Genomic DNA, 72089 nt, shown 5'->3' on the forward strand with positions numbered 1-72089 from the left:
ATCCGCTTCTCGTGTAATAGCGAAAGTAGTTTAAAGTTGCTTTAGGTCACAGGTTTAAAACTCAAGTGTGATATTCTAATATTCTCCTTGTATAAATTTCTAACTTCACCACTTATATCGCCCAGCAATTTTTTTTAAAGTGCACGAGTTTGCAAACTAAATTAAATTAAGATTGTTACAACACAAAATGAATCAATTAAAAAGAAGAAGAAAAAAAATGCAGGTAACTTGTAAGAGTGGAAGAAAACTGGTCAGCTTCTACTCTTTAATTAGTACGTACATACAGCGTTAGTTTCTGAATGAAAAAAATGATAGATTTAATTGGCATAGTTAACAACAATAGAGCTGAATTTATGCATGTGACAGAGTTCAATTTTGTTTTTACTATAACCACGTGATCCTAGGGTTTGAAACTTATAAGCTTCTTTTCTCCCAAGCCAGAACTATAAATAGAAGCTTTTGTTTCCAATTTCACCATCAAACTTTGCAACAAGAAAACATGACTAGTTTCAACAAGTTAACAATCTTTCTCTTTTTTTCAATTTGCCTTTTATCATCATGTGTTCCCTCAGCAAGTACTCATGATCACTTTGTTGAATGCCTTTCTCACAAAACTATGAACTCAAGTTCAATGTCACAAGTCATCTACGCACCTACAAACCCATCATATTCTACCATTTTGAACTCTTTTGAGAATAATCTTAGGATAAGCTCCGACGTCAAACCATCAATTATTGTCACTCCTTTGGACGAATCTCAAATCCAGGCAGTTATACATTGTTCCAAGAAACATGGCATACAAATCAGAATTAGAAGTGGTGGACATGACTATGAGGGCCTTTCTTACATTTCTGAAACCCCTTTTGTCATCATTGATCTTAGAAACCTAAGATCAATCTCCATTGATACCGAAAACAAGACTGCTTGGATTCAAGCTGGCGCGACCTTAGGGGAAGTTTACTATAGAATCGCCGAGAAAAGTAAAACATTGGCCTTTGTTGCCGGGGTTTGCCCTACTGTTGGTGTTGGAGGACACTTTAGTGGCGGAGGCTATGGAATGATGTCTCGAAAATTTGGTACTGCTGCAGACAACATTATTGATGCTAAGCTAATCGATGCCAATGGAAGAATATTGGATAAAAAAACAATGGGGGAAGATCTCTTTTGGGCTATTAGAGGAGGTGGAGGGACTAGCTTTGGCCTCATTATTTCATGGAAGGTGAAATTACTTGATATTCCAGAAAAGGTGACGGTCTTCAACGTGAGACGAACATTAGAACAAAATGCAACTCAACTTGTCTACAAATGGCAACATATCGCGGACAAAGTTGATGACAATCTCCTCCTCAGACTCTTCCTAAGCAGGAGTGAATCTCCATTTCGGCGTGGGCAAAGGACTGTCCACGCCTCTTTCACTACCATGTTCGTTGGAGGAGTCGATGAACTCCTCCACGAAATGCAAAAGAGCTTCCACGAACTAGGGTTGGCAAAAGAAGATTGCATTGAGATGAGTTGGATAGAATCTATACTCTATTTTTTTGGTTTCCCAAGGGGCACATCACTTGACGTGTTACTAAACAGAAATATCACAGATAAAAAGGGATACTTCAAACGAAAATCAGATTATGTCCAACAACCAATTTCTATAAATGGTCTCAAAGGTATATGGAAACTGTTCAACCTAGTAGATGAAAACTTAGCCGAATTACAATTCAGTCCTTACGGAGGAAAGTTGAATGACTTGTCAGAATCTGAAACCCCTTTCCCACATAGAGCTGGAAATATATTCTCAATCCATTATGAGGTGATTTGGGAAAAAATGGAAAGTTCTAAAAAACATATAGCTTGGATTCAGAAGCTTTATAGATACATGGCTAAGTATGTTTCAAAATCTCCAAGAGCTGCCTATTTCAACTACAGAGATCTTGACTTGGGAGTGAACAACAAAGGAAACACAAGCTATGCACAAGCAAAAATCTGGGGAGAGAAATATTTCAAGAACAATTTTGATAGATTGGTACAAGTGAAGACTAAAGTTGATCCAACAAACTTCTTTAGGAATGAACAAAGTATTCCTCCTCTATCATCTTAATTAAGCTTAGTGGTAATTTATGCAGTCTGCAAAGCCATCATACCGTTCTCTTATGTACTAAAACTAATAGTGAAAAATAAATGGAGCCATGATGTTCCAAAAAAAAAAAACAATTATGTAACTATTTTTCGAATCATGATTAATACATTTTATATTAAATGTTTTCATTTTAGGATTTGTGAACTTGGACATACATATGTATTAATTTGTCACGACCCAAACTAACCCTGTCGTGATGGCGCCTATCGTGGAACTAGGCAAGCCGACTCATTTTCAAAACAAACCGATATTTTTATTTCAAGGATAAATTCCAAGGCCATTAACATAAAAATCTTCGTAACGGAGTTCAAATCAAAACAAAAGTGCGGAAAGAAAAGCCCGACATCGGGGTGTCACTAGTCATTAGTATCTACTACAATTTGTCTAATAATATCAAGGCTAACTCAGCCTGGAAAATAGCTAAATACAACTAGAGGAAGATAAGAGGGAGAAGAGCAGGGGTTGCGATCGCCAAGCAGCTACCTTGCTATCTCCGAGAAAAAAAATCTGCAACCAGAATGATCAACAACTGTTATCGTGCCCAGTTACACCTGGATCTGCGCACAAGGTGCAGGGAGTAACGTGAGTACGCCAACTCAGTAAGTAACAACAATAAATAAAGACTGAGCAGTAGTGACGAACAATAAAGCATATAATGTTCATATCAGAAAAATCTCAGTAGGATATCTCATGCTTTTAAAATCAGGATTTGAATCAAAACATCTCGTTTAAACCCAGTTTCAGAAACAAAATCATTTAAAGATATTTTTCAACAGTTTTCAAATAGAGAAAAAATACAAATGTGAGCAAAAATGATGAAATCATAAACAGCCCCTCGGGCAAACCTCACAGTCACTCGTGCCACTCGGGCATACCTCACAATCACTATTGCCACTCGGGCATACCTCACAATCACTCATGCCTCCCAGTCACTCAGCACTCGGCACTCGGCACTCAGCACTCGCACTCAGTAGGTACCTGCGCTCACTAGGGGTGTGTACAGACTCTGGAGGGGCTCTTTCAGCCAAGCGCTATATCAAGCCAAATCATGGCATAAATCACTCAGGCCCTCGGCCTATATCAAACATGCTGTGGCGTACAACCCGATCCCATAAATATCCTCACAAATTAGGCCCTCGACCTCACTCAGTCATAAACCTCTCAAGCCACTCGGGCATTCGGCCCAAAACAACATTTATATGCATCAAAATAGAGTCATAAAACTGAGTTATGCAGTAAACAAGTATAACCATGACTGAGTATAGATTTTCAATCTAAAATAGTGAGAGGATAGTAAGAAAAGGAGCCTAAGGGTCCAAACAGCACTGGCAAAAGGCCCAAACATGGCATTCAGCCCAATTTACAGAAACTCTTTCTAAAACATATAAGTATCATATAATTTCCAAAAATATGCAAATTTACAGTTGCTACGGGACGGACCAAGTCACAATCTCCAATAGTGCACGCCCACACGTCCGTCACCTAGCATGTGCGTCACCTCAAAATACTAGAATGATACAAAAATCTGGGGTTTCATACCCTCAGGACTAGATTTAGAATCGTTACTTACCTCAAACCGGTCAAATCTCCACCCCGCAATGCTCTTGCCTCTGGACTCGGCCTCCAAATGCTCCAAATCTATTCACAATCAGTACAATACCATCAATATACGCAAATGGAATGAATTCCACAAGAAAAACTATCAAATTAGACAAAAACCCGAAATTCGCTCAAACCCAGCCCCCGAGCCCACGTCTCGAAATCCGACAAAATTTACAAAACTAGAAAGCTCATTCACTCACGAGTCTAACCATACCTAATTCATCAAAATTCGACATCGTTTGGTTCCTCAAATCCTTAAATTAAACTCTTAAAAATTCCAAGCCCTAACCCCTCATTTTCACTAATTACATGATTAAACAATGGGGAAATCACCATATGTACGAGTATTAGGGCTCAAGTAACTTACCTCAATAAAAAACCCCTTGATTCCCTCTTCAAATCTCTCCCAAAAGCTCCAAAACCGAATAGAAATGGTAAAGAATGCCCCAAAATTCGCGAAGTGTGCAATATGTACCTTTTGCCCAGGCTTCTCGCACCTGCGGCCTTTTACTCGCACTCGTGCGACCGCACCTGCGTAATTCACTTAAACATCCAGGTTCTGCATCTGTGGCAAACCTATCGTACCTGCGCTTGTGCACCTGCGCGTGATGCGCCGCATCTGCGAAGCCAGCCTTCTTCCTTCTTTCCGCATTTGCGCCCCAGGTCTCGCACCTGCGGGCTCGCAGATGTGATAGCCTTCTCGCACCTGTGCATCCTACCTAGCCCAGCATTGCCCACACCTGCGAACCCACATGCGCACCAACGGCCCCGCACCTGCGATCCTTCCTTCCGCAGGTGCAGAAATAGCAGAAGCAGCAGCTTCAGTTGTATTTTCTAACTTTTAGAAATCTGTTAACCATCCGAAATCACCCCGAGGCCCTCAAGACCTCAACCAAAAATATCAACAAGTAATATATCAACATACAAACTTAGTGAAACCTTCGAATCACTCAAAACAACATCCAAACACCAACATCCAACATTCAAGCCTAAGAACTTCTAAATTTCCAAATTCGGCAACCGATGCCGAAACCAACCAAACCACGTCCGAATGACCTCAAATTTTTCACACACGGCACAAATAACACTACAAACCTACTCCAACTTCCAAAATTCCATTCTGACCCCGATATCAAATTTTCCACTGCCGACCAAAAATCGCCAAATTTCTAATTTCGCCAATTCAAGTCTAATTCTACTACGGACCTCCAAATTATATTCTGGACGCACTCCTAAGTCCAAAATTACCTAACAGAGCTAACGGAACTATTAGAATTCAAATCCGAGATCGTTTACACATAAGTCAACATCCAGTTGACTTTTCTAACTTAAGGTTCTAAATAAAAGACTAAGTGTCTCATTCCACTCCGAAACCACTCCGGACCCAAACCAACTAACCCGGTATATCATAATATAGCTTAAGAGCATAAAGGATACAAAAATGGGGAAAACGGGACTATAACTCCCAAAATGGCCGGTCGGGTCGTTACATAATTAATAACAAATGTATGGTATTTGCTATCATATTACAAGGGTCAATTAGTTTTTTATCTCTTTACAAACTTGTTTTTAGTTTTATGACGTTATCTCTTCTTTTATACATGGAAGATTTACTTTTACACGTAAGAGATCTGCCTTTTACACATAAGAGATTTTAAAAAGTTATTTTCTTAAATTCAAAATTATAAAGGAGAATGATGTACAAATAGCACCATATTACAATCTCCAAGCTCTTGCAGAAAAGCAGGGTAAGGCAACGTTACAACAGACCCTTGTGGTCCAACCCTTCTCTGAACCTCGCGCATAGTTGGAGCTTATGATGCGAGTTGAAAGGAGCTCAGTTTTGGAAGATGATACTACAAACTACTAAGGTTGTACGTAGCCGTTATGTTAGTTAAAAGAGGGTAGGAGACACTTTTAGTAATAGTACAGTTGAATCCTAGGGGGGTTTTATAATAAGTCTTAGTTAATACACATTAGTCTCTTACATTTCAATTAGTGAGCACTATTAATCGTGTCAGTTAGTTATTGAGTTTTGTTTTGTAGTGAATAGTGGAGAGGCATACATATACGTTGTAATCAGCTGTTTGCAGCTTATGCTTATTCAATCTATTCCAATTTTTCCCTAGTTCTTCATTTTCCTTTTTCTGCATTTTCTTCCTTGTTTTGCCTTTGCAACAGTGGTATTAGAGCAGTCTCTGGGACTGTGAAATCCATGGTGATAGAGATGACTGAAGTGATGAATATGCTTTAGAAAATTTCTACAGATGTGTCTAACTTTGGGGTTAGGCAAGATCTATTGGAAGCTACTCAAGAACAAAGTTGTAGAACTCAAGATGAAGCTTTGAGTGAGCTACGAGAAGTCATTAACGAGGTTGTCCATGGAGGAACCAGATCGGAAAGGGACAAGAGCACAACTTTCAGCGAAGGTGAGATCTATTCTCCTCATGATAGGCCTTTTGAGTTTTCTGAGCTTGTGTCGCCTGTATCAAATGGGTTTACTGTTGGGTTCTCTTTCAGTAGAGCTCAGAATCCTCATGTGAGCTTACCTTCCAACCCCAGATCTCATGTTGGCCTTAGTGGAACATTTACACCATTTTCACCTCTATCTCAAGTACCTTTATTGAACCCTAGTCGACAAACACCCACACAAGTTAGCTACCACCAAACAACAATGCCTTTCCAGCAGCCTGTACTTTCAGACCCAAAGTTTCCTAAACACCTCATCACATCCTCCTCCCACATCTGCTAATTTCCAGTCTCAAACACCCTATGCACCTCCCGCACAACCCAAAATTCAACCTTCATTATCATACCCCTATCAAGGATCACCAATGGGAGGAAGTTTTTCCTTTAACCACTACTATCAACACACTCAGTTCCCTACTGCTTATGGCAGTCAACCAATGCACATCTCCCCACTAATATACCACCATATCCCATATATTCTAACTTCATTCTCATACCAAACCACCCATGTTGTTAATCAGCAGTAGAACACTCCTCACAATCACAACAATACACCCTTACCTAATCTTCCTTTTACCAAATATACTAAGGACGAGTTCCCTAAGTTTGATGGGGAGTACCTAAGAACTTGGTTGTACAAGGTAGAACAATTCTTTACAGATGAAGAAGTCACTATTAAGCAGAAAATGAAGCTAGTATCCTTACATTTTGAAGGGGATGCCTTACAATAGCATTTGGGGTATATGAGGAGCAGGGGTCAAATTTCATTGCCAATATGGGATGAGTATTTATGGGCCTTGTGTGACATCTTTGGAGCTGATTATTGTGATCCTATGACTGAATTGATGAACATCAAACACACTAGAGCAGTGAAGGATTACCAGAAGGCTTTCAATTGTGTGATGACTAGACTGGACTTATCAATAAAACATGCTGTGACTATTTTCCTTAATAAACTCAAGCCAGAAATCATTAATGCAGAGAGAGTGGGTAACCCTCGAACTCTCCCTCAATCTTATTATTTAGCTAGATTACATGAAGCCAGTTTTGTTGCCCAAAGCAAAGCCATCAAGGGCAGTACTGTGGGAATTTCTATGCATAGAGGAACACGAGGATACAATCCTAGTCACCTGCCAAAGGGAAACACCAACTCTTTCAAGAAGCCCATCACTGCAAAGTTTGATCCTAACAGAAGGAGAATGTTGAGTCCAGCTGAGATGGATGAAAAGAGGGCCCAAGAAATCTGTTTCTTTTGTGATGACAAGTACACCATTGGACATGATGTTTTATACTTAAATACCACACAAGAGGGGGTGATTTGTGTCGTGCCGGATTTTTGCGTGCACTAGATTATCGAAGGACCTGGTTCTTCTATGCATTCCTTACACTACAGTAGCGGAATAAATAATGCAGAAAGTAAAGAACACAAGGATTTTTGCGTGGAAAACACCAGGCTCAAAAGGTGAAAAAAATCACGACCTATTTCCCAGTAGGATTTTCCCCAAATAATTCACTACAACTCTGAGCCAACAACAAAGTCTACAAACTCTTGCAAACCTAAGAATTACCTCTTACCCTTGTAACAACCAGCTACAGGCTGTTGCGACTGCTTTAAGTTAACTCTAACTTGAACAATACAACTAGAGTTTACAACCTCTTCCAAATCTAAGGATTAAATATAATCCTTATAGAAACCTGCCACAAGCTATTGCGACTACTTCAAGTTAACTCTAATTTGAAAGATACAACTCATCTACCTAGTACAATTTACTTCTTAGAAAACTGAAAGGTACAACTCAAAATGCCTACTACACTTTGAAATAGAAATAAAGAAAGATATATAAAACTCTTTATGGAGCTGGTTCTTCAATCTGGTTCGTGTAGCTTCAGGATCGCACTCTTAAATCTCACAGGAATTACTCACAAAATGCCTTGTTATTTTACTCTCAATTCGTGCTTAACTTCAGTATGTGTGCACATGTAGAAGAGAAGACAACTGATATTTATAAAGCTAGTAGAATAAGGATTAACTAGAGTTCTAATGCTTTACTCTTCCATAGTGGAAGAATTCTAGTTATCTTCAACTTCTAACTCTTTCCTTATCTTGGATAGAGTTCTCTTCAAGTAAGGAGTCCTGCTCCTTATCAAATATGCAATATTTTCGTTCACAGATTATTAGAAATAACCACTAATACTTATCATTTTCACGTGCATGTCTTTTGCTTGATTCTGCCCGTCACCCATGTACACTGTCCATGGACCTGGTTCATGCATGTGTTCCTTTATCAATCATCAAAACCAAAATCGCTCAAGTCAACAAATTCCCCCTTTTTGATGATGACAAACTCAGTACTTTTCATAAGCATGGAACCTGTTTCAACTCAGCTCAACATCAACACAATGTTAGAACACGTTTCATTTAAATTCACAAATCATCAAGGACCAGGTTCATTAGGTTATAAACATCACAGTCCAAAGCAAAAGTACACCTTATCTTCCCCATTTTGACATCATCGAAAAGTTTCACAATAAAGGTAAGTAACCAAATTTTAACAGATATCACTCATGGCCACTGAGGCTACTTCAAATACAATCATGGATTCAATTTTCTCTTTTTCAATCTAAGGATAATAGCCATCTAAGAAATATCAACAAACAATTAGAGCAAAAGTAGTGAATTTCAGTGATTGATAAGATCCTACCACAAGGCATAAGAATAAATAAAAACATAGAACCATGAGCAAAAAACAAAAAAAATCCCATTTGGGTTATTAGTTACAAACTAGGCTTAGGAAGGGTTAAAACTAGGAAGGACCAAGTTCTTGGCTTGAAGCAGTTTCAACATATCTTGAAGAATACTATCATTATTCTCCTTTTACTTTGCAAGCTCACACTTGAGAGATTCCCTCACAACCTCTACTTTAGCCAATCGTTTCTTCAGCCTTTCAATCTCAGCATCCTTAGCCATTTTCTTCCATTATTTGAGCCGCCTTGCTCCTTTTGGCAGGCCTAGTTCTTTCGAAACAATTGAGACCTCAGCCTCTGTTTCTCGAGAATTCTTTTGAGAAGTCTTTCTCTTTTTGGCACTAGGTGTGGGTACTTCCACATCCTCATATTCATCTTCAAGAACCAGGTTCATCTCTTCAATCTGGACTACTCCACTTGGCTTACCAGCCTTTTTTTCAAGCAACTTTATTGGCATTCTCAGCTAAGGCCCTTCTTTCGTTGGCATCACTCTGCTTCTTTTGGCTCCTTGTAGTTTTTTCTCTTGTGGGAGGAGTTTCTACAGGGATAGAAGGAGCACTCTTTCTCTTAGTGCCACCCATGCCCTTTCCTGCAGTCTATCAAACTTTGTTCTTCTTCTTTTGATAGTAACTATCTGACACCTTTTGCAGTAGATCGGGACTCTTGTCTATTTTAACAAGAGAATGAACTGGTTCATGAAACTATTTCCTTAACCTAACCAGCCTATCTGCTGCACTTCTATCACCAGAACCGTCACCTATCTCCTGTGATTCTATCCCCATACTTTCATTCATAGTCTTGTCATTATCACTAATCTCTTTACTTAATACAATCATTGCTCCTGCTTCTTCAGTAAAACCAACAAGAGTGGGTGAAGGAGATCCAGCCACTCTTTCTTCTCCCTTTCCCCTCACATCTACTTCAACACCCTCACTTTTTTTTTTCATTTTTACCATTTATCTTTCCATACCTACCAGTTTCTACACCAGCAATCGTACCAACCAACACAATCTTATTTTCAAGATTTTCAACAATTTTAAAAGCAACAACAGAAATTTTTAACCCAGAAGTTACCTGCTCAGTTTCGGATGAACCTGGTTCTTCCCCCTCAGTCACAGACTTGAAGGACTCATCAGAATTTTAGGCTTTTTTTGCTTGACCGACTTGTAGCATCTCACTCAATTTTTAGCTTGTTCTCTACTAGCACTATGTTGCATGTAATCATTTTTATATGCTTTTTCTTGGGGGTTTGGGTGCTTGAAAGTATGGGTGAAGGTTTTTTGGGTGGCGAGGAAGGGTTTTCAGAGTTTTTGGGATTCTCATGGGTGTTTGCCATTTGAGAGAAATAGAGAGAGTTTTGGGTAAGGTCAGATCAATTTAAAGATGAAAAAGTTTGAGTGCGTAACAATAACGTTTTGGAGGTTAGAAGTCTTTTCATCTTGGGAGTTTCAGTTTGAAAAGATGTTCAACTCTTCCCCAAATATTTCGGCAATTATGGCGCATGGGACTCTTGATGAAACTGGTTTGTTTGTAACTAATTAGTTCAAAAGTAGTTTGGGATAAAGTGGGACTCTTTTCAGTTCATGATCCATATGCAGTTATTTCAAATTATGCGGAGTGTAGAATACATACCTTATAAGCTCGATGAACTAGGTTCTTCACTGACAGTTCTCTTGTGTAAGACTGAATTTTTCCAAGAAAATAAGGATAATATCATTAGACATCAGTGAGACATTTTAGCACATGGCACAAGAGTATACTAATAAAAGCATGAGATTGAGCAATATCTAATCTAATTATTCACAAAATTCATGAATTATCTAACCAATCATTGAGTTAGAACCGGTTTCTTTTAGGTGATATTACTCATTCATAATTCTAACCTATTCCTTCCAAAGTGATCTCTACTTAAAGATTTTTTGAAGATAGCAGCTATTTGCTTTTCAGTAGCACAAAATTCCACAGTGATCAAACCTTTTTCATAGTTGTCCCTGAAAAAGTGATACCTAACATCTATGTGATTGGTTCTTTTGTGATGAACCTGGTTCTTGGTCATACTAATTGCACTAGTGTTACACAAAAGATGGGGATACAACCTACATCAATTCCAAAATCCATTAATTATTGTTTGGTCCATAACAATTGAGCACAACATGAGGCAGCAGCAACATACTCAGCTTCAGCAGTAGATAAGGCCACAGAATTTTGCTTTTTGGTGGCCTAAGACTCAAGACATGAGCCAAGAAAGTATGCCTTACCTGAGGTGCTCTTTCTATCCACAAAAAACCTTGCATAATCAATATCAGCATATCCCACTAAGTTAAAATTACTACCTTTAGGATACCATAGAAAGAGGTTAGTGGTGCATTTTAGGTATCTCAAGATCCTCTTGACAACAGTCAAGTGAGACTCCTTTGGATTCGCCTGAAATCTAGCACAAAGGCGTACATTGAAGACAATGGTAGATCTACTAGCAGTGAGATATATAAAAAAGCCAATCATTCCCCTATACAACTTCTGATCAACAGATGAACCAGGTTCATCTATATCCAATTTTGTGGTTGTTGCTATAGGTGTGTCAATTTCTTTGGAGTCTTCCATTTTAAACCTTTTAAGAAACTCTTTCACATACTTCTGCTGATGGATCATAGTTCCAATTGAATTTTGTTTAAATTGTAAGCCTAAAAAGAAATTAAGCTCACCCATCATACTCATTTCAAATTCACTCCCCATTAGTTTAGCAAATTCTTTACTTAACTTATCAGTAGTTACTTCAAAGATTATATCATCAACATATATCTGAACTACCAAGAGATCTTTACCTTTTTCATTCAAGAGTAAAGTATTGTCAAATTTACCTCTCTTGTAGCCATGCTCAAGCAAGAGTTTTTGACAATCTTTCATACCATGCTCTTGGAGCCTGCTTGAGCCCATAAAATACCTTGTCAAGCTTGTACACATGATCAGGACATTCCTTGCTTTCAAAGCCCAGAGGTTCTTGACAAACACTTCTTCCTTTAGATAGCCATTGAGGAAGGCACTCTTGACATCCATCTGATGGAGAGTGAATTCCATATAAGCAACAAAGGCTATAAGGAGTCTAATTGCTTCCAATCTTGCCACTGAAGCAAAAGTCTCATCATAGTCTATGCTCTCCTCTTGACTATATCCGTGAACCACCAATCTTGCCTTGTTCCTTGTAACTGTTCCATCTTCGTCAAGCTTATTTCTGAAGACCCATTTTGTGCTAATTATTGATCTGTCCTTAGGTCTTGGTACCAGATGCCAAACTTGACTTCTCTCAAATTGGTTGAGTTCATCTTACATTGCATTCACCCAGTCTACAACCTGCAAAGCCCCAGTAACAATTTTAGGTTCAATAAGAAATAAAAAAGTATCAAAAAGCACAAAGATTCTTCAAAGAAGATCTGGTTTTGATTCAAGAGGTTGGATCAGTAATTATGTTCTCAATGGGATGAGAACTTTGATACTTTTAAGGTTTCACAACTAGCTGGTTTCCCTTAGATGTTCCTTCAATGTTTTGTTACTGAGGATCAGGTTCATGGACAGGTTCCCTCGAGGTTTGAGGATCAATTCCTCTTTGTTCAGTTCCCCATGTCAGGTTTCCCTGGGTGGAAGGACCTCTTCCATCACCTATTCCTTCCTCTGGTGCAACTTTAGTCTGGGTTGTGGTTTCATTTGAGTTTCTTACCAGCCCAATTGCTTCATCATCATGTTCCTACCTCTCAGTAAGAATATTAGTTTCATCAAAAACCACATGTACACTTTCTTCTACACACATAGTTCTTTTGTTATAAATCTTATAGGCTTTACTATGTGAAGAATATCCCAAGAATACTCCCTCATCACTTCTGGGATCAAACTTACTTAGGGAGTCCTTACCATTATTGTGCACAAAGCACTTGCATCCAAATGCCCTAAGATGAGATATATTTGGTTTTCTCCCTTTAAGTAACTCATAGGGAATCTTCTCAACAAGAGGTCTAGTCATGCACATATTTATGATGTAACATGCAGTGTTCACAGCTTCTGCCCAAAAACTATGGGGCAGTTTACAAGAAAGAAGCATAGTCCTAGCCATTTTTTCTAATGTCCTATTCTTTCTTTCAACTACTCCATTTTGTTGTGGAGTCCTATGAACAGAAAAATTATGATTTATGCCATGTTCATCACAAAATTCAGCAAATTTAGATTCTCAAATTCAGTACCTTGATCAGACCTAATTGATGCAAGTTGATTACCTAGTTATTTTTGAGTTCTTCTAACAAAAGAAGTGAACATGTCAAATGCTTCATCTTTAGATGTTAAAAATAATGTCCAAGTAAACCTAGAGTATTCCTCAACAAGCACCACAACATATCGCTTACCACCTCTGCTCAATGTTCTCATTGGTCTACAAAGATCCATATGGACCAGTTCCATCGTCCTGGTAGTGCTTACCATTTTCTTGCTTTTGAAATAGGATCATACCTGCTTTACCCTTGCACAAGCCTCACAAACTTTATCTTCCTTGAATTTAATGTTAGGCAGCCCTTTCACGAAGTCCTTGGAGACTAGTTTGTTGAGTTGGCTTAGACTGGCATGTCCAAGTCTTTTGTGCCAAAAGAGGGGATCATTATCCAACACACTTAAGCAAGTGAGTTCATAATCTGAAAGTGTGGACAGATCCACAACATATATTTTGTTAACTCTTTTTTCCTGCAAAACTATCTTGTTAGTGGTAAGATTGATCACAAAGCATTTTGTAGAGGTGAATGCTATCATGTTACCTCTATCACACAATTGTGATACACTTATTAGACTGTACTTCAGTCCATCTATCAAGTAGACATTCTCAATAGAGTGAGAATCAGTCTTCCCATTTCCAAAGGAGACATTACCTCCTTTAAGGTCATCAAGTGAAAGAAACTGGTTCTTGCTTCATGTCATATGCTTTGAGCATCCACTATCCATGTACCATATTTGGCTACTCCCCTTCACGTGGACCTGCGAAAAGAAATCAGGAGTTAGTCTTAGGAACTCAAACTAGTTTGGGTCCCTTTCTATAGGCAAAAGGACGAATCAAATTCTTTTTATCCCAACTTGGCAGCCTATTTTTCCATTGAACAAAATCTTTATTCTTTTAACTTGCCTTTTCTTTTGCAGTGTATTCACTTTTATAGTGACCATTGTTACCACAGTATGTACAAATCTTGTTCTCAGAAAATGTGAGATACTTGCTTTTGGGATCCCACTTAGGTGCAGGGTTCCTAAAGCCAAGTCCTCTTCTATTGGTACTATGGTGTTCTTGTAGCCATAAAAGTGCATCACAGGACCTGTTCCATTTACAAGTTATGTCTAGCTCATGCTTGACCTTGCTTAGATCCTCCTTTAGGATTCTTACCTGTTCATCTCTCTTGTACAACTCATCTTTCATTTTTTCTATATTTTCTTCTAAAGTGAGTTGTGTGAGATCAGCTATCTATTTGCCTGTTCCTAATTTTAATTTTATATTTTCAGATCTAAGCTCTAGTACAGTTGAATCAAGTGCATGAACCTGGTTCGTTAACATAGTATTTTCACTTTTAGTTTCACTAGCCCTAAGTTTCAGGTTTTTGTACTTAGATTTCAAAATCACACATTCTTTTGAAAGCTGTTACTTTTCATTATTTACATCCTCAGATTCATCAATTAGCTCTAGTAGCAGCTCAGATAACCCTTATTTAGATAAAAATTTAATATTGTCTTTGAGATGAAAGACACTTACCTTAGTTTCTTCATTAGATTCTCCAATGGCCATAAGTGCTCGTTCATCATCATCATCATCATCATCATCTGAGCTTTCTCCCCAAGCAACGACCATAGCCTTGGTTGATCCTTTGTTGTTGCTTTTCTTGGGTTGAACCTGTTCCTTCGTTCAGCTCTTTCCTTCTTCCATTCAATTTCAAATATAGGACAATTCTTGATATGGTGATCAGTCTTTCCACACTTATAGCAGCCATCATTGGTTTGCTTCTTATGAGCTTTTGACTTGTTGTAGCTTCCACTTCTTTAAGAACCCCTTCCTCTCCTCATGTACTTCTTGAAGTATTTGGTGATCATAGCCATTCATCTTCCATATCAGAACCTTTAATGATTCTGAGTGTCAAGCTCCTTTCCTTCTAAGGTACATTCATCTTCATGGTTTGTCTCCTAAGTTCATAGGCAGTAAGATTTCCAATCAATTCATCTAGTGGGAGAGTGACAATATTCTTTGATTCCTGGATGGCAGTGATCTTGCTCTCCCAAGTGATAGGCAAAACCCTAGTAAGTATCTTCTTGACTCTTTCTTCTTCAGGAATAATCCTTCCAAGAGATTTTAGCTCATTTATCAGTGTAGTGAATCTTGTATACATCTCTTGAATGGTTTCTCCCTCCTTCATCGCAAAGTTGTCATACTGACAGTACAGTAGAGTTCCTCTATATCTCTTCACCTGAGTTGTTCCTTCGTGAGCCACCTGCAGTGTGTTCCATATTTGCTTAGCAGTGGCACAGCCTTGGATTCTGCTGTACTCATATGGACCAAGTCCACAAACAAGCCATTTTTTGGCTTTGGCATTCTTCTCCCACTTTTTCAAGTCCTCAGAATTGTAATCTGCTCTTGTCTTTGGCACATCTACTCCTTCAGTATTTTTCTTCAAGGTAGCGAGTGGACCATCAGTGATAATGTCCCATATCTCATATTCCTCTCATTGAATGTGATCTCTTATTCTATTCTTCCACCAAGAGTAGAACTGGCCAATAAAGAGTGGTGGCCTAGCAGTGGATTGCCCTTCCTAGTTTCTAGGTGGTGCACTCATCTTGATCTTCTCCTAAGGTGTTAGCCTCTTCAAGGATAATCCACTATATTACCATTTGATATTTTATACTTCAATACCACACAAGAGGGGGGTGATTTGTGTGGTGCCTGATTATCGCATGCACTGAATTATCGAAGGACCTGGTTCTTCTATGCATTCCGTACACTACAGTTGCAAAATAAATAATACAGAAAGTAAAGAACACAAAGATTTTTACTTGGAAAACACCCGACTCAAAAGGTGAAAATAATATGATCTACTACCCAGTAGGATTTTCTCCAAGCACTTCACTGCAACTTTGAGCCAACAAAGTTTACAAACTCTTCAAAACCTAAGGATTACCCCTAACCCTTGTAGCAACCAGCCACAGGCTGTTGCGACTGCTTCAAGTTAACTCTAACTTGAACAATACAACTAGAGTTTACAACCTCTTGCAAACGTAAGGATTAACTCTAACCCTTATAGCAACACGCCACAGGCTGTTGCGACTACTTCAAGTTAACACTAACTTGCAAGATACAACTCAGGTACCTAGTACAATTTGCTTCTTAGAAAGTTGAAAGGTACAACTCAAATCGCCTACTACACTTTGAACTAGAAATAAATAAAGATACATAAAACTCTTTATGGAGCTAGATCTTCAATCTTGTTCGTGTAGCTTCAGGATCGCACTCTTAAATCTCACAGGATTTGCTCACAAAATGCCTTGCTATTTTGATCTCAATTTGTGCTTAACTTCAGTATGTGTGCATCACCTGTAGAAGATAAGACAAGTGATATTTATAGAGTTAGTAGAATAAGGATTAACTAGAGTTCTAATGCTTTACCCTTCTGTGGTGGAAGAATTCTAGTTATCTACAGCTTCTAACTCTTTCCTTATCTTGGATAAAGTTCTCTTCAAGTATGGAGTCATGCTCCTTATCAAATATGCAACCTTTTCATTCAAGGATTATCAGAAATAATCACTTATACTTATCCATTTCATGTACATGCCTTTTGGTTGATTCTGTCTGTCATCTGTGTACACTGTCCATGGATCCGGTTCATGCATGTGTTCCTTTGTCAATCATCAAAATCAAAACCGCTCAGGTCAACAGTTAACAAGTACAAGGCAAAAAGGCATTTGCATTCATTGGAATTTGGGAATGCAGAAGAACATAAGGATCCATTTTCAACTGATAAGGAAGAAGCTGGGGACATTGAGGAGGTTACAGAGGTTGAGCAAATAGAAGGGGGGATGGTAGAATATTCAGAAAACTATGCTATATCTCTTCAAGCACTCAATGAGACCATGTGGTATAGAACCTAAAGACTCAGAGGGTTCACTGAACAAAAAACAATTGAGGCCTTTATCGACTATGGATCAACTCATAACTTCATAGATGAAGATACATCTAAGATGCTAGGCTTTGAAATCATCAAGATCAAGCAACAGTTAGTGCAGGTAGCTGATGGAAGAGAAGTTCTTACTGAAAAGATGTGCAAGGGGTTTAAGTGGTTGATGCAAGGAGCAGTTTTCCAAGATAATTTATTTGTGTTTCCTATAGGCAATTGTGATCTGGTATTAGGAATCCAGTGGCTATGTCCTTTGGAGGATGTTAAGTTCAGTTTCAGGAAGCTTATAATAGAGTTTGAGTATCATGGAAAGCTACTCACTCTACAGGGCGTACAACCAAAGCTCAAGGCTATCCAAGCCAAGAATTTGGAAAAGATGAACACACAGGGATCTAAGTTATTCATGGTCAGAGTAAGAGAAACTGAGGGTGCTAAGGAGCAGAATAATGAGTTGAAACCTATTGAAGAACTTGAGGAAATTAGAACAACTCTTGCAGAATATAACAAGGTCTTTGGGGAACCTACTCAATTGCCTCCTTCAAGAGGTGTTTTTGATCATTATATTCCCCTAATGGAGGGAAGTTCTCTAGTGAATGCAAGGCCCTACAGGTATTCACCTATACAAAAAGATGTCATTGAAAGGTTGGTGCGGGAATAATTAAACCAAGGAGTCATTCAATATAGCTCTAGTCCTTATGCATCTCCTGTGGTACTAGTTGGGAAGAAGGATGGGTCATGGAGATTATGTGTGGATTATAAATCACTGAATAAAATGACTGTGAAGGACAAATTCCCCATTCTCATCATTGGATAATTATTAGATGAATTAGGAGGATCACATATTTACTCAAAGATAGACTTGAGGGCAAGTTATCATCATAAAGGATGGCACCTGCTGACATTGCTAAAACTGCCTTTAAAACACACTCTGGGCACTATGAGTAATTAGTAATGCCTTTTGGTTTAACTAATGTTCCAATAAATTTTCAAGGATTGATGAATCACATATTTCAAGAACATTTAAGGAAGTTTATCTTGGTCTTTTTTTTATGATATTATGATCTATAGTAAAAGCCTAGATGAACACTTATTGCACCTTAGAATCACTTTTGAGTTATTGGTGAAACATCAGTTATTAGCTGAGAGGAGTAAGTGTGTATTTGCAGCTAAGAAAGTGGAGTATTTGGGGCATTACATTTCAGGAAATGGAGTGTCAACTGATCCAGGCAAGATTGAAGCAGTGAAGTCATGGCTAGAACTTAACTCTATTACATAGTTGAGCGGATTCTTGGGGTTAATAGGATATTATAGAATGTTCATTAAAGGTTATGGAGTCATCAACAAGCCTTTAACTGATTTACTCAAGAAAGACAATTTTGGGTGGTCTGAGGTGGCTACATCAGCCTTTAAGAAGTTAAAAGGGGCTCTTATCACAACACCTGTGTTGGCCTTACTAGACTTTTCCTCAACTTTTGTGGTTGAAACAGATGCATGTGATGTTGATATAGGTGTTATCCTAATGCAAAATGGACAACCCATTGCATTCCTGAGCAAAGGCTTATCAAAACAGCAAAAAGTTGTCTGTTTTTGATAAGGAGCTATTGGCTCTAGTAATGGCTGTGAACAAATGGTCTCAGTACCTGATAATCAGACCATTTGTGGTAAAAACAAATCAGAAGGCTCTGAAGTTCGTGCTAGAACAAAAGCTGCACACCAGTGACCAGCTTAAGTGGATAACTAAACTAATGCAATATGTCACGCCCCAAAACCAGGGAGCGCGACCGGCGCTCAACCAAGTGAACCCGACCAAGCAAGCATGTTAGATTCCTTCTACCCAAACTCATTCATGAATAAAGAGAATATATGTTTTTCTTAATTAAACAATACAATGCTCATGTCTGCATTTCCAATTTCTTACCATAAGTTTCACCATTTTTAAAGTCTCAAATGGACAAGGAATACAACTACAACATAGCATAGCTTGTCTTCTGCAGCACCAATACACAACCCACACTATGTCTACGGAGCCTCTATAGATAAAGAAGAGTGCAATGATAATGCCGGCAACAAGGCCCCGGCTATACCTAGAACAGAATACACAAAGTACAAAAGATTCATGACCCCGGAATGAAGTGGGGCTCACCAAGTCAGCTGGGAAGAAGGTGCACTGCTATCACTGATCAATATCTTCTGCTGTGGAACCACCTGCATCCATTGAAATATGCAGCTCCCCCAGCAAAAGGGACGTTAGTACTGTCGAATAGCACTAGTATATATAACTAAACATCATCTCAATAGAATGACAAATAATACAAACAATATTATCATAATATCAAAGGAAGCTTTAATCAACATCAAACCTCAATTTAGGATCAAGACACTGTTCAAATAAATTTCCATATCTCACATTGGGAGATTTTTAGTATCGATATACCATTGTCCACAATACCATTATTCACAATACCATTATTCACAATAACCAGTACCACTGTACTCTTTAACACGGAGTCCGGTCACGACCCGATCGGCTAGGCTATCTCATTAGAGACATCAACCACAATTTCTCTCAATATCAATACCACCGTCTTTAACACGGAGTCCGATCACGACCTGATCGGCTAGGCTATCCATTAGGGACATCAACCACAATTACCATTTCAATTACAATTTCCAGCACAATCACCACCATGTGTGCGGCATGGTGTCTGATCACGACCCGACCGGCTATGCTGTCTTATTTGAGACATCAACCTTTTTATATCAATCATCGCATTTCATATTACTTTCACATCTTTTCATTTCATTGGCAATAATGGCCATATTTATAAGATCAATCTTGGCACGTTGGCCATATTCAGTATTTCCTGCTCACCTTTTCAATTTCAAATATCATCATCATCATCAACAATAAATACAATTCAAATTAAGGTGTGTAGTACACATGTGAGCAATTTAGAGTCTAAGGCACATAGAGATATTCCACAAAATTTGGCATAATAGCCTTCGTTTGAACTTGACTTGAAGTCGAAACATTATTAATGCACAACCATATTTTAACACATCCTCAATTGATAACATAACATGAATAAAGCATTTGAGATACTTGTCGAATATATATATATCGTTCAACACAATCTTACTCGGAATAGCCAATTTTATAATGAACCACTCGGGACTTACATATTTTTCATGAACATCATGTGATTCAATTCTAAGAGAAGAGTTTAGCCAACATAACTCAATTGTGCTTCCTTAAACTCTAAAAAGTTCCGGAATTCTTAGCAACTTCAATCTATTTTAGAAATATAACAAATTGAATCAAAATTAGGAAGACGATCATGGTTCTAGCTCATTTGAGTATTTTATCAAATACTAGGTGTGCACAAGGTTTCAAGGTCTTTTTAAGGAGGATTCCATCATCCCACAATCCAATTTTTACCATGCTTAGTTCAACAATCTTCATACACCCCTTGATATCACATGCATGTAAAATAATCAACTCTCATGTCCAAATATTATCTTGCTAATTACCCATTTTCAGATGATTTCGAAATTAGGGTTTAGGGTGTAGAATCTTACATCTAGGATGAAGACCTAGTGAGCTTGCCTTCTTAATCTTCCAAAACTTGAGCAAGAATTGAAGAACAATTATTGAAGAACACCTTCTCACTCTAGGGCACTCTCTCTCACTCTAAAATGTCAGATTATATCTCAAAAATGGCCCAAAACGTGTATTTAACGAAGTAGGGTCGGGTTTTAAAAAATTCAAAAATGAAGCTCCTGAACAGGTTCTGCGGTTGCATATGCGACCGCATAATGGTTATGCGGACCGCATATCGATCGCATAATTGGTGTCCAAAATGACCAAAAATATGCATGAGTCTGCGGTCACTATGCGGTCCGCATAACTGTTCTGCGGTCGCATAGTGCACCGCATAACAGTTATACGGTCGCATAATCGACCGCATAATTGCTTCCAACTGACCCCATTAACTGCCTCACTCTGCGGCCATTATGCGGTCCGTAGAGTGATTCTGCGGTCGCATAATAGACCGCAGAAATACACTTTTCCGCCAAAACATTTCCTTTACTTTCCGGTACATTGTTCAACCCAAAAAGTCCGAGCCAAGTCTCGCAAGCTCGCCGCGAAGATTTTCTATAATACTCAACACGTAAAACCAATTCGGCACCACGAAACATTACTTTCTTTTGTAAATTTTATAGGGCTTTACACTTAGGTACTTTGAAATTTTTCGGGGTGTTACACAATATGACTTTAAAATTGAGTACAAGAAGGTAAAAGAGAATAAGGCAGTTAATGCCCTATCCAGACTTCCTTTGGTAGGACTGACTGTCATGACTCTTACTGCTATGAAGACTGATCTATTAGATAGGATTGTCAAAAGCTGGGAGACAGATATTGAATTAAGATCATTAATTCAGTCTTTAAAGGAAGGAAGAGGTGATAGTAAAGGCTATACTTTCATTCATGAGAAACTTAGAAGGTATGGCAAACTTGTGGTTGGACCTGATCAGCAGCTAAGAAAAGAGATACTTCACTTGTGGCATAGTTCACCTATAGGGGGGGGGAGGGATTCTAGCATTGATAATACATATAGAAAGGTGTCAGCACATTTCCATTGGAAGGGAATGAGAGAGGAAATACAAGAAATGGTAAAGACTTGTGATATTTTCTAAAGGCACAAGTATGATAATGCCCCATACCATGGCTTACAACAGCCATTAAAAGTACTAGTAGCAGCTTGGACTAGCATAAGTATGGATTTCATTGAAGGATTACTTAAGTCAAAAGGGAAATCTGTAATCTGGGTAGAGGTGGATAGGCTCACTAAGTATGCTCACTTCACAGGGTATATCTCACCCCTTTTGGACAGCGGTTATTGCTATGATGGAACTAACCTTAGGGCATAGAACTTCACAAGTTTGCTATCACCAACCTTTCTAGCAAGTCTTTGATGGAAAGGAGAGGGAGGTCAAGGAATTGGTGCTAGAGTTTTTGGTGCCTCTATTACCTTTTCCTTCACTTCTTCATGGTTCACTTCTTGAGTTCTCACCTTCTTCGGGAATCTTTCAACTTCAACAACAATTGGCACCTTAACTTGTGCCTCGACTTCTTGTTCAGAATCTTCCACTTCGACCACTTGTTCATTCTCTCCTTCAAGTAGTTTCCTACTTCAATTTGTGATTGCCATACAATGAGAAGTTGGACCATTCCCACTATCTTTTGGGTTTGCAATTGTATCATTTAGGAGCGTGCCTTTGTGCTTCGGATTTTGATCTCTTGAAATATCCCTCATTTGCATCTCCAACTTCTGAATAGATGCGGTGAGAGAACCCACAAGCTCGGTCATATTCTTCATTGAACTGTCGGATCTCTCTTGATTTTGCAATACTCTTTCAAGCATGTTTTCCAACTTGGACTCACTTGAAGAACTTTCCTTCCAATGAGGAGAGCTAGAATATTACCCCTTTGGTGGAACATAGGGGTTTGAACTCCGATTTGAAAATTTGTTGTTGCTGTTGTTACTCCAATTTCCTTGATTTGAACTACCTTGGTCGTTTCACCAATGTTGGTTGCCTTGCCCTTGCGGGTTAGACATCCATTGGTGTTGTTGTCCTGAACCTTGGTAGGGTTGTCTTTGATATCCTCCTTGAGGATTGTTGACATAATTTGCTTCTTCGTATTCCTCATTTGACATGGGTTGCACATCTTCCACAATATTCACCTTTTTTGTTTGGCTTTCATTGAACATTTTCGTCAACACGTTGACATTGTTGGCAAGCCTTGCAATTACTTGATCTCTTTCTTGGTTCACCTTATTCATGTTGGTCAAGGAAGGAGTACCATATGCAATTCCACCCGTGGTGTCTTCCGAGTGCCAAGATTGGTTATGTTCTACCATCTTGTCAAGGATTTGTGTGACCCTTGCAAATGTTTTATCCATAAAGGATCCATCCGTTGCATTTTTGGCTATGGATTGATTTGTAGGATCCAAGCCTATGTAAAACGTCTCCAAGAAAATATTATTCAGAAAGCCATGATTCGGCGACCTCATTAAATATAGCTTGAATCTATCCCATGCTTCAGCTTCGATCATGAGGATAGAAGAGCGGACCACTGAAAGTCTCAATTCCTATCCGCCCAAGGTAGAGAGTTCGATTTCAAATCCAATGATTTATTGACCTACGAATCCGCTTTTACGCAACTCAACCCTTCTCTGCAAACTCTTTCAGTTGTTGGATGCGCAAAACAACCTATTCCCCTTTACGATGACTCAGTGGCCTTTGACACGTTACACCTGGTTACATGTAATCTTTACTTTCGCCTTTCACTCGTGTAGTTGGACTGACCAAAAAGAAAAAAAGGAAATCATGCTCGACGGCTAAAGGGAAATAAATTGGAAAGGTGCTCAATATTTATTATACCACCTCTGATGTTGAGGGAAATCATAATTGCTTCTTTCTATTTATTATACTAAGCCTCTTAGATGCTCCCCCGGTAATTACTTGAAGAAGAAAATTTTATCCTGGAGCTCAGACTTCTTGCTTTGCGAAAACCATTTTGCTAGGAAAGCTCGGACAAGTTCGGGTCGAGTATGGATGGAATTAGGAGGTAGATTTTGGATCCACTGTCTTGCCTCTCCAGTTAGAGAGTACTTGAACACCCTCAACCTTAGGGCATCATCTGAGACATAATTCTGCTTGTGCATTGCATACACACATAAAGGTTTTTTGAGATGTTGTGTCGGATCACATCATCGGTGGAATTTTAGAAGAATCCCTCTGCCTTTAGCATTAGGATTAGGCTGTGTTCCACTTTGAAGGTGGCAACATCAACTCTTGGAGGGACAATGGCATTTATATCCTCAATATACTCATCTATATCCGCAAACACATTCTCTTCTTCCGGCACTCCCATGTTTACTTAATGACACCAAGAAAAGTGTGATAGAATAGAAGAAGACGTAAAGTAAAGTACACACTAGTTAGTAATTTCAAAACCGTATTCCCCGGCAATGGCGCCAAAATTTGATACGCTCAAATTACACCTATATAAATGGTGTAAGACGGTCGGTGTCAAATATTATAACCTAACTAGGTTGGGGTCGAATCCCATAGGGAATACGTGTGAAAAGGTTACTTGAATAGTGTGAAACTTGACTTAAGCCGTAGTTCTACTCCGTTAGTTTAAAAAAGAGTTTCGTAATTGTGAATTGTAAAGAAAATCTATTTTATTAAGAGAGTATGATTAATTTAATTAAGAAACCAAGGTTGTGTCCCCATCAATGGAATGCAATATTATCGGTATTAATATGATATATTTCTAATGGAAGGTCGCTTGATATGCAAATAGCTCCTAAATGACTACCCAATATTTTCCAATAACTAGGTAGTATTTCCTCTTTATGATTTTCCCAAATATAAAAGAGTTACAATTAAGAGCAACTAATTTATGCCAAGTAAAACCCACTTATCCCTATGCGATTCTATTAAACAAGGTTTAAAGCCTTGAGTTCTTGCTATTCAATTCTACCAAACCTTACCCCACTTTTCCAAGTAAAGATAGAGTAAAATGGCATTAGTCAATGTTTGCAACCATCAACCATAAATGAAGTATGAGAAATGAATAGAAACCAACCAACCATTATATATATATTCAATGGTAAACACCCATTAATATTACACCCACTTAGAGTCCACAGCCTTAGTATTTAAAGTTAGCTACTCATACTAGAATACAAGAAGAAAGTAATAAATTAATTCATAAAACTTACAAAGAGAATAACGTCTTGGATTCTCTCTCAAAAGCTTCCAAAATAAAAGTGTATTCAATGCTCTTAGTGTAGCCTCCTTTTCAAACAAGATGGTCCACAAAAACCCTAATCATTTTATTTATTATGGTCTAAAAAATGTGGTCAAAAAGTGATAAAATAACCCTGCAGATCAAGTCTGCGACCGCATAATGGGTCGCAGAATGTTTTCCCAGTCCGCACATCTTCATTTTTCACCGCAGAATTGATCACAAAGTTTTTCAGTTTTCCATCGCATTTTGGTTATGCGGTCCGCATATTGATTTCGTAACCGCATAACGTACCGCAAAATCATCTTCACTAGAACTCCTTTTGCTTTTGTGCGATCATTATGCGGTCCACATAAGAGTTATGCGACTGCACAATGGATCACATACTTGACTCTCAGAAACTATGATGATCTGCTTTATTTTGCGATGGGTTTGCGGTCCGCACATCACTTTTGCGGTTGCAGACCTGCCACATTTCTGACTTTCCATGGGTTTTTGTCATCTTTTTCATGTTCTTGGCTCTTCAAGTCTGGTTTCCTGCAAAACACCAAAACTACATAAGAAATGACTTATAATGCTTTAAAAGATGAGCTAAAGTCTATGTAATTAGTATCAAAAGTGCCGCATTTCTACGGCTCATCAACACTCCCAACTTAGACTCTTGCTTGCCCTCAAGCAACTAAAAAGTCAACCTACCAAATACTAATCTAGTTCTGACTGATCACAAAGAAGCAATGACTATGGATGGTGCTGACTGTTAGCTAACAAGCATGTAACTTCTTTTATTCACCCATCTTTGAAGACAAAGATCATTTAACAGTTCGAATAATCAGTTTATAAATTTCGAGCCTCAAGAGCAATGACAAAGTGCTACCCACAACTATATATGCACTTATATCCTACTTCAAGAAGCATAACTTTTGCTAAATCTTGCAATTCGTACGTGCTCACATCAAAGAAAATCCCCAACCCAACACATATGTATAGGGGATACAATCAAACACTCTTGCACTTAGAAAGAAGGCTAAGTGCTACAAGTATCAGTCCATATGCTTGCCCTTATTTTAATCCATGGCTACCTCAGGAATAATTGGTTGTAGATCAAAAAGGACTTTTTAAGGGTTGTAGTGTAGGCTTCGGAACAGGTTGGATGAATATTTGGGAATGTAGTGATTGTACCCTCCTTGAACGCTACACACATTTTTTTCCTTTTGCACTTTGCTTCTTAAACCACATAGCCCTTATTGACCTCTAAATACTAACATAGAACCACCTCAAAGTATATCTCTAATTTTCGCAAGAATCCACATATTATTTTTATTTATATATATATATATAAATACAAATATTTTCTTTTAATTTTCTTTTGGAGCTTGAGTATCTTCATATAAACAACTTTGAGGTATATGTTTCTACACACAATGTACATCTTCACCATTTTCCAATTAATACCAACACCCCCAACTTAGGCTTTTAGCCTCATTCTCAACATTCAAGGAGGGACAGGTTCAAAAGAGAAAATTATTTCACAAAAGGGTAAAGGTTTGTAATGTAGTAGCCAAATAAAAGGTTAAAGGCTCAACGGGGGATAACTAGGATGATAAATGCACCAAAGAGGTCAATTCGGTCAAAACTAGTTAGCAATCACAAAGAAAGCCTAAGATCATTTCGACACCCAATCATCAACCTGAGATTTGCATTGAGGAACCAACTGGGAATGTTCTAGACATTACAAGTTGAGAACATGCATTATTTACACAAATTCTCACCACTTACGATGCATGAACTACTCAAATCGGCATAATTTCAACCCTCGAGTGAATACAAGGAAATTCAATGCTTCATTACATGATACTTGAGATTCTAAGTAAGCACAAACACAAAGAGTGAGGCTCGATTTCACAAGAATGACTAACTATTTATTTACAAAAATTTGAAGGGTGCAATTTATTCCACAAAAACTTATCACATGCTTGAATCTAGAACAAAAGCTACAGACAAGTCAAAACGGTTTATACTATGACCATGGTTCTACTATTACACCCTTGGAAAAGAACTCGGCAAAGAAACACCAAAGGGAATTCATTACTATATACAAATCTACATTATTAAGACTAAGATTGTATATACAAGTTGCAAAAGTTGACTACCCCACTCCCAACCTAAGAGCATGCATTGTCCCCAATTCATTGAGAAAGTAAGAGCAAAGTTCAGGGGCTTCTTGGAGCGCACTAGGCACTTGGAGGGGTTGGAATATCTAAGGCGGTTGTGGGGCCAGGAGTTGATACTGTGGAGGCAGTGGGTAGAGCCTCTGACTGGACAGTGGTGTCCGAGACCAAAGAAGGAAGCCCCGCCAGTTGCGGAGTTGGGTCCTGGACCTGGGAGCTGCTGGCCTCACCAGATGATGGTTGTGTGGTCGTGGTAGTAGCCCTGGCAACCATATTTGCAAGGGAGTGTGCGATAGATGTCTGCAAATCCACCTCCTCCTCACCCGGTGCATCTGTATAAACAGCAATTTGTTTGCTTCTATTGTCCCTCTGATCATCACCCTTCGAGTATCTCCTCCTCATCAGTTTCCGCACGAGACTCTCCAGATTCCTCATCTAAATAATCATCGGTGTGTGCAACGGAATTCGAAGCCTGTGATATGTCAGTTCCATGTGCCTCCTCAGCTAACAGAAGGTTTGTGAAATACAGATCGAAGCTTGGTACGTGGGAGGTGCCAGTGCCCTGCTCCCCTTCCACTGGAAGAAGGGTGGTCAAATCAAACTCCATTGTCTGCATCTTATGCAGCTCTGACTTGAGCTCAGCTACATCCTTTTTGAGTCAAGGCATATATCCAGCTTTACCTCGCTCAATCTTCTCAAGGATAGCTTCAAAGTGCTTGAGTCGATCCTCATAAGATAGATGTTACTTCTGAAGATCACTTACTGAGGTTTGGATTGGGGCCAATGATTGTCGGATGAGCGATGGAAGTTCTTTTGTCAATTTATCTACTTTGTCATTTGCATGTTGTGCCTATAGACCAAGCTTGGAGAGTGCAGGAAGTGAGACAGGTGGTGTCGCAGTGGCAGTTCTGGGAGTGGATACGGAGGTAGCTGGAGCGGAGGAGGTGTCTGGCACTGATGAGGCAGCAGGTACTGCTGAGGCTGAAGAGGCCGGAGGGAGAGTGAGTGATTGCTCTGGTGGATCTTCGATCACTTTATCTGCAGCATCATTGCACCGAGTGATGTCAATGTCCTGAACAACTTTTTCTATGTGGTCATGTTTGGGGAATGAAGAAACCGCCGCATCTTTACACAAAGCATGGTAAAGGGAGCGAGGTTTCTTTCTGGTTTGCCCGGATCCCAATCTCAGGGAATATAAGTTCTACCACATCAATATTGATACCCGACATGATGCAAGCAATAAGGATCGCCTTCTTGATACTGATGTCGGTCTCATTTCTCGTAGGCAGTATATGAAAACAAAAAAAACTTAACCAATACCGGCCTTCTTTGGTGAAATCCCTCTTGAGAATCTTCTGGCGTTGTGCAATCCAGGGCGGATTTCCCTTGCCTATGATAGAGGCTACCCAAGCACGCTCAGATTCCTTATTTGTAATCTTTTCCTCATATTCTGCCATGCCTGGCTCCCACTCTTCGAAATATACATCATTGATTGATGGGGAATCACAGAGTATTTCAACTCCTTGGACTAAGACAGAGTTCAAGAATCTACAGTTTCTCTTTTGTTCTGAGTTCCTGGATGCAGCATATGCAGCATAAAATTCCCTAACAAGCGTCTCGTTGTACTCTCCTGGAACCTTAATGAAGAACTCACATCCCCTCTTTTTGATGTTTTCTAGTACATGGGGATAGTGTTTTTTAAGACCATTGAAACTCAGCTGCTTTTGTTCGAGGATCATTCTTTTTACCAGACCATCTCTGTACAGAGTCCAAGAGCCGATAATCCTAGACCTGAGATCATCACCACTCTTTATGCGTGCCTCGTCCTGAAGGTCAACTGGTCGCACAAGGTCAAGCTGTGCCTCCTCCTCTTTAGACTAGGAGGTAGGCTCAGATGAATTTTTGGATGTGCCAGGCCGTTTGCGTTGGGATTGCTGTGATTGTGGGCTTATAGTTGTATCCCTTCTCTTTCCTTGAGTGGTGGGTGTTCATGATGCTAAGGATTTCTTTGGTGCCATTCCTGCCAATTAACGAGGGGTTAGTACAAGGTAGAGCATGTGTAACATATGGCCTAGAAATACAAGACACAAAATGTTTTGCGAGCAGTTATGCCATCGCATAACAACTCTGTGGACCGCAAACCACAACGCAGAAGATAACCATCAAAAGTAAAAAAAAAAAAAAAAGAATTATGCGGGCCGCAGAAGTGGTCGCAGAACAAGTTTGCGACCGCAGATCGGTCGCATTTTGAACTTTGAATAAATCTTGATTCTGACTAGGTCTGCGACCATTGTGCGGTCCGAAACCATTTCTACGGCCGCAGACTCAACCACATATTGGCTCTTAGAAAACTCTCAAGCATACAGAATGCGATGACTCTGTGGGCCGCAAAACAGTTATATATACCGCAACGATCATCGTCTCTACTAAAAAATGTACTCACATGCAACTTTTACGCACACTCAGTACCAAATGCTCAAGTTGTGAGAGAGCATCACACACACTCAACATCAGGTCGATTTCATGCTTAACCTAACAATCTCTAATGCAAATTGTCACATATTTCCAACCCCTTACTCTATTCATACCCCCTAATTCTAACCCCTAAATTTTGATTGACCCACAACACATCTTCCCCCCTCCCCCAGAGTCGATTCCCATTACAAGAGATAAGAAGTTGGGTAGATATAATAGGGTAACATAGATGAGAGGGGAAAAAGAAAAAGAAGGAAAGTGAAAGCACACATCAGTCTTTACACTAACTGAGCAAGATAGATGTTGGAAATTTACATACCAGATTGCAGAAGTTCGAGCAAGCCAAGTTGGTGTGAATCGCGAGCCAGGCGATCAAGGTGAGCCTTACTCTTTTTTTCTGTGTTTTTCTCTTTTATTTTGTTGCCGTGTCTGGGTGCATGAAATTAGAGAAAACAAATAGAAAGGAGAGAGATACAGAACTAGGGTATAATACCTGAGGATTCTGTGGTCAAATGACCATCGCATAACACATTCTGCGAGCGCATATATGTTTTGCGATGGATTAGTACCTAGGTGGTCTGCTACAGATGTGCGATCAATTTTGCGGGACGCAAAATTTGATTTTTCTCCATATTTTTAAGGCCCAATTTGATTGGTGTTCTTCTTGTGTCTGTGACCATTATGCGGCCGCATATGTTGCCGCAGAACAACAATTGAATTCAAGCTTGCTTTCCTTCATTTTCCCTCTGCCTTTGCATCCTATTTCTTTTTATTTTGGGTAAACTGCATTCTGACACACACGTCAAACTGTTCAACACTTACAAATAAACCTACCTAAATTAAAATCTAACCAAAATAATGTAACCAACACATGGGTTGCCTCCCAAGAGGCGCTTTATTTAATGTCGCGTCACGACGATGTTGCCCTAATTTTGGCTAATCAGTAGTGGGAATTGGTGTAGGACCATCCTTGAGTGCGAATTGTTCTACCAGTTGGCTTTCTCCAATGGTTCCGAGGTAATGCCTTTCTGTTTGCATTAACAGTTTTTGCTAGAATATTTTTGATCTCCCGGTTGGAGACTTCTACTTGACCGTTTGACAGAGGATGATAAGGGTTAGCCACCTTGTGCTTAACTCCATATTTTTCGAGCAACCCGGCAAAAGCCATCTTGCCTCATTGTTCGGCAAGACAATTGCCTAAACCCATTTAGAGACATAATCTACTTCCACAAGATATATGTCATGTCGTAAGAGCTTACGAAGGGACCCGTGAAATCTATCCCCCACACATCAAAGATCTCGACCTCCATCACAAAGTTCATAGGCATCTCATGCCATCTAGAAATTGACCCTTGGCTTTGACATTGATCACATGCCTTGACTATTTGGTCTGCATCTTGGTAGATTGATGGCCAATAATAACCACATTCAAGCACTTTTGCCGCAGTACGATTTCCACCGTGGTGACCCCTAACTGGAGAGTCATGACATGCTTTGAGAATTTGAATTACCTCATCTTCCGGAACATAACGCCGAATGATGTTGTCAACGCAAATACGGAACAAAAAGGGTTCCTCCCAATAGTATTGCCTACACTCCCACAAGAACGTTTTCTTTTGATAAGCTTCCATTCCGTCAGGGATAAGGTCACTAACCAAGAAGTTAGCGATGTCGGCATACCAAGGAGTGGAGGTGCTAGATATTGCCAATAAGTTCTCATCTAGGAAGGCATCATTCATTTCAAGATCTCCTTTTGGTCTCCCTGCCTCTTCAAGCCTAGATAAGTGATTCGCAACTTGATTCTCTGTTCTTTTCTGATCATTGACTTCAAAGTCAAACTCTTGTAACAAAAGAACCCACCTAATCAATCTTGGTCTATCATCCTTCTTCGCCATAAGGTAGCGGAGAGCAGCATGATCGGTGTAGACTATCACTTTGGTTCCCAACAAATAGGCTCGGAATTTTTCAAAAGCATAGATAATAGAAAGCAATTCTTGCTCAGTTACAGTGTAATTCATTTGTGCACCATTGAGTGTCCTGCTTTCATAGTAGACAGGATGAAGAATCTTGTTATGCCATTAACCAAGTACATCTCCAATAGCTACACCACTGGCATCACACATGAGTTCAAATGGAAGAGACATCTCCAATAGCTACACCACTGGCATCACACATGAGTTCAAATGGAAGAGACCAATTCGGTGTGACAATAATAGGTGTTGTGGTGAGCCTTGCTTTCAATTCCTCAAAAGCTTTGAGGCACTTCTCATCGAACTCAATCTTAGCATCCTTTTCAAGGAGCTTACACATGGGACTTGCAATTTTTGAGAAGTCTTTGATAAATCACCTGTAAAAACCGGCATGCCCCAAAAAGCTCTGAACACCCTTTACCGAAGTGGGAGGAGGAAGCTTGGAAATGATATCGATCTTTTCCCGATCAACCTTTATGCCTCGCTTGGAAATTTTGTGGCCAAGAACAATACGCTCGTCCACCATGAAGTGACATTTTTCCCAATTAAGTACAAGGTTTGTTTCCTCACATCTTTTGAGCACTTGCCTAAGGTTGGCAAGGCAATGCTCAAAGGAATCACCAACTACAGAGAAGTCATCCATGAATACCTCTAAGAAGTCCTCCACCATGTCCAAGAAAATTGACATCATGTATCATTGAAAAGTAGTCGGGGCATTGCATAGCCCAAATGGCATCCGTCTTAAAGGTCCCACACGGACATGTGAATGTCGTCTTCTCTTGGTCCTCTATGGCGATGTTGATTTGGTTGTAGCCAGAATAATCGTCCAAGAAGCAATAAAATGACCTTCCCGCTAGTTGATCAAGCATTTGATCATAAAAGGCATAGGGAAATTATCTTTGCAAGTAGCACTATTGAGCTTCTGGTAGTCCATGTAAACTCTCCACCCGGTCACCGTCCTCATTGGGATGAGTTCATTTTTGTCATTTCGAATCACGGTCATGCCTCATTTCTCTGGCACACATTGCACCGGACTCACTCAAGGACTATCGGCAATGGGTTTGACAACCTCGACATCCAACCATTTTATGATTTCTTTCTTCACCACCTCTTGCATGGAAGGATTTAACCTTCTTTGATGCTCTACGCTAGGTTTGCTCTCTTGCTCCAATTGTATCTTGTGTTCACAAATTCCGGCGGGAATCCCTCGGATATCTACTATAGTCCAACTAATGGCCTGTCTGTGCTCCCTCAAGGTATTCAATAAGTGTTCAACCTGCACATCATTCAACAAAGAAGAAATGATTACAGGTAGAGTTCCATTAGAGCCAAGAAATTTATACCTTAAGTGTGGCGGAAGTGGCTTGAGCTCAAGTTGTGGCGGCTCGATAATTGAAGGATTAGCGGGAGGAGTGACTCTATTCTCTAAGTCAAGAGAAAGCTTCTTTGGTGCATAAGTGTAAGACCCAATCCCTTCCAATGCATTCATCGATTCCACGTATCCTTCCATGTTCTCACCATCAAAATTCACCAAAATAGTTGCCAATGCCTCACCAAGGAATTCCTCTTCCATCTTCACCTCGACTGTATCCTCTACCTCTTCAACAACATCAATGATTGAGATACTTTCGTATGCATGTGGCAATTTCATACCCTTACTCGCTTGAAAGGTAATTTCTTCGTCATTAACTCGGAACTTGATCTCATTTCGTTCTGAATCCATGAATGCCCTCTCGGTAGCAAGGAATGGTATCCCCAAGATGATGGGGATCTCTTTATCAACAGCACAATCGAGAAAAACAAAGTCGGCAAGGATGAGAAACTTCCCCACTTTCACAAGCACATCATCAACTATTCCCACCGGTCACTTTATTGAACGGTCGGCCATTTGCAACCTCATACTTGTAGGCCTAGGCATACCTAATACCGCTTGCTTGTAAATAGCAAGGGGAATTAAGTTGATGCAACCCCAATATCACAAAGGGATCATGAAATATCGCTCACTCCAATAGTGCATGGAATGGTGAAGGCTCCCGGGTCCTCTTTCTTTTGGACAGCGGTTGTTGCTATGATGGAACTAAACCGTTGAGTCACATTCACCACTTCATTCTTTGTAGTTTTCTTTTTAGTGATCAAGTCCTTCAAGTACTTAGCAAAACCCGGCATCTCTTGAAATGCTTCCACAAATGGAATGTTCACCGATAATTGCTTTAGGATGTCATAGAACTTCTCGAGTTTGTTATCATCAACCTTTATAGCAAGTCTTTGAGGGAAAGGAGGAGGAGGCCTAGGAATTGGTGCTAGATTTTTTGGTGCCTCTATTATCTTTTCCTTCACCTCTTCATGGTTCACTTCTTGAGTTCTCACCTTCTTCGGGAGTCTTTCAACTTCAACAACAATTGGCACCTCAACTTGTGCCTCGACTTCTTGTTCAGAATCTTCCACTTTGACCACTTGTTTATTCTCTCATTGAAGTAGTTTCCCACTTCGAGTTGTAATTGCCATACAATGAGAAGTTGGACCACTCCCACTACCTTTTGGGTTGGCAATTGTATCACTTGGGAGCGTACCTTTTTGCTTTGGATTTTGATATCTTGAAAGATGCCTCATTTGCATCTCCAACTTTTGAATAGATGCGGTGTGAGAACCCACAAGCTCGGTCATATTCTTCGTTGAAGTGTCGGATCTCTCATGATTTTGCAATACTCTTTCAAGCATGTTTTCCAACTTGGACTCACTTGAAGAACTTTCCTTCCAATGAGGAGAGTTAGAATATTGCCCCTTTTGTGAAACATAGGGGTTTGAACTCTGATTTGAAAATTTGTTATTTTTGTTACTCCAATTTCCTTGATTTGAACTACCGTGTCATTTCACAAATGTTGGTTGCCTTGCCCTTGCGAGTTAGACCTCCATTGATGTTGTTGTCCTGAACCTTGGTAGGATTGTCGTTGATATCCTCCTTGAGGATTGTTGACATAATTTGATTCTTTGTATTCTTCATTTGCCATGGGTTGCACATCTACCACAACATTCACCTTTTTTGTTTGGATTTTAGTGAACATTTTCGTCAACACGTTGACATTGGTGGCAAGCCCGGCAATTACTTGATCTCTTTCTTGCTTCTCCTTAATCATCTTGGTCAAGAAAGGAGTACCATATGCAATTTCACCTGTGGTGTCTTCCGAGTTCCAAGGTTGATTATATTCTACCATCTTGTCAAGGATTTGTATGACTCTTACAAATGTTTTATCCATAAAGGATCCATCCGCTGCAATTTTGGCTATGCATTGATTCATAGGATCCAAGCCCATGTAAAACTTCTCCAACAAAATATTATCCGGAAAGCCATAATTTGGCGACCTCACTAAATATAGCTTGAATCTATCCCATGTTTCATGTAGATGCTCCCTCGGTAATAGCTTGAAGAAGAAAATTTATTCCCGGAGCTCACACTTCTTGCTTTGCGGAAACCATTTTGCTAGGAAAGCTCGGACAAGTTCGGGCCAAGTATGGATGGAATTAGGATGTAGATTTTGGATCCACTGTCTTGCCTCTCTAGTTAGAGAGTACTTGAACACCCTCAACCTTAGGGCATCATCTGAGACATTATTTTGCTTGTACATTGCACACACACCCAAAAATATTTTGAGATGTAGTGTCGGATCATCATCGGTGGAATTTCGGAAGAATCCCTCTGCCTTTAGCATTAGGATTAGACTGTGTTCCACTTTGAAGGTGGCAGCATCAACTATTGGAGGGACAATGGCATTTGTATCCTCAATATACTCATCTATATCCGCAAACACATTCTCTTCTTCCGGCTCGCCCATGTTTACCTAATGACACCAAGCAAAGTGTGATGGAATAGAAGAAGACGTAAAGTAAAGTACACACTAGTTAGTAATTTCAAAACCGTATTCCCCGGCAATGGTGCCAAAATTTGATACGCTCAAATTATACCTATATAAATGGTGTAAGACGGTCGGTGTCAAATATAATAACCCAACTAGGTTGGGGTCGAATCCCATAGGGAATACGTGTGAAAAGGTTAATTGAATAGTGTAAAACTTGACTTAAGCCGTAGTTCTACTCCGTTAGTTTAAAAAAGAGTTTTGTAATTGTGAATTGTCAAGAAAAGCTATTTTATTAAGAGAGTATGATTAATTTAATTAAGAAACCAAGGTTGTGTCCCATCAATGGAATGTAATATTATCGGTATTAATATGATATATTTCTAATGGAAGGTCGTTTGATATGCAAATAGCTCCTAAATGACTACCCAATATTTTCCACTAACTAGGTAGTATTTCCTCTTTATGATTTTCCCAAATATAAAAGAGTTACAATTAAGAGCAACTAATTTATGCCAAGTAGAACCCACTTATCCCTATGCGATTCTATTAAACAAGGTTTAAAGCCTTGAGTTCTTGCTATTCAATTCTACCAAACCCTACCCCACTTTTCCAAGTAAAGATAGAGTAAAATGGAACTAGTTAATGTTTGCAACCATCAACCATAAATGAAGCATGAGAAATGAATAGAAATCAACCACTCACATATTATATATATATATATATATATATATATATATATATATATATATATATATATATATATATATATATATATATATTCAATACCCATTAACATTACACCCACTTAGGGTCCACAACCTTAGTATTTAAAGTTAGCTACTCATACTAGAATACAAGAACAAAGTAATAAATAAAGTCATAAAGCTTACAAAGAGAATAACGTCTTGGATTCTCTCTCAAAAGCTTCCAAAATAATGGTGTAGCCTCTTTTTCAGATAAGATGGTTCACAAAAACCCTAATCATTCTATTTATAATGGTCTAAAAATTGTGGTCAAAAAGTGACAAAAATAACCCTGCAGATCAAGTCTGCGACCGCATAATGGTTCGCAGAACGCTTTCGCGGTCCGCACAACTTCATTTTGGTTATGCGGTCCGCATATTGGTTTCGCGACTGCATAACGTACCGCAAAATCATCTTCAGTGGAACTCCTTTTGCTTTTGTGCAATCATTATGCGGTCCGCATAAGAGTTATGCGACCACAAAATGGATCGCAGATTTGACTCTTAGAAACTGTGATGATCTGCTTCATTCTGCGATGGGTTTGCGGTCCGTACATCACTTTTGAGGTCGCAGACCTGCCGTATTTCTGACTTTCCATGGGTTTTTGTCATCTTTTTTATGTTCTTAGCTTTTCAAGTCTGGTTTCCTGCAAAACACCAAAACTACATAAGAAATGACTTATAATGCTTTAAAAGATGAGCTAAAGTCTATGTAATTAGTATCAAAAGTGTCGCATTTCTACGGCACATCAATGATTCAGAAAGGGAACAAAGTAGTGGCTCAAATTTTGGTCCAATGGAAAAACTTACCTCCAGACCTCACAACTTGGGAAGACTACAAGGCTATGAAAATTCGTTTTCCCACCTTCCTTCCTTGAGGGCAAGGAAGGTCTCAACAGGGAAGAACTGGTGCGAGTTGAAAGGAGCTCAGTTTTGGAAGATGATACTACAGGCTACTAAGGTTGTACGCAGCCGTTATGTTAATTAAAAGAGGGTAGGAGACACTTTTAGTAATAGTACAGTTGATCCCCAGGGGCGTTTTATAATAAGTCTTAGTTAATACACATTAGTCCCTTACATTTCAATTAGTGAGCACTATTAATACTGTCAGAGTTAGTTATTGAGTTTTGTCTTGTAGTGAGTAGTGGAGAGGCATACATATACGTTGTAATCAGTTGTTTGCAGCTTATGCTTAATCAATCTATTTCCAATTTTTGCCCTATTTCTTCATTTTCCTTTTTCTATATTAGGTGCCGGGCACTCAGCCCATTTCTATTCCACTATATTGTATGTCACCAGCGGAGTTGAAAGAACCGCTTCAGGAACTCCTTGATAAGGGGTTTATTCGGCCTAGTGTGTCACCTTGGGGTGCACCGGTTCTATTTGTGAAGAAGAAGGATGGTTCCATGAGAATGTGTATCGATTACAGGCAGTTGAACAAGGTCACAGTCAAGAATAAGTATCTTTTGCCTCGCATTGATGATTTATTCGACCAGCTTCAGGGAGCGAGGGTGTTCTCCAAGATTGATTTGAGGTCCGGTTATCACCAGCTGAAGATTCGGGATTCAGATATTCTTAAAACAGCTTTCAGAACCCGATATGGCCATTATGAGTTCTTGGTGATATCTTTTGGGTTGACCAATGCCCCAGCAGCGTTCATGCATTTGATGAACAGTGTATTTCAACCCTATTTGGACTCATTCGTTGTTGTATTCATTGATGACATCTTGGTGTACTCTCGTAGCCCGGAGGAGCACGCTCAGCATTTGAAGATTGTATTACAAAGATTGAGGGAGGAGAAGCTTTACGCAAAGTTCTCCAAATGTGAGTTTTGGCTCAGTTCAGTAGCATTCTTGGGGCACGTGGTGTCCAGTGAGGGTATTCAGGTAGATCCGAAGAAGATAGAGGCGGTGCAGAGTTGGCCCAGACAGTCCTCAGCTACGGAGATTAGGAGCTTTCTTGGTTTGGCGGGTTACTACCGTCGCATTATGGAGGGATTTTCATCTATTGCATCGTCCTTGACCAAATTGACCCAAAAGGGTGCTCCATTCAAGTGAATGACATGTAGAGATTTTGAGTTGATTTTAGGTTATAAATTCATGGAATAAGTGAAACCCTATACGGTGTACAAGTATACGACTTGTAGAGCATCAGGTAAAAATACATAGACAGTCTATTGAACACCCCTGATGTTATCGAAATGACATGTAGAGATGTTGTTTCAATTTTTCATCTTCGACACCTTAACGAAGAGCATGGCCTATTGAACACCTGATGTTATCGAAAACGTGCTAATTGATCACATTTTTGACATTTCTAAACAATCGAAAATGCATAAATGCTAATCGATGTTGACATGGAAAATAAGAAAACGAGAAAAAGACTTGTCATCAAAGAAATTAAAATAAAAAAGTCAAAATCAAAAAGAAGAAGAAGAAAGATTAACTGGAAAAGAAGAATTCCGGAAAAGCTCCATCTCTCCCGATCCATTATCTCTTGCCTTTTGCCTTTCTTCTAGCTTCTTAAAGTAAAAAGTTAGATTTGTGGGGCAAATCATTTTTCTTTTGAGAAGTATTTGAGAAAATAACAAAATATTTCAGAGTCGGGTTGAAAAGAGATGGTCGGAATTCTACATACGATGGTAGCCGGAATCTAGAAAAGTTGGGAAAGAGAAGAAGGTCGTAATTCTAATTCGCAAATTAATATTTCCAGCAATACGCGCTCAAGCTGATCAGGTGGGAGACATGCGCTCTGCTGCGTCATCAAACGTGTTTAATACTCATTTATTGACAACTAAGATGTTCAATAGATCGGACCCTTACTTAGTTAAGGTTTCCAGATGAAAAACCCGAATAAGTCAAGGGAGCTGTCTATATATTCTGCCTATATGTGGAATTTCTTATTTAACAAAAATATCATGCACTTTTGGGGGCAATGATCCACTGAATTTTTTGTTACTCTTCATTATCTAATTGTTTGTTTATAAACCACCTTGCAAACTTGAAGTGGTATGTAAGAGTCAGTTTCATGGCGGGTCGTTTAACTTTGCTTTTATTACCCAAAAGTTATTTTTCTTTCTTTTGTCATTTAAAAATTATTCAGTTTTGTGTTCATTACTCAAAAGTCATTTTTCTTTCTTTTGTTGCACAAAAATTATTTTACTATATTCTAGTTATCACAATAATCACTTTGACCAGATTTTACAAACCTTTCACTTGAAAAGTTTATTATGCCCGTTACATTATAAATTCTCCCATTTATGCAACACCTTCTATATTACATGCTATATAATATACTTTACCCAGTATTTTACGTATAATTAAATTAACTTAATATTATTTTATTTATTATTTTATAATATATTTGTATATTTAATTTTTTCTTAATATTGTTTTAATAGCAAACCACTGACCCAGGCTTTCATCTCATGTGGTGACGGGGGGTTTGGCCTTGACTCCTACCTTGTTTATTAAGACAAAACAAAAAAAAATGTACAGAGGACGGGAACATAATACCAAAATCTCCCACAAAAAAATACATAACAGAGAAATAAAATTAGACCTAACCCAGTACATAAGACGGATCCAAAGGAGTTCCACATGCTTATGATCTGTCATATGTGCTAAGTCCCAAAAAAAATATACCATCCTGATATAATACCTAATACAATACATAAAAAGTCCTAACAATATTTCAAAGCCTCTGCTTTCTACTTCCAAGAATAATTCGAACCATCACAGAGCTATGTGGACGTGTGCCGGAGAATATGATTTTTGACAACTTTGTGCCTCAGGTTTGGAACCTGCATCATATCCATTATATAGTGACCCAAAGCATGTCTAGGAAGATTCATATAATTAAATATCTTTGTCTCTTGAATTTTATGACTCCATTTTTTCCAACACATCTGCTACATTATTGGCCGCTCTATAACAATATCTGATAACAATGTCATGTTGATGTATAGGTAGTTGTGCTTCTCTGATAGTATCATCAATATGCCAGGCAGGAGTTATGCTATTATTCAACATATCCACCACTAATTTAAAATTGCATTCCAGTATGACTCTATCATATCCATTAGAATGACACCATTGAAAGCCTATTAGTGCAGCCTTAGCCTCTGCCAAATTGATCATGCCACAGCCCAACTTTTGAGAAAAGGTCATAATCATATCACCTTTATGATCTCTTAAAATTCCACCAACACCAATGAGTTCATTCCCCTTCTTGCTTCCATCAGTATTAAGTTTAGCCCAGCCAAACGAAGGTTTTTCCCATTTTACTTGGATACAAATGATTTTAGCAGTTAAAGACATTAACATATCATATATCTCATGCCATGGAGTAGTTCCTTCAATGTGAATATTATGTTTGTAAATTACCCACCGCAAATGAGATAGAACCTGGAAATGAATTCTAGCAACAGAGATGTTTATGCCCCTATATGTAGAGGCACATCTAGCTTTCCACAGTTCCCAACAAATAATAATAGGCGTGATCTTATATATAATCTGCAATACCTTATTATTGGGCTTATACTCCACCAGCTATGAACGATATTTAGAATAGGTTTATCTTCCCATCTAAATCTCAGCTTTTGATGTCCTACAACAATTGCATCTAGATGGAAAGTGCTGGCCAAACCTAATAGTAATATCATCAAAGGGTAATTTTCTTTTGAGCACTCTCCACATTAAGAATGACATCTTATAGGGGAGAAATTTATTCCATATCCCCTCAAGTACTGGATTAAGATTCCCAGACTGCCTTACAATTTGCCATGCTGAGGAAGTAGAAAAGAAGCCAGTTGAACAGGAACTCCATACAGCTTTATCAGGGACATTAGTATTCCCGAATTTAAAGGATCGAATAAGTTCTGTGAGATACTCGGGAAGTTGTTATAACTCATGAAAATATAAATGATCTCCTATCCTGACCTGTTTTACTTCCCTCGTGTCATGATTTTCATCAAGTTGGACAATGTTGGAAAGAGCTCCAATGCCTAGCCAATTCTCCCACCAAAGACTTATATATCCTTCATTGCATCTCCAAAATATATGCTTCTCTGTTTGTTCCCTTATGTCCAATAAATTCTTTCAACTATGGGAATCTTTCTAACAGGGTGTATTCTACTACAATATTTGACTCTCAAAAATGCAGCCTATAAAGAATTAGTGGTTCGAAATCTCCATCATCTCTTCATAGAGAAAGAGTTGCATACATCTACTAGACTTCTAAATCCAATTCCACCTTCCTCCTTGGGATAACACATGTTACTCCATGAGCTCCAATGATATCTTAGCTTTCCCTCTGAAGTTCCTTAATAGAATCTAGCTATGTATCTTTCAATCTGCTTGATGATCATTTTTTTTGGGGGGGGGGGGGGAGGGGCATAAAAGAAGATGTGATGGTTGAGATTGAAGTACATGCTTAATTAGAATATCTCTCCCCCCTATGGATAATAATTTGACTTGCCATACATTAGTCTTCCTTACTATCTTGATCATTGAATCATTAAAATATGTTATTTTCTTCATTCCCACGTAGAGAGGACAACCAAGCTAAGTAATGGGAAATTCGATATGTTTGAATCCAGTAATGGTCTTAATCTCTGCAATATAGCTTGAATCTGCATTACAAGCAACCAAAGAATAACTCTTTCCATAATTAATAGATTGGCCAGAACATCTCTCATAATTTCAAAGTTGATGCATAATCAGATTTAGAGAAGTGATGGATCTAGCGGTAAAGATCATAACATCATCAGCATATGCTATATGAGTAATTTGTGGACCATTCTTATGCATTGAGAAGCCCCTAAACAAATTAGAAATCATATTATTAAGAAGCCTAGTGAGTACTTCTGCTCCAATTATAAAAAGAGATGGTGAAAGCGAATCCCCTTGCTTGAGCTCTCTAGTTGAATGAAATAAATCTTTTATGTTACCATTAATCAGAATTGAATACCAATTATTGGAAATGGAGTTCCAAATTAAGTAAATCCAGCTCTCAAAGAACCCAAATTTCATCAGTACAGCTAACAAGAAATCCTAGTTTACCCCGTCATATGCCTTAGCCATATCAAGATTAATGACCACATTACCTCCTTCATTATCCTTATTGATATCATGCACAATTTTCTGGGCAAGTAGAATATTCTCAGTAATGAGACGACCTGAAACAAATCCACTTTGATTCTCTGTGATAAGCTTGTGAAGGATTAGATTCAATCTTGGTAGAAAAATTACTAAGACTTATAGGTCTGAGATCTGAAAAAGTCTCAGGGTGCTCAACTTTTGGTAGAAGAACCAAACATGAACTGGTATAGTACTTAGTCAAGTTATTACCATTGAAAAAGATTTGAATCAACTCTACAATATCGTGTTTAATAATATTCCAGCATCTAAGAATTGAAGTTGAGGGGCTGATTGTCCTTCTTAAAGAGAGCATCAAAAAACTCAATTGCTCCCGCAGCAATCTCCTGATCTCCAGTAGGAGTCTTTATTCTATGCAAACTAAGTCTTCTCCTTGTCTCATTAATAATGGATTGGAAATATTTACTATTAGATACGCCCTCTTCTAGCCATTTTATGTTAGCTTTTTTCTTGAGTAAAACTTCTTCAGCCTTGAGCCATCTAGTCTATTGAGCATGAGCTTTGTGTAGTTCAGCTCTATGATCATCTTCTATCACTGTCTATATATTATAGTTCCAATTGAACCATTTGGTGTTCCCATTCTTTAAGATTTAGGAAGACATCGCCAATTTGTTCCTTGGACCAAGCACTCAAATCTTTTGCCACATGCTTCATTTTTTGCTGACTTGTTGGGGCACTTGGTGTCGGGTTCAGAAGAGTTTCAGAGTGAAATGGGACACATAGTCCCTAAATTGAAAGTTTAAGTCGTAGGAGTTAACTGTAGTTTGACTTGTATGAAGACGACTCCGCAATGGAGTTTTGGCATTTTCAATAGCTCTGTGGGATGATTTTTGTCTTGGGAGCATGTCCGGATGTTGATTTGGAGGTCCGAAGGTTATTTCAGCATTAATTGGTGAAAGTTGAAAAGCTCAAAAGATTTTGGAAAGTTTGACCGGGAGTGGACTTTTTGATATTGGGGTCGGATTCCGATTTTAAAGTTGGAGTAGGTCCGTAATATCATTTATGACTTATGTGCAAAATTTGAGGTCAATCGGACTTGATTTGATAGGGTTCGTCATCGAATGTATAAGTTAAAAGTTTATAAGTTCATTAGGCTTGAATTGGGGTGCGATTAGTGATATTAGCATTGTTTGATGTGATTTGACGCTTCGAGCGTGTTTGTATGATATTTTAGGACTTGTTGGTATGTTTGTGTAATTCGGACCAAGTTCGACGCATTTCGGAACATTGAAGATTGCTGAATCTGGTGCTTCTGGTTTCCTTATATGCGATCGCAAGTGGAATAACGCGATCACGAAAAGTAGTGTGGCACTGGTGGGGGTTTGCTCTATGCGATCACGAGGTGGTGTATGCAATCGCGGAAGGTTGGTTTACATTGAATCACGAACGGGTGTAGGAGGTTGCGTTCGCGAAGAAAGAATGGCGAGGCTAGGGCTGAGGCAGTTCGTGCTACGCGATCGCTTGGCCTAGGATGTGATCGCAGAGTTGAGGCAGCTTGTTAATCGCGTTCGCGATTGCTTTCACGCGATCACGGAGAGTAAATTTGAGCTGGAAAGAAATTGTGTTAAGCGATCGCGAAGGTATTTCCGCGATCGCGATGTGTAAATCACTGGGCAACAGACTTAAATTTCAAAACAAGGGTTTATTTTCTTATTTCACAATTTGGACTTTGAGAGCTCGGTTTAAGGTGAATTTTCGAGGGATTTTCAGAGGAACTGTTGGGGTAAGAGTGCTTAACTCATTTTTTATTAAATTCCACTAATTTATCTTTACTTTTACCATTTAATTAGGGATTTGGGTTGAAACTTTGGTGGGAAATGGAGGAAACTTCTTAGGCCGAATTTTGGGGATTTGAGCTAGATTTTGGTATCGGATTTGTGTAATTCTTGTATGGTATGACTCGATATCGAATGGGTGTTCGGATTTTATAACTTGGTCGGGTTCCGAGACGCGGGCCCGGGTCGACATTTTGGAGCGAATTTTCAATTCTTAGCTAAGGTCGTTATTTCATTATTTAAATTAGTTTCCTATAGTTATATTTGTAGTATGAAATTATTTTGGCTAGATTCGAGTCGTTCGGAGTTGAAAAATCGAGAGAAAGGCCTTCTAATTGATTGATTGAGTGTGGTTTGACGTAAGTGACTTGTCTAACCTTGTGTGGAGAGAATTTCCCTTAGAATTTGGTACTGTGACGATAATTTATAATATGTGAAGGCCGTGTATGCAAGGTGATGAGTGCGTACACGGGCTAAATATTGAAAATTCCGATTTTGGCTACGTAGTTTCCTTTTTCATGTCTTAATTGAGTTACGTTAGCATGTTGTAGTCATCATATTTAGTCTAATTTCACATGTCTACTTGTCTTATCTCCTATTTGAAACTTGTATCACATGTTTAGTTGAATTACTTATTTTTCTTGATTTTCGTATTCATTACTTAACTGTGAAATTCTTTACTTGAAATTGCTATCCTTGAAATATCCTTCTGTTGAGTTTGGTGTTGAATTGTAATGTCGTGGTTCTTCTGAGGCAAGGTGTAAGTTGTTAAAGATCATTTATTTAGTTGTTGTGTTTTGGCTTTTGTGTTATTTTTAAGGTGGTTGTTTGATTGTTTGCGAGAGGTTTCTGTCGTTCTGTTGTTATTGTTGAATGAGTTTTCTGTCGTGATGTTGTTATTGTTTGCACGAGGTTTCTGCCGTGTTGTTGTGATTATTGATACGCATGCGGTGGTATAAGGTCTGGGTGTTGAAATGCATGCGATCAGATATGGTGGGCTTGATAAGCGTGGCTAGTAGGGGAACTGCTAGAAGTCATGCGGTGTGATAAGGTGGGCTAAAATGTGAGATGCTATTTCGGGAAAATAATTTTCAAAACCACATATAAAGGCTCCTGCGGTTATATAAGGAAAGACTATGACTTGTTTTTAGTTTTTGGGACTATGAGGCAGTACCTCGGGAGTACCCATATTGATCTTCTTTATTTGCTGTATTGTTTGGTTCTTGTTTCCTTAACATGTAAAATTCTTGTTTTCCTTTCATGTTGTATTAGCTTTCCTTGATTCTGTGTTGTTATTTCCCGTAAATTCTTTATTGTTCAATTTTTTGTCATTTTCATTATATCATTATATCTTCTATCTTGTTTCTTATTTTCTCCAGTGGGGCCTTGACCTGACCTCATCACTTCTACCGAGGTTAGGCTTGACACTTACTGGTTATTATTGTGGTGTACTCATACTACGCTTCTGCACATGTTTTGTGCATATCCAGGTAATCCTATCAGCATTTGTGTTAGAGCGTTATGTGGCTTGCTTATTGGAGACTTCAAGGTACACCTGCCCGCATTCATAGGCCTCGGAGTCCCCTTCTATCTTGTTCTTTCTTATTTCTTTACATCTTTATAGACAGTGATGTATAAGAGTGTTCAGTACTGTATCTAGAGCTTGTGACTTGTATTTACACCAGGTTATGGGAGATTTACATGTTGAGTTACATATTTCATTTTATATAGTTGTTAAAGTTTTGAGATTTAAATTATTATTCTGTTATTCCGCATGTTTTGTTAGGCTTACCTAGTCTTAGAGACTAAGTGCCATCACGACATCCTAACGGAGAGTATTTGGGGTCGTGACATGTTGGTATCATAGCTCTAGGTTCATAGGTGTTCTAAGTCACACGCAAGTTTAGTAGAGTCTCGCGGATCAATACGGAAACATCTGTACTTATCTTCGGGAGGCTATGGAACTGTTAGGAAAAGCTCCACTTCTTTGATTCCTTATCGTGCCAAATCTTTAACTTTGGATTCTAAATTTCTTTCTTTTTATTCTCTCACAAATGGTGAGGACACGTACAATTGGATCAGTTAACCAGACACTCGCGCCCCCTACTAGAGCTGCGAGAGGCTGGGGCCATGGTAGAGGCCGAGGACGTCCACGTGGTACTGCCATAGCACCAGCACGAGCTACTACAAAGGAGCCACCAGTAGCTCGAGTTAGAGGCAAGCACCTAAGACGCATGTTACTACACCAGCCCTCCAGGAGACTCTCACCCACTTCCTGAGAATGTTCGGCACTTTAGCACAAGCAGGGTTGATCCCACTTGCTCTTGCCACATCTCAGGTCATGGGAGGAGCGCAGACTCCCCCCACCCATACCCCAGAGCAGCGGGTTTAGGTTTAACAGGTCCTAGTGGTCATACCAGTACAGCTAGTAGCCCCAGTTCAACTCGAGGTTAGGGGAGCAGCTTTTGAGGGGGAGCAGCTTAGGATCGAGAGGTACAAGAAGTAACACCCTCCTACTTTCAGTGGCTTGGCGTCAGAGGATGCCCAGGGTTTTCTTGAGGAGTGCCATTGTATCCTCCATACTATGGGTATTGCGGAGTCTAGTGGGGTTGTTTTCACTACGTTCCAACTTAAGAGAGTGGCTTATCAGTGGTGGCGAGCATATGAGTTGGGTAGTCCGGCCGAGGCAGCTTCACTCACTTGGACTCAGTTATCAGATATGTTCTTGAGGGAATATGTGCCCAGAGTCTCAGAGATGCATGGCGTGTAGAGTTTGAGCAATTACACTAGGGTTCTGTGATCGTGTCGGAGTATGCGGTCTGGTTCAGTGATTTAGCTTGGCATGCACTAGCCTTGGTTGCTACTATTAGAGAGAGGGTCTGTCGATTTATCAAGGGGCTCAACCACAGTATCAAATTTAGCATGGCCCAAGAGTTGGAGACGGACATCGCATACCAGCAAGTAGTAGGGATCTCTAGGAGATTGGAGGGTATGCTGACCCGGGAGAGAGAGGAGAGGGAGGCCAAGAGGTCTCGAAAGTCCAGCACATATAGTGGTGTTTGTGCCCCAGTTGCATCTCTTCATGGTAGGGGCTATGAGAGTCGCCCTGTTCGTTCAGCACTTCCAGCTTTCAGTGATATTCCGGCCACTCCTAGGCCTCAGGCTCCCTACTATGCACCGCCATTATCTAGTGCATCTTCTACACTAGGTGCTTTCAGCGGTCAGTCCAGCCGATCAGGCTCGAGTCATTCACAGCAACCACGTCCTCCGAGAGCTTGTTTTGAGGGTGGTGACACTTGTCATATTGTGAGGGATTTCCCCAGATTCAGAAGGGGTGTACCTCTACAGACTACTCAGGCTCCGCGTATTCCACCGGGTCCTCAGGCTTCTCAGTCCATGGTCACCGTACCAGCTGCCACCCTACCTGCACGGCCAACTAGAGGTGGAGTTCAGGCAGGCAGAGGTCGCCCTAGAGGGGGAGGCCATGCCAGATATTACGCTCTTCCTTTTAGGACAGAAGTAGTTTCTTTCGACTCAGTCATCACAAGTATTGTTCTATTCTCTCACAAAGATGCATCAGTCTTATTTGATCCAGGCTCCACTTATTCGTATGTGTCATCTTATTTTGCTCTGTATTTGGGTGTATCCCATGATTCTTTGAGTTGTCCTGTCTATGTGGCCACACCTGTAAGAGATTCTATTATTGTTGACCATGTGTATCGGTCATGTTTGGTTGTTCTTAGTGGTTTTGAGACCAGATCTGATTTATTGTTGCTCAGTATGGTAGATTTTGTATTATTTTGGGCATGGACTGGTTGTCTCCCTATCATGCTATCCTTGATTGTCACGCCAAGACGATGTCGTTGGCTATGCCAGGTCTACCTTGGTTAGAGTGGAGAGGTACTTTAGTTTATGTTCATAGCATGGTTATTTCATTTCTAAAGGCTCAGCGGATGGTTAAGAAGTGGAGTGATGTGTATCTGGCATATGTGAGAGATGTCAGTGTTGATACTCCTACCGTCGAGTCAATTCTGGTAGTTAGGGATTATCCAGATATATTCCCAGTGGATCTTCCTGGCATGCCGCCTGATAGAGATATCGACTTTGGTATTGATTTGTTATCGAGCACTCAGCCCATTTCTATTCCACCCTATCGTATGGCCCCAGCAGATTTGAAAAGGTTGAAAGACCAGTTGCAAGAGTTGCTTGATAAGGGCTTCATTCGGCCCACTGTGTCACCTTGGGGTGCTCCAGTCTTATTTGAAAAGAAGAAGGATGATTCTATACGCATGTGTATTGATTATCGCCAGTTGAACAAGGTTACAGTGAAGAACATGTATCCATTTCCACGTATTGATGACCTATTTGATCAGCTACAAGGTGCTAGAGTGTTCTCTAAGATTGACTTGCATTCAGGCTATCATCAGTTGAATATTTGGGAGCCAGATATCCTAAAGACTGCCTTCAGGACTCGGTATCGACATTACGAGTTCCTTGTGATGTATTTTTGGTTGACCAACGCCCCAGCAGCATTCATGCTCTTGATGAATAGTGTATTTTAGCCATATCTTGACTCATTCGTCATTGTGTTTATTGATGACTTTCGGGTGTACTCCTGGAGCTGGGAGGATCATGAGCAGCACTTGAGGACTGTGCTTCATATCTTGAGAGAAAAGAAATTATATGCAAACTTTTAAAGTGAGAATTCTGGATAGATTCGATGGCATTTTTGGGTCATGTAGTATCGAGTGAGGGGATCAAGGTGGATCCGAAAGAGATTGAAGTAGTGCAGAGTTGGCCCAGACTGTCTTCAACTATGGAGATTCAGAGTTTTCTAGGTTTGGCAGGGTATTATCGTCGATTTGAAGAGGGTTTCTCATCTATTGCAACACCTATGACCAGATTGACCCAGAAGGGTGCTCCGTTAAGGTGGACCGAGAAGTGTGAGGATAGCTTTCAAAAGCTCAAGATAACTTTGACCACAACCCTAGTGTTGGTGTTGCCTTCAGGTTTGAGGCCTTATACTGTGTATTGTGATGCGTCGCGCATTGGTCTGCGCGGTGTTGATGCAGGACCGTAAGGTGATTGTCTACGCGTCTAGACAGTTGAAAGTGCACGAAAAGAACTATCCTATCCATGACCTTGAGTTAACAGTTATTAGTCATGCCTTGAAGATTTGGCGGCACTATTTGTAAGGTGTCCCTTGTGAGGTCTACACCGATCACCGGAGTTTACAGCATCTGTTTAAACAGAAGGATCTTAACTTGCGGCACCGAAGGTGGTTAGAGTTTCTTAAGGACTATGATATCACCATTCTATATCATCTTGGGAAGGCAAATGTGGTGGCCGATGCCTTGAGTCGCAAGGTGGAGAGTTTGGACAGTTTAGCATATCTTTCAGTAGTAGAGAGGCCATTAGCCTTGAATGTTCAGGCCTTGGTCAACCAGCTTTTTAGATTGGATATTTCTGAGCAGAGGCGAGTTTTATCTTGTGTGATTTCTCGGTCTTCTCTTTATGATCGTATCAGAAAGATTCAGTATGACAACCCCCATCTGCTTGTCCTCAAGGACACGATTCAGCATGGCGATGCCAAGCAGGACACTATTGGATATGATGGTGTATTACAGATGCGGGGCAGCCTATGTGTGCCCAATGTTGATAGTTTGTGTGAGTTGATTCTCCAGGAGGCTCACAATTTGTGGTACTTCATTCATCCAGGTGTCGTGAAGATGTATCAAGATCTGAGGCAGCATTATTGGTGGCGGAGAATGAAGAAGGACATAGTGGAATATGTATCTCAATGCTTAAATTGTCAGCAGGTGAAGTATAAACATCAGTGGCCAGGTGGATTGCTTCAGAAGCTAGAGATCCCAGAGTGGAAATGGGAGCGGATTACTATGGAATTTGCTGTTGGGCTCCCACGGACTCAGAGGAAGTTCGATGCAGTTTGGGTGATTATGGATAGGTTGACCAAGTCAACTCACTGCATTACAGCGATGACTACTTACTCTTCAGAGCATCTGGCTCAGGTTTATATTCGCGAGATTGTCAGGCTTCATGGCATGTCGGTATCTATCATCTCTGACCAAGGTATGCAGTTTACAGCGCGGTTCTGGAGTGTCGTACATCATGAGTTAGGTACTCGGGTAGAGTTGAGTACAGTATTTCACCCTCAGACGGACGGACAGTCCGAGCGCACTATTCAGATATTGTAGGATATGCTTCATGCGTGTGTGATGGAGTTTGGGGATTTTTGGGATCAGTTCTTGCCACTTGCGGAGTTTGCCTACAATAATAGTTATCAGTCGAGCATGCAGATGGCCCCATATGAGGCTTTGTATAGTAGGCGGTGCCGGTCTTCGATGGGTTGGTTTGAGTCGGTTGAGGTTTGGCTATTGGGTACAGACTTGGTTCAGGATGCTTTGAAAAAGGTCAAATTGATTCAAGATCGACTTCGTACAGCCCAATCTAGATAGAAGAGTTATGTGGATCGGAAGGTTCGCGATGTTGAATTCTTCATTGAGCAGCGGGTCTTGCTCCGAGTTTCACCCATGACGGGCGTTATGAGGTTCGGGAAGAAGGGCAAGCTGAGCATTTATGTATATCGAACCTTTTGAGATTCTTGAGAGGGTTGGAGAGGTGGCCTACAGACTTGCATTACCACCTAGTCTAACTGCAGTTCATCCAGTGTTATATGTTGCTATGCTCCGGAAGTATCACGATGATCCGTCTCATGTGTTAGACTTCAGCTCAGTCGAGTTGGACAAGGATCTATCTTATGTTGAGGAGCCGGTGACCATTTTGGACAGGAAGGTTTGAAAGTTGAGGTCGAAGATCATTGCTTCAGTTAAGATCCAGTGGAGGGGTCAGCTAGTCGAGGAGGCGACTTGGGAGACCGAACATAATATGTGTAGCCTTTATCCTCATCTTTTCACCACTTCAGGTATGTCTCTATACTCGTTCGAGGACGAACATTTGTTTTAAGAGGGGGAGAAAGTAACGACCCGACCGTTCATTTTAAGAATACTAGCCTCGATCTCCTAATTATTTCTCCATCTATTTCATTTTGTGGTTATGTGACTTGTCGGGGCGCTTGGTCTCAGGTTGGGGAGATTTTTGGAGTGCAATGGGACACATAGTCCCTAAATTAGAAGTTTAAGTCGTAGGAGTTGACCGTAGTTTGACTTATGTTAAGACAACTCCGGATTGGAGTTTTGGTGGTTCCAATAGCTCTGTGGGGTGAATTTGGTCTTAGGAGCGTGTCCGGATATTGATTTGGAGGTCCGTAGGTCCTTTCGGCGTTAATTGGCGAAAGTTGGAAAGTTGGAAGATTTTGAAAAGTTTGACCGGGAATGGACTTTTTGATATCGGGATCGAATTCCGATTTTGGAAGTTTGAATATGTCCATAATGTCATTTATGACTTGTGTACAAAATTTACGGTCAATCAGACTTGATTGGATAGGGTTCGGCATCGAATGTAGAACTTAAAAGTTTATAAGTTCATTAGGCTTGAATTGGTGTATGATTCGTGATTTTAGTATTGTTTGATGTGATTTGACGCTTCAAGCGTGTTCGTATGATGTTTTAGGGCTTGTTGGTATGTTTGGTTGAGGTCCCGAAGGCCTCGGGTGTAATTTTAACCATGTTTGACACATTTCGGAACATTGAAGATTGCTGAATCCGGTGCTTCTGGTTTCCTTATACGTGATCGTGAGTGGAATAACGCGATTACGAAGAGTAGTGTGGCACTGGAGGGGATTTTATCTATGAGATTGCGGGGTGGTGTATGCGATCGTGGAAGGTTGGTTTACAGTGAATCGCGAACGCGTGTAGGAGGCCGCGTTCACAAAGAAGAAGTGGCAAGGCTGGGGAAGAAGCAGTTCGTGCTACGCGATCCTGTGGCCTAGGATGCGATCGCAGAGTTGAGACAGCTTGTTAATCACATTCGCGATTGCTCTCACACGATCACGGAGAGTAAATTTGAGCTAGGCAGCAATTGTGTTACACGATCGCGAAAGGATTTCCGCGATCGTGATGTGTAAATCACTAGGCAGCATACTTAAAATTTCAAAACGAGGGTTTATTTTCTTATTTCATAATTTGGACTTTGAGAGCTCGGTTTATGGTGAATTTTTGAGGTATTTTCAGTGGGATTGTTGGGGTAAGAGTTCTTAACTCGTTTTTGATTAAATTTTATTAATATATCTTTGATTTCACCATTTAATTAGGGATTTGGGGAAAATGGAGGAAACTTTTTAGGCCGAATTTTGGGGATTTGAGCGAGAATTTGGTATCGGATTTGTGTAATTCATGTATGGTTGGACTCGATATCGAATGGGTGTTCGAATTTTATAATTTTGGTCGGGTTCCGAGATGCGGGCTCGGGTCGACTTTTTGGATTGATTTTTCAATTCTTAGCTAAGATCATTATTTCATTATTTAAATTAGTTTCCTATAATTATATTTATAGTATGAAATTATTTTATCTAGATTCGAGCCGTTCAGAATTGGAAAATCAAGGGAAAGGCCTTCTAATTGATTGATTGAGCGTGGTTTGAGATAAGTGACTTGTCTAACCTTGTGTGGGGGAAATGCCCCTTAGGATTTGGTATTGTGGCGATAATTTGTGATATGTGAAGGCCATGTACGCAAGGTGACGAGTGCGTACACGGGCTAAATGTTGAAAATTCCAGTTTTAGCTACGTAGTTTCCTTTTTCATGCCTAAATTGAGTTACTTTATCATGTTGTAGTCATCATGTTTAGCCTAATTTCACATATTTACTTGTCTTTTCTCCTATTTGCAACTTGTATCACATGTTTAGTTGAATTACTTGCTTTTCTTGATTTCCGTATTCATTACTTAATTGTGGAATTCTTTACTTGAAATTGCTATCCTTGAAATATCTTGTTGTTGAGTTTGGTGTTGAATTGCAAAGCCCTGGTTCTTTTGAGGCAAGGTGTAAGTTGTGAAATATCATTTAGTTAGTTTTTGTGTTTTGGCTTTCGTGTTATTGTTGAGGTGATTGTTTGGTTGTTTGCACGAGGTTTCTGTCATGTTGTTTTTATTGTTGCACGAGGTTTCTGTTGTGCGGTTGTTATTGTTTGCACGAAGTTTCTGTCATGCCGTTGTCATTATTGATAGGCATGCGGTGGTATAAGGTCTATGTGTTGAAACGCATGCGGTGAGATAAGGTGGGCTTGATACGCGTGGCAAGTAGGGGAACTAATAAAAGCCATGTGGTGTGTTAGGTGGGCTAAAACGCGTGATGCACTACCACCTAGTCTAAATGCAGTTCATGTAGTGTTATATGTTGCTATTCTCCGGAAGTATCACGATGATCCGTCTCATGTATTAGACTTCAGCTCAGTCGAGTTGGACAAGGATCTATCTTATGTTGAGGAGCCGGTGACCATTTTGGACAGGAAGGTTCGAAAGTTGAGGTCGAAGAAGATTGCTTCAGTTAGGATCCAGTGGAGGGGTCAGCTAGTCGAGGAGGCGACTTGGGAGACCGAACATAATATGTGTAGCCTTTATCCTCATCTTTTCACCACTTCAGGTATGTCTCTATACTCGTTCGAGGACGAACGTTTGTTTTAAGAGGGGGAGGAAGTAACGACCCGACCGTTCATTTTAAGAATACTAGCCTCGATCCCCTAATTATTGCTCCATCTATTTCATTTTGTGGTTATGTGACTTGTCGGGGCGCTTGGTCTCAGGTTCGGGAGAGTTTCGGAGTGAAATGGGACACATAGTCCCTAAATTGGAAGTTTAAGTCGTAGGAGTTGACCGTAGTTTGACTTATGTTAAGACGACTCCGGATTGGAGTTTTGGCGGTTCCAATAGCTCTGTGGGGTGATTTTGGTCTTAGGAGCGTGTCCGGATATTGATTTGGAGGTCCGTAGGTCCTTTCGGCGTTAATTGGCGAAAGTTGGAAAGTTAGAAGATTTTGAAAAGTTTGACCGGGAATGGACTTTTTGATATCGGGATCGAATTTCGATTTTGAAAGTTTGAGTAGGTCCATAATGTCATTTATGACTTTTGTACAAAATTTAAGGTCAATCAGACTTGATTGGATAGGGTTCGGCATCGAATGTAGAAGTTAAAAGTTTATAAGTTCATTAGGCTTGAATTGGTGTATAATTCATGATTTTAGTATTGTTTGATGTGATTTGACGCTTTGAGCGTGTTCGTATGATGTTTTAGGACTTGTTGGTATGTTTGGTTGAGGTCCCGGAGGCCTCAGGTGTAATTCGGACCATGTTTGACACATTTCGGAACATTGAAGATTGGTGAATCTGGTGCTTCTGGTTTCCTTATACGCGATCGCGAGTGGAATAACACGATTGCGAACAGTAGTGTGGCACTGGAGGGGATTTTATCTATGAGATTGCGGGGTGGTGTATGCGATCGTGGAAGGTTGGTTTACAGTGAATCGTGAACGCGTGTAGGAGGCCGCATTCACAAAGAAGAAGTGGCAAGGCTGGGGAAGAAGCAGTTCGTGTTACGCGATCCTGTGGCCTAGGATGCGATCGCAGAGTTGAGGCAGCTTGTTAATCACGTTCGCGATTGCTCTCACATGATCACGGAGAGTAAATTTGAGCTGGGAAGCAATTGTGTTACGCGATCGCGAAGGGATTTCCGCGATCGTGATGTGTAAATCATTGGGCAGCACACTTAAATTTCAAAACTAGGGTTTATTTTCTTATTTCACAATTTGGACTTTGAGAGCTCGGTTTATGGCGAATGTTTGAGGTATTTTCAGAGGGATTGTTGGGGTAAGAGTTCTTAACTCATTTTTGATTAAATTTCATTAATATATCTTTGATTTCACCATTTAATTAGGGATTTGGGGAAAATGGAGGAAACTTTTTAGGCCGAATTTTGGGGATTTGAGCGAGAATTTGGTATCGGATTTGTGTAATTCATGTATGGTTGGACTCGATATCGAATGGGTATTCGAATTTTATAATTTTAGTCGGGTTCCGAGACGCGGGCTCGGGTTGACTTTTTGGATCGATTTTTCAATTCTTAGCTAAGATCATTATTTCATTATTTAAATTAGTTTCCTATAATTATATTTATAGTATGAAATTATTTTATCTAGATTCGAGCCGTTCAGATTTGGAAAATCGAGGGAAAGGCCTTCTAATTGATTGATTGAGCGTGGTTTGAGGTAAGTGAAGTGTCTAACCTTGTGTGGGGGAAATTTTCCTTAGGATTTGGTATTGTGGCGATAATTTGTGATATTCTGGGGGGTTGTTTATTTTGGTTCTGTAATGACCCAACCGGTCATTTTAACTTTTAGAATCCTGTTCCCTAAAATAAAACTTCCCATAGGTGCTTGTAATGATTTATGACTTGCGGGGATGGTTGGTTCGGGATTTGGAAGTGTTTGAGGTGAAACCGGAACACTTGGTTCCTTAAGTTGGCCTTAAAGTGCTAAGTTTGACTTCGGTCAACATTTTGAGAAAACGACCCCGGAATAGAATTTTGATGATTCCAACAGCTCCGTATGGTGATTTTGGACATAGGAGCGTGATCGGAATTTTATTTGGAAGTCCGTAGTGAAATTAGGCTTGAATGGCTAAAATAGGAATTTAAAGTTTGAAAGTTTGACCGGAGGGTTGACTTTTTGATATCGGAGTCGGAATCCAATTCCGAAAATTTTCATAGCTCCGTTATGTAATTTATGACTTGTGTGAAAAATTTGAGGTCAATCGGAGTTGATTTGATAGGTTCCGACATTGAACGTAGAAGTTGAAAACTCTTAGTTTCATTAAGCTTGAATTGGGGTATGATTCATGGTTTTAGCGTTGGTTGATGTGATTTAGAGGTTCGACTAAGTTCGTATGATGTTTTAGGACTTGTTGGTATATTTGGTTGAGGTCCTGAGGGCCTCAGGTGAGTTTCGGATGGTTAACGGATCAAAAGTTGGACTTAAAAAGCTGCTGCAATTTTCTCTTCTGCTGCATTTTCTGGGCTGTGATCTAGCCTCAGATCGAGCCCCAGATATCGAGCCTCAGATATCGAGCCTTAGATCGAGCCCCAGATATCGAGCCTCAGATCGAGCCCCAGATATCGAGCCCACGATCGAGGCCTGAGTCGAAGCCAGGGACGAGGCTCAGTATCGAAGCCTCGATCGAAGGCAAGGCTCGAGGGAATGATCGAAGATAAGGCTTGAGAGCTAGGATCGAAACCCATGCTCGATGCCATGATCGAAGGCTCAAGCTAGATGCAATGATTGAGGCTATGATCGAAGGCCCAACCTCGATACCCTGATCGAGGCCATGACCGAGGTCCAGGCTCGAGCCTGTGATCGAAGTCACGATCAAAGGTAAGGCTCGATAGCATGATCGAAGGTATGACTCGAGGGCTAGGATCGAGGCCCAACCCTCGATGCCCTAATCGAAGGCACATGTTCGATGCCGCGATCGAGGCCCAGTTCCGAACTGCTGGGCAGTTATAAAAACAAGGGACATTCGTCCCATTTGCCATTTTGGCGAACTTGAGCTTGAGCAGAGGCGACTTTTGGCAGATTTTCAAGGAAACAATATTGGGGTAAGTGATTCTAACTCGGATTTGATCAATATACAAGAATATATCATTGTTTTCACAATTTAATTAGTGTTTTGAGATTGAAATTTGGAAAAGTTTAGAAATCTCATATAAACGAAATTTTGAGATTTCGGTATCGATTCGGAGTCGGATTTGAGTGAAACTGGTATGATTGGACTCGTAATTGAATGAGTTATCGGATTTCATAACTTTCGCCGGATTTCGAGATGTGGGCCCCGCGGGCGAATTTTTAATTAATTTCGGGATTTTTATTTAAAATGTAGTATTTCCTTATAGAATTTATTTCCTATAATTTTTAGTGATTGTATCGAATTATTTTGGCTAGATTCGAGCCAGACAGAGTTGGATAATCGTGGAAAAGGCCTTATAGTGGATTAAATTGGAGCAAGACGAGGTAAGTCTCTTGTCTAATCTTGTGAGGGAGAAATTACCTCATAGGTGATTAAGATTAAATAATTGTTGCTAATTGTGGTAGCTACGTACGCACGAGGTGACGAGAGTCCATGCGTAGCTACTATTAATGCTAAAGTTCGGGTAGTTTAGGACTCAAAGCATGTATTACTTGTGTAAATTGTATTCTTTGATTAATTAATATTAATTGATATCTATATGAATATATATTGTGAATTGTTAGATAAAGATATTAAAGGATGGAAATCTCACAGGCTTGATTGTCTGTTTTAATCAATTAATTGTTAAAAGAAATTGTTCTCCTCCCAAATTTATCTTATAACAAATATACTCTCCTTCCGGAGGCACATAAGAAAATGTCCTCCTTTCTTGTGGAGCGGGCCGAACGCCTCGGCAGGATAGATGCATCTATGGATCGCACCGCACGTCCCTCGGCAGTGTACACGACACTCTGGATCGGGCCGTACGTCCTCGGCAGAAATCGTGCTTAATAATAATAATAATTACACGATGCTTTAATAATTTATTTGAGCTTGTAAAGCTACTTAGTAAATTGGAAAATCTTTGGAATTTAATGAATTATTATTCTTGCTTGTTAAGGAATTAATTGTTACTCCTGTAAATGAGATTTAATTGATAAATTAGAATTTATTTGAATTAAAAGAATTTAATTAATATATTGAAAATTGATACATTTGAAGGAATTTGATTATTTCCGCTGATTAAATAAATTCTATAAATCACGTTGATTTAAATATCCTAGTTTTATTTCAATTGTTATTGACCTATAGTGATTGTCAAAGTCGGTCATCTCGTCTCTACCACTTTGAGATTAGGCTTGATACTTACTGGGTACACGTTGTTTACGTACTCATACTACACTTGCTGCACTTTTTGTGCAGAATCTGAGACAGGTACTAGTGGAAGACCTATCATCGCATACCCACGTCATCCCGAGGCATAGTGGTGAGCTGCCTTTCTGAGCCATTCTGCAGCTACCAGTGTCTCTTCTTATATTTATATTCTGTCCATTTCATTTCAGACAGTATTTGGAGTTTTGTATAATCTACTAGATACTCATGCTCTTGTGACACCAGGTCTTGGCACACACATTGGTAGAGTTTGGGTTTATATTTACTTGGTTTTAAATTTTATCAATGTATGCTTAATTTATTAGATGGCTTGCCTAGTTGTAGTGTTGGGCGCCATCACGACCTACAGGTGAAATGGGGTCGTGACAACATGGTATCAGAGAACTAGGTTCACGTAGGTCTCACAAGTTATGAGCAGACCTAATAGAGTCTTGCGGATCGGTACGGAGACGTCTGTATTTATCTTCGAGAGGCTATATGGTGTTAGGAAGCTACCTTTCTTCATATTCTATCATGCAATTGATGTAGTACTAAATATCCTTCTCTTATTCTCTCAGTGATGGTGAGAACACGCTCTAATGAGATTCCAGACTAGGGAAGAGCTACTCCCTTAGTTGCTAGAGGCCGAGGCAGAGGCCGAGGGAGGGCTCCAGCCCGTGGTAGAGGGCGAGGATGTCCCAGGACTATTCCGGTTATGCCGCCAGTGGATCCAGTAGAGAATCCCATTATTGAGGAGCAGGGTGAGGTGCCTGTGGCAGAGCCAGCTCCGGTGGACTTCACATCTGCACCGGGATTTCAGGATGTTATGGGTCGTATACTGCGATTCATGGATAATATGACTCAGGCCGGTTTATTTCCGGCAGACCCAGCCACATCTCAGGCGGGCGGGGGAGCACAGACCTCTACTGCGCAGGCTCATGGACAGGCAGTTGCTGTATATCAGACCCAGGGTGCATTACCCGTGGGTGGAGTCCAGCCAGTGGCAGCAGCTACACCTGAGCCCAGGCCGGCTGTAGCCGCCGATCCTCAGAAACTATTGGACAGATGGACTAGACTACATCCTCCTATCTTCGGGGGTGAGCAACATGAGGATCCACAGGATTTCATTGATCGTTGCAAGGATAGACTGAACAACATGAGGATATTGGAATCCCATGGGGTTGATTTCGCTACTTTTCAGCTAGAGGGTAGAGCCCGTAGATGGTGGCAGTTTTATGCTCTTGGCAAACCAACGGATTCTCCTCCCATGACTTGGGACAGGTTCACCCGCATCTTCTTGGACAGGTATATTCCACCCTCCTAGAGGGAAGAGTTGCGGTTTCAGTTTGAGCAGCTCCAGCAGGGTCAGATGTCAGTGACCGATTATGAGGCGAGGTTTTCTGAATTATCTCGCCATGCACTAATGATACTCCCTACTGAGGCGGAGAGAGTGCGAAGGTTTGTAGCCGGTTTACATACTGGTATTCAGGCTACTATGGCTCGAGAGGTTGAGATGGGTACTTCTTATGAGCGAGTTGTGGAGATAGCCCGGAGGATTGAGGGTGTACGTCAGCGGAGCCAAGAGCAAATTATGAGAGATAAGCGGTTCAGGTACTCTGGAGAGTTCAGAGGTGCTCCGTCCGGGGGCAGAGGTCAGTTCGTGAGGGGACAGTCTAGCAAACCCCCATATCCAGTACCACCACCTCCTCGAGGTGCTCCAGTGCGACCTTATCTCAGTGCTATCCCAGAGAGTTCTTACCGCCCACCAGCTATTCAGGGTCCTCCCAGTGGGTATTCAGGTCCCCAGGGCCAGACACTTAGTCAACATCCCATCGCACCGAAGAATTGTTACGAGTGCGGGGATCCCAGTCACATGCGGAGGTTTTGCCCCAGGCTTCGAGGTAGACCAGTACAGCAGGGTCAGCAGCCTATGCTTACCGGACCAGTTGATCCACCAGTAGTCCGACCACCCAGAGGTGGAGGACAAATGGGTAGGGGTTGTCCTAGAAGTGGAGGTCAGCCAGGCGGAGGCCAGCCAGTTGGCGCTCCAGCTCGGTTCTATGCTTTTCCGGCTAGACCAGATGCAGAGGCCTCAGATGTCGTGATTACAGGTATTATTTCTGTTTGTGGCAAAGATGCCTCAGTATTATTTGATCCAGGATCTACGTATTCATATGTGTCATCTCTATTTGCTCCATTCCTGGGTGTTTCTCGTGAGTCCTTGAGTACTCCTGTTTATGTGTCCACTCCTGTGGGCGATTCTGTTGTGGTGAACCGGATCTACCGGTCCTGTATTATTACATTCTGTGGTTATGAAACTAGAGCAGATCTCCTATTGCTTGAGATGACCGATTTTGAAATTATTCTGGGTATGGACTGGTTATCTCCATATCATGCTATTCTAGATTGTCATGCCAAGACTGTTACCTTGGCTTTTTTTCCAGCATTGCCTAAGCTGGAGTGGAAGGGTTCGCCTGTTAGTTCATTTAATCGAGTTATTTCTTTTATAAAGGCTCAACACATGGTTGAGAAGGGTTGTTTGGCTTATCTAGCCTATGTTCAGGATACTACTGCAGAGACTCCTACTATTGATTCAGTGCCTGCAGTTCGGGAGTTTCCCGATGTATTTCCGTCAGATCTTCCAGGTATGCCACTTGATCGTGATATTGATTTCTGTATTGACTTGGCTTCAGATACCCAGCCTATATTTATCCCATCGTATCGCATGGCTCCGAAAGAATTGAAAGAATTAAAATAATAGCTTGAAGAGTTACTAGCCAAAGGGTTTGTCAGACCGAGTGTATCGCCTTGGGGTGCACCCGTATTGTTTGTGAAAAAGAAGGATGGAACAATGCGGATGTGTATTGATTATCACCAATTGAACAAAGTCACTATTAAGAACAAGTACCCGTTGCCGCGTATTGATGATCTATTTGACTAGTTGCAGGGTGCTAGGGTAATCTCTAAGATCGACTTGAGGTCGGGGTACCATCAGTTGAAGATTCGGGATTCGGATGTTCCGAAGACTGCTTTCCATACTAGATATGGTCATTATGAGTTTCTGGTAATGTCTTTTGGTTTAACTAATGCACCGGCAGCATTTATGGATCTGATGAACAGGGTATTCAGGCCATATATTGACTCATTTTTCATTGTCTTCATTGATGACATTTTGATCTACTCTCGTAGTAAGGAGGAGCATGAGCATCATATGAGAGTAGTGCTTCAGACATTGCGGGAACAAAAGCTATATGCTAAGTTCTCTAAATGTGAGTTTTGGCTAGAGTCTGTAGCATTTTTGGGACATATCGTATCGGGCGAAGGTATTAAAGTTGATCCCAAAAATATTGAGGCAGCTCAGAATTGGCATCGTCCCACTTCGGTGACGGAGATCAGGAGTTTTCTGGGTTTGGCAGGTTATTATCGTCGGTTCGTGAAAGGTTTTTCATCTATTGCAGCACCTTTGACCAAATTAACCCAGAAGGGTGCTCCATTCCGATGGTCCGATGATTGTGAGGTGAGCTTTCAGAAGCTCAAGACATCATTGACTACAGCACCAGTGTTAGTGTTGCCTTCTGGTTCGAGGATGTATACAGTGTATTATGACGCTTCGCACGTTGGCTTGGGTTGTGTATTGATGCAGGAAGGGCAAGTTATTGCATATGCTTCACGTCAGCTAAAGCCCCACGAAAAGAACTATCCGGTACATGATTTGGAGTTAGCTGCGATTGTTCACGCTCTTAAGATTTGGAGTTATTATCTTTATGGATTGTCTTGCGAAGTTTACACTGATCATCGCAGTTTGCAGCATTTGTTCAAGCAGAGGGATCTAAATTTGAGGCAGCGCAGATGGCTGGAGTTACTAAAAGATTATGATATTACTATCTTGTATCATCCGGGCAAAGCAAATGTGGTTGCAGATGCCTTGAGCAGAAAGGCGGAGAGTATGGGTAGTTTGGCTTTTATTTCAGCAGAGGAAAGACCATTAGCCTCAGATATTCAGTCTTTGGCTAACAGACTTGTGAGGCTGGATATTTCAGAGCCCAGCCGAGTTCTTGCATGTGTGTGGCCCGGTCTTCACTATTTGAACAGATCAAGGCTCGCCAGTATGATGACCCACACCTGGTGGTTCTTCATGAAACTGTACTACGAGGTGGTACCAAGGAAGTCACTATTGGTGCAGATGGTGTTCTATGACTCCAGGATCGTCTGTGTGTTCCTAATGTGGATGAACTGAGGAAAAAGATCCTGGAGGAGGCACACAGTTCTCGATATTCTATTCATCCAGGTGCTACTAAGATGTATCGTGACTTGAGGCAACATTATTGGTGGCGACGAATGAAAAAGGACATAGTTGAGTATGTAGCTCGGTGTCTAAATTGTCAGCAAGTTAAATATGAGCACCAGAGGCCAGGTGGCCTACCCCAGCAGATGACCATACCAGAGTGGAAATGGGAAAGAATTACTATGGATTTTGTAGTTGGGTTGCCGCGGACCTTGAGGAAGTTTGATGCAGTTTGGGTGATTGTTGACAGGTTGACCAAGTCGGCACATTTTATTCCTGTTGTGACTACGTATACTTCAGAGAGGTTGGCCCAGATCTATATTTAGGAGATAGTTCGGTTGCACGGTGTGCCAATTTCCATCATATCAGATAGAGGCCCTCAGTTTACTTTACATTTCTGGAGAGCAGTACAGAGTGAGTTGGGGACCCGTGTAGAGCTCAGCACAGCCTTTCATCCGCAGACCGATGGACAGTCAGAGAGGACAGTTCAGATTTTGGAGGATATGCTCAGGGCATGTGTGATTGACTTTGGAGGTCAGTGGGATCGTTTCCTGCCTTTGGCCGAGTTTGCTTATAATAACAGTTACCAATCCAGCATCGAGATGGCTCCATTTGAGGCTTTATATGGTCGGCGATGTCGTTCACCTATCGGATGGTTTGAGCCAGGTGAGGCTAAGTTATATGGTACTGATTTGGTAAGGGATGCCTTGGAAAAGGTAAAGTTGATTCAGGAGCGACTTCGTACAGCACAGTCCAGACAAAAGAGTTACGCGGATCAGAAAGCGCGTGATATATCATTTATGGTAGGTGAAAAAGTTCTCTTGAAGGTTTCGCCGATGAAGGGAATTATGAGATTCGGGAAGAAGGGCAAGTTGAGCCCAAGTTTTATAGGCCCATTTGAGGTGTTGAAACGAGTTGGAGAGGTTGCTTATGAGCTTGCCTTGCCTCCCAGCCTATCGGGAGTTCATCCAATTTTTCACGTATCTATGCTCTGGAAGTATCATGCCGACCTATCACATGTGTTAGACTTCAGCACAGTTCAGCTAGATGATAGCTTGGGTTATGAAGAGGAGCCAATTGCCATTGTTGATAAACAGGTTCGCCAATTGAGATCCAAGAGGGTTTCTGCAGTAAAAGTCCAGTGGAGGGGCCAACCAGTCGAGGAAGCAACTTGGGAGGCCGAGGAAAACATGCAGAGCAGATATCCAGACTTATTCAGCACTCTAGGTATAATTCTAAACCCGTTCGAGGACGAACGTTTGTTTAAGAAGCGGAGAATGTAATGACTCAAACGGTCATTTTAACTTTTAGAACCCCGTTCCCTAAAATAAAACTTTCTGTAGGTGCTTGTAATGATTTATGACTTGCGGGGATGGTTGGTTCGGAATTTGGAAGTGTTTGAGGTGAAACCGGAACACTTGGTTCCTTAAGTTGGCCTTAAAGTGCTAAGTTTGACTTCGGTCAACATTTTGAGAAAACGATCCCGGAATAGAATTTTGATGATTCTAACAGCTCCGTATGGTAATTTTGGACTTAGGAGCGTGATCGAAATTTTATTTGGAAGTCCGTAGTGAAATTAGGCTTGAAATGGCTAAAATAGGAATTTAAAGTTTGAAAGTTTGATCGGGGGGTTGACTTTTTGATATCGGAGTCGGAATCCAATTCCGAAAATTTTCATAGCTTCGTTATGTAATTTATGACTTGTGTGTAAAATTTGAGGTCAATCGGAGTTGATTTGATAGGTTCCGACATTGAACGTAGAAGTTGAAAACTCTTAGTTTCATTAAGCTTGAATTGGGGTATGATTCATGGTTTTAGCATTGTTTGATGTGATTTAGAGGCTCGAATAAGTTCGTATGATGTTTTAGGACTTGTTGGTATATTTGGTTGAGGTCCCGAGGGCCTCGGGTGAGTTTCGGATGGTTAACGGATCAAAAGTTGGACTTAAAAAGCTGCTGCAATTTTCTCTTCTGCTGCATTTTCTGAGCTGTTATCAAGCCTCAGATCGAGCCCCAGATATCGAGCCCCAGATATCGAGCCGCAGATCGAGCCGCAAATATCGAGCCCACGATCGAGGCCTGAGTCGAAGCCAGGGACGAGGCTCAGTATCGAAGCCTCGATCGAAGGCAAGGCTCGAGGGCATGATCGAAGATAAGGCTCGAGGGCTAGGATCGAGACCCATGCTCGATGCCATGATCGAAGGCTCAAGCTCGATGCTATGATTGAGGCTATGATCGAAGGCCCAACCTCGATACCCTGATCGAGGCCATGACCGAGGTCCAGGCTCGAGCCTGTGATCGAAGTCACGATCGAAGGTAAGGCTCGATGGCATGATCGAAGGTATGGCTCGAGGGCTAGGATCGAGGCCCAACCCTCGATGCCCTGATCGAAGGCACATGTTCGATGCCGCGATCGAGGCCCTGTTGGAGGCCCAGTTCTGAACTGCTGGGCAGTTATAAAAATAGGGGGCATTCGTCCCATTTGCCATTTTTGGCGAACTTGAGCTTCAGCAGAGGCGACTTTTGGCAGATTTTCAAGGGAAAAACATTGGGGTAAGTGATTCTAACTCGGATTTGATCAATATACAAGAATATATCATTGTTTTCACGATTTAATTAGTGTTTTGATATTGAAATTTGGAAAAGTTTAGAAATCTCATAGAAACGAAATTTTGAGATTTCGGTATCGATTCGGAGTCGGATTTGAGTGAAATTGGTATGGTTGGACTCGTAATTGAATGGGTTGTCGGATTTCATAACTTTTGCCGGATTCCGATATGTGGGCCCCGCGGGCGAATTTTTAATTAATTTCGGGAGTTTTATTAAAAATGTAGTATTTCCTTATAGAATTTAGTTTCTATAATTTTTAGTGATTGTATCGAATTATTTTTGCTAGATTCGAGCCAAACAGAGTTGGATAATCGTGGAAAAGGCCTTATAGTGGATTAAATTGGAGCAAGAGGAGGTAAGTCTCTTGTCTAATCTTGTGAGGGGGAAATTACCTCATAGGTGATTAAGATTAAATAATTATTGCTAATTGTGAGGGCTACGTACGCACGAGGTGACGAGAGTCCGTGCGTAGCTACTATTAATGCTAAAGTCCGGGTAGTTTAGGACTCAAAGCATGTATTACTTGTGTAAATTGTATTCTTTGATTAATTAATATTAATTGATATCTATATGAATATATATTGTGAATTGTTAGATAAAGATATTAAAGGATGGAAAACTCACAGGCTTGATTATCTGTTTTAATCAATTAATTGTTAAAAGAAATTGTTCTCCTCCCAAATTTATCTTATAACAAATATACTCTCCTTCCGGAGGCACATAAGAAAATGTCCTCCTTTCTTGTGGAGCGGGCCGAACGCCTCGGCAGGATAGATGCATCTATGGATCGCGCCGCACGTCCCTCGGCAGTGTACACGATACTCTGGATCGGGCCGTACGTCCTCGGCAGAAATCGTGCTTAATAATAATAATAATTACACGATACTTTAATAATTTATTTCAGCTTGTAAAGTTACTTAGTAAATTGAAAAATCTTTGAAATTTAATGAATTATTATTCTTGCTTGTTAAGAAATTAATTGTTACTCCTGTAAATGAGATTTAATTGATAAATTGGAATTTATTTGAATTAAAAGAATTTAATTAATATATTAAAAATTGATACATTTGAAGGAATTTGATTATTTCCGTTGATTAAATAAATTCTGTAAATCACGTTGATTTAAATATCCTAGTTTTATTTCAATTGTTATTGACCTATAGTGAGTGTCAAAGTCGGCCATCTCGTCTCTACCACTTTGAGATTAGGCTTGATACTTACTGGGTACACGTTGTTTATGTACTCATACTACACTTGCTGCACTTTTTGTGCAGGATCTGAGACAGGTACTAGTGGAAGACCTATCATCGCATACCCACGTCATCCCGAGGCATAGTGGTGAGCTGCCTTTTTGAGCCATTCTGCAGCTACCAGTGTCTCTTCTTATATTTATATTCTGTCTATTTCATTTCAGACAGTATTTGGAGTTTTGTATAATCTACTAGATGCTCATGCACTCGTGACACCGGGTCTTGGCACACACATTGGTAGAATTTGGTATTTATATTTTTTCTTGGATTTAAATTTTATCAATATATATTTAATTTATTAGTTGGCTTGCCTAGCTATAGTGTTGGGCGCCATCACGACCTATAGGTGGAACTGGGTCGTGACAACATGGTATCATAGAACTAGGTTCATGTAGGTCTCACTTTTTCATGCCTTAATTGAATTACTTTATCATGTTGTAGTCATCATTAGAGTGTTAATAGGCTTCAAGTTATCCTCCTTAGCTGGTTCAAACACAACTGCCTTATAGGGATGACTATGTTGATACCTTCAACTTCTGTGTTAATTGCAGCAGAACATAAATTATTAGGAGTGTTAGAGGTAGAAGTACCATAATCAACATCCTTAAGACAAATCTCATTTAATTTGAAGGTGCCACCACAATAGTTTGGGATTTGCTCTCATATTTAGATAATTGTGCCAATTGTTGAAAAGAGTTGGTGACCGGAACCGGAGCGTGAGATATGTCAGGTATGTGCACAACGGATTAGTTACTCGTTTGTATTGTCACCACCACCACAGAGTCATCTTTCAAAATATTTTGTATTGCATCGTTAGCACTAGCTTGCTTTTGTTGATCTACAGTAGACGCTTTCTGTCTAACCACCCATTTCATTTTCTTTGTTATGAGACATTAATTTTCAAGATATATAAGTAGCATTATTAAATTTGTCGGTAGCATTACCGTGAACAAATCTAGATCTTAAGTCTACGTTCTTAACCATGCTTAATGAAATATTTTTAATGAAAATTATAAAATCAAAGCTCACTGATTTATCAGCCAAGTCATACTCATTAATCCAATAAATAAAATACTTACATTTAGTACAATGGTACATCGGATTATTACTTTCAAATAAATAATATTAACAAATAAAGCTTTAAAAAATTTAATATTAAACACAAATATCTTTGCAACTTTTTCTAACATTCTTATTAACTATAAAAAAAAACTATCATTTGTTAAACAAATCTATTTTTATTATTTCAAATCATTATTAAAAACTAAATAATTTTTAATTGTTTTAATATTTAAAATATGTTGATGTTTGAATATGATTAAACAAATAGAGTGCCATGAAAAACTTAAATGTATGGATATATTATAAAAATAATAAAGAAAATAATATAAATTTATTTTAATTATAAGTAAAATATCTAGGTAAAAATATATTATATAGTATATAATATAGAAGGTGTTACATAAATGAGAGGATTTATAATATTAAGGGCATAATAAACTTTTCGAGTAAAAGTATTATAAAATCTAGTCAATGTGACATTTATGATAAATAGAGCAAAGTAAAATAATTTTTGTGTAACAAAAGAAAAAAAAATGACTTATGAGTAATGAACATAAAGTTGAATGATTTTTACGTAACAAAAGGAAGAAAAATGACTTTTTGCGTAATGAACAAAAAATTGAATGATTTTTACGTAACAAAAAAAAAGAAAAATAACTTTTGAGTAATGAACACAAAGTTGAATGATCACCCATGAAAATTACTCAGGTACGTAGTAATGTCTTATGATTAGTGGCTACGCGGGAGTCGAGTTAGTTAGGTGGTTAAAAACAAAGTTTTCTTTTACAATGTATGCCCCTGAAGTTTGAGATAGTGCACTTAAATTCTTTCAGGATTGCCCATGAAATAGAATTGGAACAAAATATGAGTGACGTTAAGGTTCAGTTGGTTACAAGGAAACCGTAGTAGAGAAGACCTTCGTTGCAGCTGCCATCTTCTAAAATACAATTCGACATCGAGGTCACTCTTATTCTGAATTAACATAATATGATAAATTATATAATCATCGACCCAAGTCTCAACTTACTTTGAATCAAGCGTAATTATAGTAACCTCCTCATCACAATTCATATTTACCGGTACCAAACTTAATAGTTGTAGAAAAAGATATAATCTTCTTGATAAGAAAAAAAGATGATTTTATCATTTTAATAAAGTACTAAAAGATTATAAATTCATTTCTTCAGGAACTTGTAGCCGTATTTTACATATATTTAGTGGATTTCATCATCCAATCGTGTGCACGTAAAACCAGAAAAGTCAGCAAATTAAAAGGATGAAGAGGATCCTATGTAGTCTCGAAAGATCACATCTGTATGAATAAACAGAACTTTACTAATCAAGGAAATCATTAGACCGTAATCATTGTGTTGACAAGACTCAAGAGGAGTAGAATCTAGCTACTTTGTGACTACAAATATTCCTATTTATTTATTCTAGAAATATGAATGAAATTAGCCGGAACCGAAACAATTCAGAGAATGTATGTCTTATTTTTCCTATCTAGATTCTAGAATGAGTATGACTGTTTACACCAACTTTTGCAGACTAAAAATTTTATTTGTAAACCAAGTACTTTAGAAACAAATTAACAGATCTGTAGAGTACACCAGTATACAATTCAAAGTACATTGCTTTTCTAAATTTTGAATTTTCTTTTCTTTACTTCTTTTTGTCAAGGCGATGAGGGGAAGGGTTGAGGGGCCTGCACTGTCACACCAACTTCCTAAAAACTTTCAGTCGTCGCACAAGTTAATTTTACTTGCATGGATCTTTGTCTATTCTTTACATGCTTGTGCATCAAGAGTAGGTTGACAAAATATGGACTTAATTGTTGATTTACAGATTGGAGCATTTGGGCTGCACTTATCTAAAGCAAGGGCGGATTTATAGACTATTTTATGGGTCAACTGAACTCATGATTTTTTCGTCAAATTAGATATTTTATGTCCATATTTGCTAGAACTGATCTAATATTATTTGCTGACATCCATACTCTAAAGAGGCTAAATGTTGCACTTGGTTGAATGCTTAATTTTTTATCTAGAGGAACGGGGTCAATTTAATACTTTCTTTAATTTTTCTCCTTCCTAGATCCGCCGCCTCCGATCTAAAGGACATCAAGACAACAAGAGTTGCTACGTTGAAAATTGGAAATGAGATATTATGAGAATGCTAGGAAGAAAAGAACAAAAAGAGCATTTTGTATAGTCTTTATGTTGAATTTGTATATCAAATAAATGTTAATATTACTCTAGTATACGAACCTATTGTCACCAACTTTATGGGGTATGAGCTGATGAATTTGAAATGTATGTTCTTGCATTATTCTCAATATGGTTAGCAAGTGACTCCCGATATCATTTGCAATTACATCATATTACGTGTTTTATGCAAATCTAGAAGATATACAAGATTCAAATTAGGCAAAAATTTCTCGGATTAGTTTCATAAATACTTTTACATTGTATTTACAATTTTATCCAGCTTAAATTGACTTAAGAAGGGTAGAAAAAGCGAACTATATTTCTCTAAGGGCTTTCGTGCTTTTAATATATTATTAGTTTTTATGTTCGTGCGATGCACGCATTATTTTGTATCAAATATTATAAAACGCACTCCAAAGGTGATAAACTATCAATTGTGCAGATACCCTATAACTAATTGTTAGTGAATATATACTAAGTTCAATAATCAGTTACTTAAAACAAAACAAAAATAGAAGAATATCATATATAATCCAAGTATTATACCTTCAAAATACTTGAAGGAATAATCATGGGCCTGACTCCTAGGTTGATTTATGTACAATTTGCACTAAATATTTTCCTCTCTTCGCTTTGAATTAATTTGCAAACAAACTGGATTAAATTAAGCTAAGATCAATTTAAGAGTCTCTTGATATTTTGAGTTGGAAGACCTCTAATGTCATGGTTTTGGACAATAGTGTTTTAGATCAATTCATAAAAAGTGGATAAAATTAATTAAAAATTAAAATTAAATTCAACTTTTTTTAGATGTAAAAGCTATTATGAAGCTTTTTAAGTACCAACTATTTTGTTCCAATAGCAGTTGACTCGATCATGCCACATCCCGAAAAGTTTGACGAATATTCATTCATATTTGTGACACAATTGAAAGCAAAGGGTACAATTTTTAAAAATATTTTATACATATAAATATTCATTGTAATGTTATTGTAATTTATAAATATTTTTTTAACTTTTTCACAGTTTTATCTTTTGACGTAGTATTTCAAGTTTGCACATAACATTCTTGAATGAGAAATAAATATTATAGCCCATATGTAGGAACTCAAACAAAGTTCAAATCAATATTAATACTAACAAAAAATTCAAATCAATGCTAGGAATGATGATAATGTTGCATATCTATTTTTTAGTTTTACATTGGTTTATAATGAAAATGCATAATTACTTAGTATTATCTTTTCCTTTAGTACTTAGTTATGTAATTAGTACTTATTTAGCTATACTTATTATAGCATCACCTATATAGTATTTTTAGATTATGTTAATTTTCATTAGCTATGCTTTATACAATTGTATTATCTTTGTTATTGAATAATTTAATATAATGCTATGAATTATCTCATATTATTGTGTTATTTTCTTGAAAAATACATTATATAGTTGTATCTTACTAGGACTAAAGAAATATTTGGGGCACAAATTACATATTTTATGCTATGAAAATTTTACCGGAAAAAAATCCCGAAAATCTAACTTTGTTGGTTTATTTGGTTTATTTATAGATTTAAAAACTCGACACCGTTGATTTATTTGGTTTATTTATAGTTTTCTCACAATGTAGGCGCCCCTAAAGTTCGAGATTGTGCACTTAAACTCCATTGTGCAAAGCCCCAGAGTTTGACAGAACACTGTTTAGTAAAATAAGATAAAATAAACTTCATTGTTAACTCTGACATAGTTTCAAGATTAGAGTACCCCCATTACGTAACCCACAATCCACTAATTTTATATATATCCCTACTTCTAGAAATATGAATGAATTATCAGGAACTAAAACAATTCATTTAGAATGTATGACTTATTTTACCTATTCTAGAATCAGTACGACTGTTGTCACCAACTTTTCAGACTAAGAATTTTATTCCTCCGACAGTAACTTTTGTAACATTTCATTGCAACAATGAACAACCTATGAAAAAGATGCTAGTCAAACCTAATACTTTCGAAACATATACTGCATCAAGAGTAGGTTGACAGTGCAGGCCCCTCAACCCAATTCAAAGTACAACGTGTACTCAGTAAGTATCAAACTTAATCTCGAAGTGGTAGAGACGAGATAGCCGACTTTGACACTCACTATGGGTCAATAATAATAATTAGAACAAATTATAATTATTCAAATCAGCATGGTTCACAGAGTTAACAATAATTTTATTCAATTAGCAGAAATAATAAAAATCCTTCAAATACAATAATTTTTCCAATTTATTTATTTAAATCATGCAATTTCAATAAAACTTTCAATTTATCAAATAGCTTTACAAGCTGCAATTCAATTTCAATAATATTTTTTTAATTTATCAATTAGTCTCATTTATAGGAATAACATTAATTCCTTAACAAGCAGGAATAATAATTCATTAAATTCTAAAGATTTCTAATTTATCAATTAGCTTCGCAAGCTGAATTAAACTATTAAGGTATCGTGTAATTATTATTATTAAGCACGATTTCTGCCGAGGACGTACGGCCCGATCCAGATGTCGTGTACACTGCCGAGGGACGTGCGGCACGATCCATAGATGCATCTATCCTGCCGAGGCGTTCGGCCCGCTCCATAAGAAAAGAGGACATTTTTCTTATATACCTCCGGAAATGAGAGTATGTTTATTATAAGATAAATTTGAGAGGATGAATAATTTCTTTTAACAATTTATTTAAATAATGCAATTTATTTAAAAAT

At 39.4% G+C, this 72089-nt stretch overlaps 2 protein-coding genes across 2 annotated transcripts; one reads left to right on the top strand and one right to left on the bottom strand.

The window, feature by feature from the left end:
* The first annotated feature begins 497 nt into the window (after nt 1–497).
* LOC142171446 (tetrahydroberberine oxidase-like) lies at nt 498–2196 on the top strand. The gene has a single exon (XM_075233804.1). It carries the CDS (start codon nt 500–502, stop codon nt 2090–2092), a length of 1593 nt encoding a protein of 530 aa, XP_075089905.1. The 5' UTR covers nt 498–499; the 3' UTR covers nt 2093–2196.
* Nucleotides 2197–15108: 12912 nt separating this feature from the next.
* On the bottom strand, nt 15109–16699 carry LOC142172112 (uncharacterized). The gene is made up of 2 exons (XM_075235887.1): nt 16646–16699; nt 15109–15621 (listed from the first exon to the last, which is right to left on the bottom strand). Exons 1-2 carry the CDS (start codon nt 16697–16699, stop codon nt 15109–15111), a joined length of 567 nt encoding a protein of 188 aa, XP_075091988.1.
* Nucleotides 16700–72089: the final 55390 nt, after the last annotated feature.

Source organism: Nicotiana tabacum, chromosome 17 (assembly GCF_000715075.1).
Source record: "Nicotiana tabacum cultivar K326 chromosome 17, ASM71507v2, whole genome shotgun sequence".
Taxonomy (NCBI): Eukaryota; Viridiplantae; Streptophyta; class Magnoliopsida; order Solanales; family Solanaceae; genus Nicotiana; species Nicotiana tabacum.

Coding starts and splice junctions, on each gene's coding strand:
- LOC142172112 (XM_075235887.1), bottom strand. CDS start 16,699: ATGACTCCATACTTGAAGAGAACTTTATCCAAGATAAGGAAAGAGTTA. Junction 15,622..16,645: donor TAAGGAAAGAGTTAGAAGCT/GTAGATAACTAG, acceptor GCTACCTTGAAG/AAAAATACTGAAGGAGTAGA.
- LOC142171446 (XM_075233804.1), top strand. CDS start 500: ATGACTAGTTTCAACAAGTTAACAATCTTTCTCTTTTTTTCAATTTGC.